Source organism: Brassica rapa, chromosome A04 (assembly GCF_000309985.2).
Source record: "Brassica rapa cultivar Chiifu-401-42 chromosome A04, CAAS_Brap_v3.01, whole genome shotgun sequence".
NCBI classification, from domain to species: Eukaryota; Viridiplantae; Streptophyta; class Magnoliopsida; order Brassicales; family Brassicaceae; genus Brassica; species Brassica rapa.
This window is the reverse complement of record NC_024798.2, coordinates 18,704,148-18,771,371: the sequence shown is the minus strand read 5'-3', so window position 1 is coordinate 18,771,371 and position 67,224 is coordinate 18,704,148. Positions and strand designations below refer to the sequence as shown.

The 67,224-nt window shown below is 35.1% G+C and overlaps 13 protein-coding genes and 2 pseudogenes across 19 annotated transcripts in view; 10 read left to right on the top strand and 5 right to left on the bottom strand.

Moving 5' to 3' along the window:
• LOC103865582 (cytokinin riboside 5'-monophosphate phosphoribohydrolase LOG3) overlaps positions 1-6,050 on the top strand; it is a 9,949-nt gene extending 3,899 nt beyond the window's left edge. The window contains exons 1-7 of one of the 2 annotated variants that reach the window (XM_009143390.2): positions 1-3,379; positions 3,597-3,694; positions 3,863-3,893; positions 4,331-4,430; positions 5,287-5,357; positions 5,438-5,581; positions 5,652-6,050. The exon at positions 1-3,379 is cut by the window's left edge and continues 3,899 nt beyond it. In XM_009143390.2, coding sequence (XP_009141638.1) covers positions 3,257-3,379; positions 3,597-3,694; positions 3,863-3,893; positions 4,331-4,430; positions 5,287-5,357; positions 5,438-5,581; positions 5,652-5,717 — 633 coding nt within the window. In that variant the 5' untranslated portion in view covers positions 1-3,256 and the 3' untranslated portion in view covers positions 5,718-6,050. Of the gene's footprint in view, positions 3,494-3,596; positions 3,695-3,862; positions 3,894-4,330; positions 4,431-5,286; positions 5,358-5,437; positions 5,582-5,651 lie in introns of both variants that reach the window. The other variant, XM_033289985.1, reaches the window with a different exon arrangement.
• A 616-nt stretch (positions 6,051-6,666) lies between these two features.
• Positions 6,667-7,632, top strand: LOC103865581 (CASP-like protein 5A1). Of its 2 annotated transcripts, none has more exons than XM_033289986.1 (3): positions 6,667-6,949; positions 7,047-7,158; positions 7,229-7,632. In XM_033289986.1, the coding sequence occupies exons 1-3, from the start codon at positions 6,729-6,731 to the stop codon at positions 7,415-7,417; spliced, it is 522 nt and encodes a 173-aa protein (XP_033145877.1). In that variant the 5' UTR covers positions 6,667-6,728; the 3' UTR covers positions 7,418-7,632. The 2 variants fall into 2 exon arrangements, with proteins under 2 accessions (XP_033145877.1, XP_009141637.1); XM_009143389.3 differs by having other exon boundaries at positions 7,026-7,158.
• A 288-nt stretch (positions 7,633-7,920) lies between these two features.
• LOC103865580 (60S ribosomal protein L12-2) lies at positions 7,921-8,741 on the top strand. Its single transcript, XM_009143388.3, has one exon. It carries the CDS (start codon positions 8,021-8,023, stop codon positions 8,519-8,521), a length of 501 nt encoding a protein of 166 aa, XP_009141636.1. The 5' UTR covers positions 7,921-8,020; the 3' UTR covers positions 8,522-8,741.
• A 1,945-nt stretch (positions 8,742-10,686) lies between these two features.
• LOC103865579 (E3 ubiquitin-protein ligase MBR2) lies at positions 10,687-14,932 on the top strand. 3 transcript variants are annotated; one of them, XM_033289983.1, is made up of 8 exons: positions 10,687-10,895; positions 12,395-12,531; positions 12,667-12,743; positions 12,861-13,592; positions 13,677-14,089; positions 14,236-14,334; positions 14,423-14,560; positions 14,633-14,932. In XM_033289983.1, the coding sequence occupies exons 4-8, from the start codon at positions 12,926-12,928 to the stop codon at positions 14,762-14,764; spliced, it is 1,449 nt and encodes a 482-aa protein (XP_033145874.1). In that variant the 5' UTR covers positions 10,687-10,895; positions 12,395-12,531; positions 12,667-12,743; positions 12,861-12,925; the 3' UTR covers positions 14,765-14,932. The 3 variants fall into 3 exon arrangements, with proteins under 3 accessions (XP_033145874.1, XP_009141635.1, XP_018514192.1); XM_009143387.3 differs by having other exon boundaries at positions 10,828-11,477; XM_018658676.2 differs by lacking the exon at positions 12,667-12,743 and having other exon boundaries at positions 10,828-12,251.
• Positions 14,933-17,927: 2,995 nt separating this feature from the next.
• LOC103865578 (peroxidase 21) lies at positions 17,928-19,969 on the top strand. The gene is made up of 5 exons (XM_009143381.3): positions 17,928-18,079; positions 18,299-18,447; positions 18,564-18,752; positions 18,840-19,008; positions 19,373-19,969. The coding sequence occupies exons 1-5, from the start codon at positions 18,001-18,003 to the stop codon at positions 19,771-19,773; spliced, it is 987 nt and encodes a 328-aa protein (XP_009141629.1). The 5' UTR covers positions 17,928-18,000; the 3' UTR covers positions 19,774-19,969.
• Positions 19,970-20,984: 1,015 nt separating this feature from the next.
• LOC103865577 (cell number regulator 8) lies at positions 20,985-23,012 on the bottom strand. Its single transcript, XM_009143380.3, has 3 exons — positions 22,637-23,012; positions 21,896-22,098; positions 20,985-21,460 (listed from the first exon to the last, which is right to left on the bottom strand). Exons 1-3 carry the CDS (start codon positions 22,902-22,904, stop codon positions 21,224-21,226), a joined length of 708 nt encoding a protein of 235 aa, XP_009141628.1. The 5' UTR covers positions 22,905-23,012; the 3' UTR covers positions 20,985-21,223.
• Positions 23,013-25,813: 2,801 nt separating this feature from the next.
• LOC103865576 lies at positions 25,814-29,303 on the bottom strand. Of its 2 annotated transcripts, none has more exons than XM_009143379.3 (7): positions 28,939-29,303; positions 28,702-28,812; positions 28,457-28,642; positions 28,207-28,244; positions 28,053-28,121; positions 27,329-27,934; positions 25,814-27,243 (listed from the first exon to the last, which is right to left on the bottom strand). In XM_009143379.3, exons 1-7 carry the CDS (start codon positions 29,048-29,050, stop codon positions 26,959-26,961), a joined length of 1,407 nt encoding a protein of 468 aa, XP_009141627.1. In that variant the 5' UTR covers positions 29,051-29,303; the 3' UTR covers positions 25,814-26,958. The 2 variants fall into 2 exon arrangements, with proteins under 2 accessions (XP_009141627.1, XP_018513741.1); XM_018658225.2 differs by having other exon boundaries at positions 27,329-27,925.
• An 803-nt stretch (positions 29,304-30,106) lies between these two features.
• LOC103865575 (nuclear transcription factor Y subunit B-8) lies at positions 30,107-37,673 on the bottom strand. Of its 2 annotated transcripts, XM_033289988.1 has the most exons (8): positions 32,047-37,673; positions 31,733-31,960; positions 31,026-31,155; positions 30,912-30,917; positions 30,716-30,793; positions 30,574-30,630; positions 30,316-30,357; positions 30,108-30,267 (listed from the first exon to the last, which is right to left on the bottom strand). In XM_033289988.1, the coding sequence occupies exons 2-7, from the start codon at positions 31,951-31,953 to the stop codon at positions 30,319-30,321; spliced, it is 531 nt and encodes a 176-aa protein (XP_033145879.1). In that variant the 5' UTR covers positions 31,954-31,960; positions 32,047-37,673; the 3' UTR covers positions 30,108-30,267; positions 30,316-30,318. The 2 variants fall into 2 exon arrangements, with proteins under 2 accessions (XP_009141626.1, XP_033145879.1); XM_009143378.3 differs by having other exon boundaries at positions 30,107-30,357.
• Positions 37,674-38,256: 583 nt separating this feature from the next.
• LOC103865574 (phenylalanine ammonia-lyase 1) lies at positions 38,257-41,253 on the top strand. Its single transcript, XM_009143377.3, has 2 exons — positions 38,257-38,904; positions 39,303-41,253. Exons 1-2 carry the CDS (start codon positions 38,486-38,488, stop codon positions 41,050-41,052), a joined length of 2,169 nt encoding a protein of 722 aa, XP_009141625.1. The 5' UTR covers positions 38,257-38,485; the 3' UTR covers positions 41,053-41,253.
• LOC103865573 (auxin-responsive protein SAUR50) lies at positions 41,071-48,328 on the bottom strand. The gene has a single exon (XM_033289989.1). The coding sequence runs from the start codon at positions 44,966-44,968 to the stop codon at positions 44,612-44,614; it is 357 nt and encodes a 118-aa protein (XP_033145880.1). The 5' UTR covers positions 44,969-48,328; the 3' UTR covers positions 41,071-44,611.
• On the top strand, positions 48,277-50,639 carry LOC103865572 (dehydrodolichyl diphosphate synthase 5; the record flags this gene model as incomplete). Its single annotated transcript, XM_033289413.1, is given in 4 exon segments — positions 48,277-48,319; positions 48,322-48,454; positions 49,020-49,242; positions 49,343-50,639. Coding segments are annotated over 4 exon segments (573 nt in total), but the record flags the coding sequence as incomplete, so codon positions are not given.
• On the top strand, positions 49,541-50,639 carry LOC117133545 (annotated as a pseudogene).
• Positions 50,509-54,064, top strand: LOC103865571 (RNA polymerase sigma factor sigF, chloroplastic). Its single transcript, XM_009143374.3, has 9 exons — positions 50,509-50,756; positions 50,972-51,135; positions 51,211-51,308; positions 51,387-51,518; positions 51,595-51,850; positions 51,922-52,152; positions 52,894-53,034; positions 53,113-53,313; positions 53,581-54,064. Exons 1-9 carry the CDS (start codon positions 50,666-50,668, stop codon positions 53,866-53,868), a joined length of 1,602 nt encoding a protein of 533 aa, XP_009141622.2. The 5' UTR covers positions 50,509-50,665; the 3' UTR covers positions 53,869-54,064.
• Positions 54,065-54,357: 293 nt separating this feature from the next.
• LOC103865570 lies at positions 54,358-59,610 on the top strand. The gene has a single exon (XM_033289990.1). The coding sequence runs from the start codon at positions 55,298-55,300 to the stop codon at positions 55,457-55,459; it is 162 nt and encodes a 53-aa protein (XP_033145881.1). The 5' UTR covers positions 54,358-55,297; the 3' UTR covers positions 55,460-59,610.
• Positions 59,611-60,241: 631 nt separating this feature from the next.
• Positions 60,242-64,057, bottom strand: LOC103865987 (annotated as a pseudogene).
• Positions 64,058-67,224: the final 3,167 nt, after the last annotated feature.

Below are 67,224 nucleotides of genomic sequence, written 5' to 3'. Positions count from 1 at the left end.
ATAGTGGTGATAGCTTGGAACAAAACCTAAAACAGTGAATAAATATATTGTCTTCTTTTTAATATACTTCGGAAAAAAATAATATGGTAAAAAGTTGTCCAGCTTTTTTACAGCCAGAGCTTAAATGAAAAAGTAATATGGGTTAATAATTTTTTCATCTTCATCTCCTTAATCTTAAATTAAATCAAATTAAGCATTTCTTTTTGTCAGGCATGGATATATAATAACCCATATATATTCAGTAGAAAGCGCGGAGCCTTTCCTATGTCTGCATAGAAATTGATAATTATAAATACTTAGACCATCTCCAATGGCTTACTCTATTTTTTACTCTAAAATAGAGTAACTCTATAATAGAGTTTGAATTTGCTCCAATGATACTTTAAAATAGAGTAAAAAATAGAGTGATGAACAAAAAAAAAACAAATTACTCTATATTTAGAGTAAACCTATTTTTTACTCTATTATAGAGTGAAAAATAGAGTACCATTGGCGCATTTTTTACTCTAAACTCTATTTTAGAGTAAAAAATAGAGTGGGGTTGGAGATGCTCTTTAACAAAATTGTATTGGGCAATTCTAATATGAATGAATTTCTTTAACTGATAAGTAAATTTATAAAGGATTCAAGTTTCATCTTTCGAAAGAACTTTTCTTAATTTAACAAAAACCTTTTATAAAAGGAAGTAAAAAATGTTGACCTGTTTGAAAAGGTTGAGAACCACTCCAAGAAAATTGATATTTATAAATACTTAGGAACCACTTTATGAACAGAATGAACTAGTTGTATGACTAACTTAATACTTTTTCTTTCTTTATGAACTTCTTTTAGTTAAAGTGATTTAGGATTCCGTTAGATGTTTGTTAATGCTATGTCACTATATGTCTTTGAAATCATGTCAAAATCGATTGGAGACAAATATTAACCTTATGTAAAAAAGGATAATTTGTTCTTCAAACGTCCACCTTTCAAATTGTCTTTTTGTTTTGTTTTTTTTTCTGTACAGACTATAAAAAAGATTCGAGTATAAAACCTCTTGTGCTCATTTTCAAATATTTAACGCTTTCAAATTGGACCGCATGAAAGTATTATCTGATTAAATTGTGGTATCAATACCATCGTCATGGTTATTATAATAAAATAAAAATTGGGTCGGAAGTGAAAAACCCAAGAAGAATGTGAAGTGAAACTAGAGATGAAAAAGAAAAACAAGAGAAAAATGCGCATGCAAGCATGCAGATATACTAATACAAACTATTTTACAAACTTACTTATTTGTTTATAGAAGGAATGGGTTGCATCTACTCAGATCTTGGGATTGTAATTATTTTATTTTCTTATTTAAATACTCATACGCTATATACACATGTTATAAACAAATATATATGATCTGAAGTATATTGTAAGTGTTTGCTTACAGTTAAGTATAAGAGTGTTGGGGTTACTGGTATTCCAAGCCAACATGTCAATAGGGTTTTTACCAAAAAAAACATGTCAATAGGGTTACGATAGAGTCTTAACGAAACTAGTGTTTTTTTTTTCTTATTAGTTTTAGCTCTCAGCTTTCGATTTTAAATTTTTTATTTTTCAATAAATCAAGATTATATAAAAGGTTCTCCTGAAATGGGAAGTGTAACAATAAATTTTATTTTTTATTCTTTCAAAAGGCGATAATTTGCATATGTTTTTGAATTCATAACTTTAAAATTCAACGATGATTTAATGATTACTTTATTCTGAAAGAGAAAGACAAAAATAATAGTCTAAAAAAACTAAAGAATTTTATATCACAATTCCATACTATAGCTTAGGATGGTGAAAATGAATATAGGGGAATAAAAATAGAAGAAACGTTTTCTATGCAAAGAACAAGAAGAAGGTTGTCCACATAGGGAGGATGAATTAGGCTACACTGGTAACATAAGCCATCACTTTGTTTTTTTTATTTCAATCATCAATGGCACATTGCTCCATATCCCAGACATCATCATCTCTTTAGATAAGTGAGTGTGTATATATCTCATTGCCTCATTGGTGTATCCATGACATCTACATGGTTCCATTAGAATATTAGTGTGGCCTTTGTCTTGGTTTTTTTGGTTATTTATTTTCCCTTTCTCTATTTGTTTTTCAAGAGTATCAGTTAATTAATAACGTTTGTACCCATCTTACACTGTTCACATATGCAGATATGATGTCCATTTTTCTTATTTTTATATAGAAAATTAATTATTTTTCCTATTCTTGATTAAGAACGAAAAGTGACGAAGCTTTACTGAATCAGTTTTTTTTTAATCACTGAGAGCTTTCTTTAAGAAATCATAAGAGGGGGTTAAGAAGTCTAAACACGATATATATGATCTTTAACAACAAAGAACACAACTGATAATAATTCCTTGTGAGATATAGCCTGCATTAACATGGCATTTCTATGTAGTTGGGTGCTTGTGAGTCTAACCATAAAGTCCATTACGAAGAACTGTCATTTATATGGAAAGAAATGTTCTACGCCATGTCATAAACTATTATCAATGCATGGTTTCAGGTTTAAGCGGAGATTACGGTTTGATCCAAATTCCTCTCAAGTAACAAAAAAAATTGTTATCTACGACCATAAATAAGGTTTATGGTACTAGTCTATCATTGTTGTACGTGATTTTATAGTAAGGGGAAAATTAACACAAAGAAGAATTCGGTCACGCGTGCCGTGCGGGTAGTGAAAGACGCGTGCTTTAATTTCTCCCGTGTAAAGACCTCAACATAAATCTAAAAAATATCGATTTTTATTAAATATTCAAATCAACGATTTATAAGATTTTGGTCAAAAATATTTTTTTTATGGGGAATAAAACAGAAATGAAGTATTCAAACAAAGAAAAAAAAAACTTTTTAACGAAAGCCTTCTATTTTTTTTTCTAAATTTAATTAGATATTTTTACTTAAATTTGTATTATTAAGTGTTGTGCTAGGCTGCTAGCTTTAGTAAACATCAAAAAGAATGTAATTTAAAATAAGTAAGCTTAAATCGATGACGCACTATATATATAACAACAACCCTTGAGCCAGGAAACATTAGTGGTGAGGATAAAAACAACTCCCAAAATAAATTATTTTTTTCAGATTTAGTTAGGTTTCTTTGTCACTCATAACTGTCTTGCGAAATTAGATTCTTGTGCTGAAAGAAACCTTAAAATTGTTTACCTTTTCTCTTTCCGGAGAGGGTTTATATTTTATCATAAGTTTAGGATCATATTCAATGGAGATCAAAGCTGAAACGATGCAAAAGTCAAAGTTCAAAAGAATATGTGTCTTTTGTGGAAGCAGCCAAGGCAAGAAGAGTAGTTACCAAGATGCTGCTGTAGATCTCGGCAACGAACTGGTAACACATACATGACTTTCAACGTATTTATGTCTTTGATTCTGCTGGTTGGTTTTGAGATAAGATGATGTGCATCTTTGCTTCATGTATTTCCTCTTTGAAACGTGCCAAATGGTATAACTTCAGAATATTCTGGTTCTGGTTTGTTACACGATTTTTGTTCTACTTATCATCAAGTTTAGGCTAATGTGTAACTCTGTTTTTTTTTGTTCTGCAGGTCTCAAGGAAAATTGATCTAGTCTATGGAGGTGGGAGCATAGGCTTGATGGGTTTGGTTTCACAAGCTGTTCATGATGGTGGTCGTCATGTTATTGGGTAACTTTTTCTTAGTCAAATCACTTTAAACTATTTGACAACTTTTTGAGCTTCAGATCATACAAAAGAAAACTGTCTTTTGAGATTCTGATGGAACACAAGCGTTGGATTATATTGTTGAATATTTCTAATAAACCCCAACTTTGTCCTTTTGTTGTCACTCTGCAGAATAATTCCAAAGACCCTCATGCCTAGAGAGGTATGAACTTTTCAAAGAAGAAAATTTCAAAATAAAACATTGTTCGTTGTTAATTAATTTCTCTTTTAAGTTTTCCAAATTCCCATTCAAAACCATTTTAATCTTCAGTCTTTGCTTAGGTTTTACTCTTCTCCCTGTTTATTACCTTTTCTTAAATCTCATGATTGCGAGTAGTTTAGGTATCCTAATATATAAATATCCTCATTTGGTTACCGTAATCTGAATAAAAGATATATGAAGAAAATGATTAGAAAGAGGTTAACTAGATGTTAGGGTTCTGTAGGAGATTTCAAAAACATCCAAACATTACGACTACTTGCGGTGACATCATTGCGTTTGCCTGTAGAAGAGCCCAAAGTTGCTTTTGCCCGTTAACTACTTTTAATTAACATCCTTTTATTTATTTTAAAATGGTGGATGATCATTGTTTTTTGCAGTTGACTGGTGAAACAGTAGGAGAAGTAAGAGCAGTTGCAGATATGCACCAAAGGAAAGCTGAAATGGCCAAGCACTCTGATGCTTTTATTGCCTTACCAGGTTTTGCTTTAAACCCAATCCATCCAAATTATCAATCAAATGTTTTCTTTCTCAAAAAACATTTCTAAACCTCAAAATTTTGTTGTTCTTTCAATGTAAGTAATGATAACATACGAAAACTGGTCAAACCCTAGTGACGCAAAGAATTTTAAGAAGCCCAGTTTAGCCTCTTAAAACAATTTGAATGGGTAACCAAAGTTTCAAAGTAGAAGTGTTTGTTCATGTAAAGGAAAAAGTTTGTTTTTCTGGACTGATTTTGTAAAAAAAGAGAAGAAAAGAGTTTGGTAAAAACATGATTTCTTAGTTACACAAAAAAAAGACATTATGTTTTGGTCAAGCTGCAGTGTGAAAGCTGCTGTGAAAAGTTTTTTATTTTTAATTGTTCTTTGAAATGAAAAAAAATCTAAATATTTAAAGTCACCAGAGTGTAAGATAAAAGGCCTTCACCATCAACATCTGGCACTTAGAATTATACCTTTTTCCTTCTCTTTTACTCTATTTATTGCTCTGTTTTTTTTTTTTAACTTAGGGGGTACTCTCTCTATAGCTTGTGTAGTCTTACTATGACCAAACTTTTTTTCTTTGCCCTTTTCAAGTTAAGAGACAAAACTTGAAACAGTCCCACAAATGGCATTTTTTGGCCCACACTTAATCTGAAATCATTAATGGAAAGTCAAGATCCTGCTTTTGTAATCATAGTCAGTACCAATGTACAAAACAGTAACAGAGAGGAGAGGACTCTATTATTTGGTTTTGTATTGTACATGCATACCTACTGATTTGACCATATCATAGTAACAGATTAACCTGCTCTCTTTTGACAAATCAAATCTAAAATTTTGTGCGATAATTGTAGGAGGCTATGGAACACTTGAAGAATTGCTTGAGGTCATAACTTGGGCTCAGCTTGGAATTCATGACAAGCCTGTAAAAAAACCCTCCCTAATATTCTTACTTCAAATGGAAAAATTCAAGAATCCAAAATCATTAAAACAAACTTTCTGCAGGTGGGTTTACTCAATGTTGATGGATACTACAACTCTCTGCTTTCATTCATCGATAAAGCCGTTGAAGAAGGATTCATCAGCCCGACTGCTCGTGAGATCATAGTCTCTGAACCTACTGCTAAAGAGCTTGTGAAGAAGCTTGAGGTAAATTGAAGAAAATGAATTGTTTCTGGGTCTCTACATAATCTCAAACGTTGTTGTTGTCATTTTGCAGGAATATGCACCTTGCCATGAAAGTGTTGCGTCTAAGCTCTGCTGGGAGATGGAAAGGACTGGATAATGATTATTATCAAGATCTAATATATCTAGATAACTTTTTCAAAAAAAAAAAAAATCTAGATAACTTTAAATATATCTAGATAACTATTTAAAGATTTTTTTTCTAAGATTTTATATATAGATATGAAAAATGTCAGATTTTCACGATTTTATTAATCTTACTAAAAATGGAAGGAATAGATTCCGATTAGTTGGGGTAAAGTAAAAACAATTTCCAGTTCGATGGAAGTTCTTTGTTGTAAATTATTAGAACTGTCATTTTAACTCCAAACTAAATGTCTTTAATTCTCTGTAAGATCATCAACTCTGTTCTGTAACCAACAAAAGTTTCACATTTTCTTGTTCGTATTTATTTTATATAGTCATTTATCAATACTACAACACAAATAAACACAGGAAAAAAACAAGAAACCAAAAATATAGTTTTATTTCAAGTGTTCAAATAAATTTCAAGTGTTTTTTCCTAGCTTAATACTACTAATTTAAATATAATCTGTTTCAAAAGTAATAACATAAACTGTCGAAAATAGTACTAATAAATTATAATAATATGTCTAACATATTTGAAATAAATAATATAAAAACATAAATACTTTAGAATAGCACCAAAAATCCAGTAAGCCACATTAATATTCTGTTTTTGGATATAAAAAGTTTCTTCAGTTGCTTTATACTAACTTTCAAAGTCCGTTACTCTAAGTCAATAGATATCAAAAGTTAGGAACATTGAATACTATGTTTTGGGTCGATTCTATCAAAACACATCACATTAACTAATCAACTCGTTAACCAAAAAAAATCAACACTAATTCCATTTTTCAGACAGCCAAAGTAGCACTTTCGTGTCTTACAAGGTGGGTCTGTTTGAACTTTTGCGGTAAACGTTCGAAAGTCTTACATGTGTTAGAGATTCAGTTAGTTGAATAAGTCTTTGTCTTTAGGAAATTAGTTTAGCAAACTCAGTCGAGTTAGTTCCTCATTTGTGTGTGTTATCAAAGTGACTCACTTTCACATGATGAACGTGAGCCGACCGGCGGTTCGTCCGGTAATTGCTGTCCCCATGGGTCCTACTGGCGGAGCCAACGATAGACCGCCAGTGAGGATGAAAGATATTCAGGGAATGCCAGGAACCACCGGCGGCCTCATCCTCCGCCTCTCTCAGTTCGTCTCCTCTCTCATCTCCCTCTCCGTCATGTTCTCCACCCCCGACTTCCACTCCTTCACCGCATTCTGGTAAAATCCAACTCTTAGACCTAAGGGTTATGGAAAAATATGAATCTGACAAAAACATATCTATAAACTGTGACAGTGGTTTGGTTTTTGCGGTTAGCTTGCAAAGCCTGTGGAGCTTGTCTCTTCTTATCATCGATGCTTATGCTCTTCTGGTGGGAAGAAGCCTTCGGAATCACTTGGTTGTTCGATGTTTCACAGTTGGAGATGGAGTAAGAACGAAACCAACATCTCTCTTTATTGTTTAAAGTTAGTTTCTAAGAAGGCTTTCATCTCTTGCAGATCACATGCCTACTTACGTTTGCAGCTGCATCTGCGTCTGCTGGCATAACCGTACTCATCAACGATCTTGATAAATGTGATGGCAGCCACTGCACAAGGTTCCAGACCGCCACAGCAATGGCATTCATCAGCTGGCTTGCTGTGTTTCCTTCCTTCTTTCTCAACTTCTGGTCCTTAGCCACCCACTAATTAAATAACACACACAAGATAACAGAAAGTTCCAAAAAGTAAATGTTTCCTAGTATATTGTCAAAACTATATGCTTCTGTAGTTGATCTTACCGGTTAAACGTAGTCATGTCGCTTTCACTATTTTAGTATAATAAGCCATGCGTTTCAAAAAAATCTATATTTTAGAGAAAAAAACACATTTTTACGGTTTCAATGCATAAATTAATCGTAAACAGTAAAAATATAATTTTATTTATTAAAATTATATTGGTAACTAAAATATGATATGTTTCAAAATCCTAAAACATACTTCTTTCCGAAACTGAAGAAATATTTTATGCAATTCTTCTCACCAAGCAAAGAGACTACGGAAGTAAAACGGTTCTATCAAACCGGGGATTTATTATTTACTAAACCGTAATAGAACCGATAGTCTAAAATAAAGGCCATAAGATCATTCTCCCAAGGCCCATATACGTTTACGAGGGTAAATTCATCATTTCGTAAACCCTAGTGTCGACCTCAATAAAAGCCTTTGGAGCTCTTCTTCAACCGCCTCCTCGTCTCCGGACTCCACTTAAAAAAAAAACTAATCAAACTCCGTTTAACCTCCGAGACAGCAATGCCGCCGAAGCTTGACCCGAGCCAGATCGTGGACGTCTACGTCCGCGTGACCGGCGGAGAAGTCGGAGCAGCGAGTTCCCTCGCTCCCAAGATCGGTCCCCTCGGTCTCGCTCCCAAAAAGATCGGAGAAGACATCGCCAAGGAGACGGCCAAGGAGTGGAAGGGGCTCCGCGTCACGGTGAAGCTGACGGTGCAGAATCGCCAGGCGAAAGTGACGGTGGTGCCTTCGGCGGCGGCGCTGGTGATCAAGGCGTTGAAGGAGCCGGAGAGAGACAGGAAGAAGGTGAAGAACATTAAGCACAACGGGAACATTTCGTTCGATGACGTGATTGAGATCGCGAGGATCATGAGGCCGAGGTCTATTGCCAAGGAGCTGAGTGGGACCGTGAGGGAGATTCTTGGGACTTGTGTGTCCGTTGGGTGTACTGTGGATGGGAAAGATCCCAAGGATATTCAGCAGGAGATTCAAGAGGGTGAGGTTGAGATTCCTGAGAATTAATTAATTTAAAAAAAAAAGGGAATTTGAGATTAAGTGTTTTGTTTGGTTATTTTCACTTTTGAGGTTTTAGCTTTTTATGTTTCGGTTAAGAACAAGAACAAGTCTGGTTTGGTTTGTTATAATGCCGCTTTTATTCTATCTTATGCTATGCTTTGCTACTTTCGTAATGCCACAATGTTATTGGGGTATTGTTTCGTCTGCCATGTCTAATGGACCTTTCTATAGTTGTTTTGAATAGAGAAATTACACTAGAAATGAAATGGTTGAACTTGACGTAGGAACCTCAAACCTGCGTTGGTTCAATTTGGTATTTGCAGCTTCTTTTGTATTAAATGGTATAATCACAACTAGATAATCTCGGCAATGCACACGGTTTATTGTTATTGATTCACCTCCACTTCCTTGTACTTCCATTGGTTTTAGAAAGAGAAAAAAGCAATGCAATGCTTGTGTGTTTCACTGCAACTTCATCTTCCAAATTGTCTTCAAATTAAGAGTGTCAAAATCTGAGAAATAACCATTTTAGGGGGATTGTGGACTATGTATCCATATTGTTCACTTTGGACTAAATCTAACGAATCAAACTTTATGCGTAATTAAGAGAAAATTTCACAGGACGTGCCAAGACAATGGAAAAATTAAATTTCTTAGAGCTTTCTACAAAGCAGATTTAAGGATTATATGCTCATAATCTGTTAGAGCACCTGCAATGGTGTTACTCAAGGGAGTCCTTAGAAAAAGTGTATTTTGATTTTTTAAATATTTTTTTTTTTTTTTAGATAAAAAAATAAAATAAATATCAACCAATCGCGGATCGGCACATATTATCGGGACCTGCAAATAGTGCAAGGATTCACTAAAGAAAAATCTTTATTTAGGAATTTGAAGGATTGAATCCTTAGTTTTTGGTGGAGTCTACCGATTATTTAATTATTTTTTTTCTAAAGACTTTCCCTTAAAGATTTTCATTGCGGGTGCTCTAGTTGCTGGTGACAAAAAAAGAGAAGGGATAGTTGCTGAACCAGTGTAGGCCCATATAAAGTCAAAATATAGGCCCATTAATTAGCGGGTGGTCTAAATTTTCCAGTAATGTACCCACCCAACCGCTTTTAAATTAAATTGTTTTGTTTTATCATTTTTCATTTGCTTTCTCTCTTAAATATCAACCGATCACAATCCTCAAGCTGAGTCATCTCTACGAATCCGTTCGTCGTCTCTTTGAATCCTCCGATCGTTCTCCTTTCTCCGTCGCCGCACGCTGCTAGCGGTACGTTTCTCTCTTCTCCGAGCATCGTTTGAGCTCTGAGGTTTTCGTGTAAATATATATGTGCTCAAATCGATTGCAGTTTCACCAATGATTTGTTTAAACGCTGTTACGACGGATCATCTGTTTTCGTTTCGCGTGATGATTGTTTGCTTCCGTCTGCTACATGAGTGACTTTTCGTGATTGGATTGTTTGAATCGTAGTTAGAGATTCGGATGCTGAGAAGAAGAGGAGACCAGATCGGTGATTAGTTCAGGCTACTTCAGCGACGGGGCTAAGCTATATAGAGCTAGTTTGAGCAGTTTCCTATTTAGCATCAAACTAGCTAGGCTTTGTATCCAGCAGGTTTAGTGGCAACGATGGTTTCTCTCAGTCTTGAACTAGTAACGTCCATATAGTTTAAGGTCAGCAAATACGTCTTCCTCTTTAGTAATATCGAAAAAATAAACCGGGGCGTCTAGCTCATAGAGGCTCACAGCTGTGAGTACCGCCACCTGGGTTCGATTCCCGGCCACTGCGGATTTCACATTCGGGCTGCAGCGACACAGATTAGTCCCTTAGGAAGCCTTTAGGGAAACTTTGTATAATCAAAAAAAAAAAATCGAAAAAATATAAGGCAAATCTCCAAAATAGTACTTTTCTAAGTTTATATCACAAAAATAGCACTCAAAAACTAAATGACCAAAATAGCATTTTATCTTTTGAAAAATTTAAACTTTTTTATTTTTCAAAATTTGAAATCTTATCTCCAAAATCTCACTTCTCAACTCTAAACCCTAAAACTTAAACTTTAAACCCTAAACCCTAAACCCCATCTCTTGAGTGCTATTTTTGTGACTTTTGGCCTTGAGTGCTAGTTTGGGAACAAAAACTTGATTTAGTGCTATTTTGGTTTTTTTCTCAAAAATATAATAGAAAATTTGAAATTGTAGCAGAGAAAATGTATTATTCTAACACTTTTGTCAGCAGATGTTAGTGCCTTATGCTAAGCCTTTGTAATACATAGAATCGGTGGCTGCCGTTTTCCTTCTATTTTGGCAGATTGTTGGTTGATTGAGAAACCAACGTGAACTTGAAGTAAGATAAGTCAACCAAACTCTATTAGCGTGGTTAGTTTTTTACTCATTTACGTTTTATGGCTGATAACTATGTTTATGGTAGTCAAGGCTTTGTGAAGTTTGTCTGGTCCAGTTCTTCCACCACCCTTCTTTTGATTCCACGTTCATAACTGAATGTGTTAATTAGTCAGTGATGCTTGAAGTGTGAATTAAGGTAAAAACTTCAATATTTCTTGCGAAATGACAACCATCCTATGAAGCATAAAGCAAATTGCTTAGAAGCATCCTTTCACACAACCCATTTCTGCTTACTAGCTCTTGGAGTAGATCTAGGTGTGCTGGGCCGGATGGCAGGTTTTGACTAAGTAAAAGCTTCAGAATAGTAGAATGTGGTGGTAAGCCTTTGCTGGCCAGCACTCTGTGGACTAAGCCCGTTATGATTCTGAACTTGAAGAGAAGAAATTACATTTGGTGTGTGGAAATGGTGAATCAGTTGATCAGGAAAGGATGATGGCTTTTTCACTTGTGTAGTTTAGTGTATTCTTGGTTGGGAGTTTAATTTGCCTGCAGTAGTATTGTTGGAGGGTTTTGGCTCAGAAAATTAAACTTATTTCCTGCTGTTGAATCATCCATGTAATTTTCTTGATCATGCCAGCAGTATGCATCTGTTCTGTATGTGTTGATAGAAGCTGAAATGGTCATATCAAATGTTATCTGTTCTGTATCTGTTCTTTCTTGCCTTATTCTCGGTGGACTGTTTCTGTAAAATTTATGAAGTTCTTAAACCTGAGTAAATGTCTTGTTTAAATGAACTTCTTATGCCAATGTACTAGAGAACACTCTTGCTTGTTTTGTGTCTCTTATTTTCTTTTGGCTTACACAAAGAGAAAATGTAGGTTTCTGTTTTATTTATTAACTCTTGATTGCAAGATACCCTTATGAGCTGATAGATATGTACTAGTTAAGGTTATTCCCATCTTAAGGCATCAGGAACTTTCCAGTCCAACTCTTCGAAAACTTGTTTTTATGATATCATGAGCTGAGCTCTGAGGGTATAGTATGTTAGATACGGGTGACAAAGGTAACTGAGACTAGATATTTCAACTATATTGATACTAGGTATTGAAACTATGGACTCTCTTCTGATAAAGAATCTCTATCAATATACCATTGTCAGTTTCCTTTATACCTGAAGTTGATGTCCGTCCTAATACTGTGTAGTGTTCTCTATGCATATTCTAAATCGTTTCTTACAGCTTGAGTATGCTCATGTGTGGGGTTGAAGAAACTTTGTTTCTTAACTTGGCGATGGTTAAGGTTCTTCAGTTGCAAAAATTGGAGTTTTGGTCTTGAAATGTGACTATAAAACTGAAAATAGATGGGTGACTCGTTTTCAGCAACCATTTGGTACTTCTGAGCTAAAGCAGATGTTACTTTATATACCATTCTTGAATTGAAACTGAGATTGCTTAGTAATTAAGAACTATTTTTATGGACTTGCAAATTTTTTTCTGGATGAGTTCTGAATGTTGAGAGAACTTTCTGTGCAGGGTTAGCTGGACTCCAAGGTTGAAGATTTGTGTAATCATGGGGCACAGACATTTTCCTGGCTCTTTCCAATTTTTCGATGATGAACAGGATCAAGGCTGGAACCATATACACCCAGAGCACCCATATACGAGTTTAGGTAATTAGTTCTCCATTCCTATAGAGATCCTTATTCTGTGGTTGAAATCAATATTTTTAACACGTTCTTCATGGATAGATGTTATACTCAACCTGTGTAAGAGCTATTGCGTTGATGTTGCATGCGTATTTTTAGGTTGAGAAGTTTCTCCCTCATGGGTAGATTGGGTTTCAGTAGGGGCAAAAATGAATCTTGATAGGTGATACCCTCAGGTAGTGAAAATTAGGAAGCCACATTTTATAATCATCACATACATAATTCTACTTTTTCCTGTGCAATCGTGTCCGGAATTTCTGATTCGTATTATTGTTCGCTCTATGTTATCTCAGCAAGAACTGGGACCAGTGAGAGCAGATCGCATGTTAATCCAGCAGGAAACGTGTTGAATGAAGGAATGCCATTTTCTTCGCACTGGAACTCTTCTACAGGACCAAATGCGTATACTGCTTCAGGTCATGGTGTAGAGAGGCTACACTACAATCCAGGGACTAGCGGCCCCACCCATGTTCCTGTCATGAGTTCAGCAGCTGCAACTTTCTCTGCTCCACTTGAACATTATGTGACATCTGCATCTTCTTCGTACTGCAACAGTCAGACATGGTCATTGGATGGCTATGTTGATCTACATATGGAAAATGTGAGAGGAGCACAGAAGCGGAAAACCCCATGCGATTCTTCCGTCTATGAAATGGGTAGTTCAAGCCATTACCACGGTGGCAGAACTTCCTCAGATATCCCTTTCTCCTCGGAGTTGGACATGGGAAAATCAACAACTCGTGATCATGATCCTCATTACATGCCGTGGCTCATGAACCCAAGTTACAGAAGTAATAATCTCTCGATCAGGGGAGAGAGTTCTTCAAGGAATGTCCGGAGTCGTCCTACACTTGATTTAGAGACTAGTGTAGATAGAAATATTTTTTCAAGAAGCTTGGACCTTGATTCTCATCCTACACATCACAATGTTGAGCACTCTAGCTCAGATCAGTTTCCTGGTCAAACATCTCACAGGAATAAGGACTGGAACTGGAACTTTCCTAGACACTCCCCAGTACCTAGAGGTATGCAAATTTCACTTTGGTCTCTCTTGAGATTCAAATTTTTACTGACTACGTTCTTTAACCACATGAATTCTCACCCTGCAGATTTAAATGGCTTTAGTCCAAAGACAAATAATTTTCTTCCCACGAGAAGTGTCGTCAACAGCACATCTGTTGATACCTCTTGGTATCACCAAGGGCTAATCGGAAACAGAAACTCTACAGTTTCCCACGGTTTTCCTGGAACTTCAACACAATCTGCAACTAGCTCCCGCTTCTCTCATAGGTCAACACCCACCTATAGATCTTCTTCAAACGCTTTGCGATTGGAACATTCAGCATATTCTTCTGGAGATAGGTCTCCTTTTGTCACTGAGACATATCCTTCTAGGCATCTGAGGCCACCACCACACATCTCATGGCGTAGCAGTGATCGCCCAGGGAGACGCAGGAGTTCCTATGAGAGGTTTCAGCCTCCTTTCGATGAAGTGGCTCTCCATGAACCATTTTCATCTCAGGTGTAGTAATTTTTTTCCCTACCAAACTTGCCAATAAACTGATGGGACCAACACTTCAGAAACTTGCCTACATAGACGCTCATGTTTCTTATTCTGCTGCAGACTTAACTTTCTTCTATTATTTTGTTGTGGATGTACAAAAACAGGGATTTATGGCTGTAGATCACCAACAGCACTATGGATCCAGGAATATGCATGATCACCACAGAGACTTGAGGCTCGACATCGATGACATGACCTACGAGGTTAATTACAGAACTCTTGGTTTTTCTAAGCCCCAGACACCCAAATGTCTCGCAACTGATGTATCTTGAAATGGTTGACACTATCCAGGACCTTATTGATCTTGTTGAAAGGATTGGGAGTGTGAACACTGGTCTATCCAACGGCGCAATCTCCAGTTGCTTGTTGGAGACGATATTCTACCCATTGTATCAAACGGATGAGGAAAGAAAATGTGCAATCTGCCTGGTAAGATTCGCATGTCTCAAAGATTTAAATGTGCCAAGAGTCTAATGGTGGTGTGGTAACGGTAACATTTAGGCGGAATACAAGGAAGGAGAAGAGTTGGGGGAACTTAAAGGGTGTGGTCATGACTACCATGGAGGGTGCATAAAGAAATGGCTGTCTTTGAAGAACTCTTGCCCTATCTGCAAATCACCTGCTTTTACCTGATGCTTCTAAGAACCCATATGATAAACTATACATATATAATTCATTTCTCTTTTGTTTAAAGGGAAAATATGTGATAGACTATAACATTTTAAGTTGTAAATAGAAGGAAGTTAATATCTGTTATTTGGTGAGTAGAAAAAAAGAAAAGAAAAGAGAATGCTTCTTCTTGCTGAGAAGCTCACAAGTTCAAATATACCAAATGACTATGAAGAGATGGACGGTTTTCACTTTGCTATCAAAGAACATAAGCCTCCTGTGGAAACTAACCAGGCAGCAGAAAGCAGAGCGAGAAGAACAACAAGGCCTTACAGAGAACTTATGGTAGTGATAGAACCATTTGATGAACATATGATCTCTTACAACTAAGAGATCCTAATACAAATTCAACTAAGCATACAAGATGGCTGTTGGTCTTTTAGAGAAAACATACAAGATCAAGTTACATCTACGCAAGTGTTCAGCTTCAACGGCAGTAATCATCATAGCTCACAATGTTCATATAGCTTAGGATAAGGCCTTTCTGGAGCTATTCATAACTTCGGATACTAGCTAATAGCTCATAATGTAGCCTTGGAGATAATCAAACTAAATACAGATAAGAAGGGTATAATGAACTTTTAATCTAATGGATAAGGCCTTAGACAATATTCATAAGGTCAACTCATATACGAGTCACGTTCATTTTCCGAATGAATATAATCTGAGTTAGGAATAAATAAATAACTACAAAGCAACAAGTCAATAATACACGAACATATTAACACATATTGTTATGGAATGAAACGACAGGAATTCAGAATTCTTACAAAAATATAATCCAAGTCGTCTTTCTAAACAAAACTTCTTGTTTAAACAGAAAATTAAGCTGATTAGTTTTATTACATATTTACAAACTGCAGCACTAATCAAACACTTGGACATTTAAAACATATATTAATATTATTGTTTTTTTGTGTGGAAGATGATCGTTTTGCGTAACTCATAAGCATCTAGAAAAAACACAGACTTTTAGATGTAAAGGAAAAAGGAGGGGAAATCATTTACATGATGAGTTTTAATGAAAATAAGTGAATCGGCAACAAAGCATTATGTGCGTGTTCAAGTGAATGGACTGGACGGTCAAGACCAGAATGTTACAGCCGTCATCAGTCACAATAATATTAAGAAAGTGGGGTTGATTTTATTTGGTGGTTTTCAAATGCGCGTGCGATTAAGCAAGTGCCTAAAAGTTCAAACTTAATGGCTTTCAATTGTTGTCAAAAACAAAAAATGGTTTTCAATTATTCATACACCAAGCAATCTTATAACCTTTTTTTTTAATTTGCTTCCAAGTATGAGTATAATTTATTTTAAAATCTATAACCAAATTGATTTAAAAGTGCTATTATTACAAAATGAATTAAGATATCAATCCGAAACATAAGTATTATTGACGTAAATATATTATTAACTTAAATTCTTGTAGTTTTTACATTTATTAAATTATGTGATAGTCTTTCTGTTTCACATATTAATTAATGTTTAGTGATCAATTATAAATATTTTTACAATTTTACATAAATTTAAACTAATAAAAATAAAAATGTATTTATTATTAATAAATATTTTGATATATGCAATTTGTAACAAGTACTAATAAATACTCTTTCTGTTTCATATTAAGTGTAACTAATAAGAATTTTAATCCATTTTAATCATTTTCTTAATCTGTGTGAAAATGTCAAAGTGGCATTCTTTACGAAACTGAAGGAATATGTATTAAAACCTTAAAATTCTTTAAAAACAAAAATGGGAATTTATCATTGTGAAAAGAGAGAGAGAGTATACATGATCATTTTTTGTATTGTATAATGAAATAAATTTGCAGTGTTTTAGTAATTGCATTATAATTTAAAACTAAAGTTAATGTTCTGAGTTCTGACGGTATTAAGCAGTATTCAAGAGCATTAAAGATTTATTACACCAAATAAAATGAAACATCTTTCGTTTTCTACTAAAATAGATACATCAAATTTTGATGAATGATACGTTGAAATAGGGCAACCTATTATAAACTGCTTGGCTATGAATGGGTCTGAATTAACCCTCAGTGCCACATTAAATGCGTATAATACGAATTCACCCAATGTGTTGTGTTAAAAATATCACAAGTGACTAAGTGGCCGAAGGATAAGTGGCTGATGGTGATATTAACATTTAGTGAAGTCAATATATCCATTTTAACATCCACAGTCGTATTGATTTTGCATCAAGCGCATGTCCGAAATGACGCAAACCCGCTATACACGGTAATCATGTTACAGATAATTTTAAACAAAAAAATTGTGGCTACCATCAGATGATTTTATATAATATATATTCAATAATTTTCCCAAAATGTATAACATGGGCCATGCATATATACATATTTATGACTAGTCTACAATATCCTTCTACATTTGTTACACAATTGAAGCAAAATATTTTTTTTTAAGTCAGCCAAAGAATCCAGACTGGTAACGATATTTCAAATGAAATAATATAACATGTCAGTAAGTCTGTTAGAATCTATAAACTAAATCGGTGGTATAAAATTTATGCAGCAGTAGGGTAATAATAATTTACTCATATATTAGTGAATGAACTCATATAAGTGAAACCGTATTTAATATTGTATGCTATATATTGAATACCTATAGATTAGCATGATTGGGAGTTATTTGAGTTGGTCATCTTGAAGTTGATGTGTAATATACATATTCATCGCAAGCATTTACATTTTGATTTTATTTATTCGAATCCAATCCAATCAATTAGTTACAAGTTAGAACGTAATTTATATTACAGATCTCCTCCTTTTGTATCTTGTGGACATGAAACATGTATGAAGAAGGCTAATTAAAAGTGAAAAGAAGTGAAAAGCCGAACTAATTTAATTTTGTATTATCATCGGATAGAATAGGAAAACTCGTCTCACTGAATTCACATGTTCAACAACTATTGAGTTCAGATATATAGCTAGTGGTTATAAACTTCAATATTAATATTCGTCTAGAATAAGAAATCCCCTGATAATTTCAAAAAAGAATAATTAACATGGGCAACCACTATGACTATAAGAAATAAAAAACACTTAATTATATATTACACGATTAAAGAGAGTTTCTCAAGTCTCTTGAATCTCTATATAACCCTACACTGGAACACATAAAGAGACACACCAATCAACAAAGTACAAAAAGATAAGAGAGAAAAAGATGGCCATTGTGAAGATGCCCTTCTGCTTTTTGGCTTTCTTTTGCCTGTTATTACAGTTATTTTCCATCTTTCATATCGGTAATTTATATTCCCTTTTCTCTAATTACATTATGCCACGTGTATCCATGTCTCGAGAATATATTTCTAATTTTTGCTAGCTGAACCAAAAATAACTACGGTTTTCTTTTAGTGAACTAATTTCCACCGTAAAAATTCAGCAAATATATATTATAAAATCGCTAGTAAATCACTCATACGTAAATAAAGCAAATAATCTAAAGATTAACTAAACTGTAGGAAATGCGGAACTGGAGATGAATTATTACAGAGAGAGTTGTCCGAGAGCGGAAGAGATAATCAGACAACAAGTGGAGACGCTGTACTACAAACACGGCAACACAGCCGTATCTTGGCTCCGTAATCTCTTCCATGACTGCGTCGTCAAGGTAATTACATTTACTCTATATTCACATGGCATCATCATCATCGTGAATATTTTTTAACAACATGATTACCAAAAAGTCATCGTGAATATTTATGTTCATGTGTATTTTGTTTGTAGTCGTGTGATGCGTCACTGCTACTAGAGACAGCAAGAGGTGTGGAGTCAGAGCAAAAGTCAACAAGGAGTTTTGGTATGAGAAACTTTAAGTACATCAAGACTATCAAAGACGCACTCGAGAAAGAATGTCCTGGAACAGTCTCTTGCGCTGATATTGTTGCTCTCTCTGCTAGAGATGGTATTGTCATGGTAAGTATATGCATCGTAAGGTTAATTTAATTAGTTTGGAATTTATATTTTTATTAACATGTTTTTTTGTTTTGGTGAAATGAATAGTTGAAAGGGCCAAAGATAGATATGATAAAGACAGGAAGGAGAGACAGTAGAGGGAGCTACTTGAGAGATGTTGAGGCTCTAGTTCCTAACCACAATGACTCTCTCTCGTCTGTTCTCTCAAACTTTAACTCCATCGGCATCGATGTTGAAGCCACCGTTGCTCTCTTAGGTACCTGAGTTATAAATCTGAGTAGAAACTATCTTTTAAATGCATAGGTCAATAGATTTGAGCCAGGCACGGTAACACTAACCAGGATGGACATTTTGGTTTTTGAATTTGTTCAAGATTTTAGGATAGATGTGCGTTTTACACCGTTAATTAAACCAAATTTTATACGGTCCGGTGGTTCAATAGAAGATAATTTGGGTATTTTGGTTCATTTTCTGATAAAATCAAAATAAAATAGTTTTATCAACCATATACTTAAATAATACATATAATAAATTTTTTTTTGGAAAGTTTATTTACTAGTTAAGTTAATAAAGATATATAACTGTCATTGTTATTGATCGGTCAATTTTTATTACCGTAGGTGCACACTCAGTGGGTAGAGTCCATTGCGTTAACCTAGTGCACCGGCTATACCCAACGATTGACCCGACTCTCGACCCTACGTACGCCCTTTACTTGAAAAAACGTTGCCCTACTCCAAACCCGAACCCAAAAGAGGTCTTATACTCCCGCAACGACCCTGAGACACCGATGATTGTGGACAATATGTATTACAAAAACATCATGGCTCATAAAGGACTCCTTGTCATCGATGATGAGATAGCCACGGATCCGAGGACCGCACCCTTTGTGGCGAAGATGGCTGCGGACAATGGTTACTTCCACGAGCAATTTTCACGCGCTATCAGGCTCTTGTCCGAGACCAATCCTCTCACCGGTGACCAAGGAGAGATTAGGAAGGATTGTCGTTATGTGAACTAACTGATTATGTTTGCTATGAAAGATAATAACCATATATATCATATATCATATGTATGTATGTGCGTGTGTGTGTTAATGGTTTGGAGTCAATAAGAAGAGATACAAAAACTGGGATGGATTAAGATATGTTCTTGGTACATTAGGGAGTGACTTCGAAACAACTACCAATCCAAATTTATTTGATGGGACTTTTATATATCTTGTCACATTTTTTGGTATATTCGTCAATGATTTTAGAACTAACAGTACCAAAAACTATTAGATTCAAGACCATAAACTTATATGATACACAAATATAAACTTCTTACAAATTCAAAATAAAAAATGTGATGGAATAACAGGTAATGTATAAGGGACATAAGTTAAGTTATACATTAAAGTTTTTAGAACTTATTAACATGATATCATAATTCGATTATTGATGGTAAAATGATCCAAGTAAAAAATGTTGCCGACCATGCAATGAGATTCAGATTAGAGAGTAAGAGAAAACAAAGAACAGTCGACTACAATAAACTACTAGAAATCGCATATCAAAAATATATGATGAGATCTAGAATTGTATAAAAAGACATAAATAAATTGTGTTTAAAAAGTAGATGTCAACTTGGGGGAAATTAACTAGCTAATGTCATAAGCTCGTTGACTCCACAAGCCAAATCGTGATTGCTTAGTAGTGAGGTGCCATGCCAGACGAGTTGGGCACTTATCCATGTGTCTCCTTTTGACTCTTTGTACAAATCATTTCATTATTAGAAGATCTTTTGATAATTCGTCTGGTTTCTTTTGAATTATCAGCGATTAATTTGGCCAGTCTTGTTTGGCGTCTAATCAATAGACCTATTTAATCATTTCTATAAGAAAATGTCAAATGTACTAATTAACATTAATTATAGTATTAAGCTATATATCTTAACCCTTTTATCACAAAATGTATATTAAAACCAAATCTAAAGAAATCATATCACATGCACACTAATAAACTCAAGGAGTCAAATTAACCACAATGATTACAATGGATCTCTAGTGCAACAATTAAAGACTCGCAAAGTTGCGATATAAAAAGTCTTATAAATTAAATGCAATCAATCACTCTTGTCTTGATCTCTCCGGTCCAAAAACAGATCTCTTCATTTCATTAGAATCTCCGAACCGTTCTTTACCACATCTGATCTCACAGACTTTGGTTTGGAGCTATAAAGGTTCCGCCGGAAAGGTATGCCTCCACGTTTATAGAGTTACAAATTGCGAAACTTTATTGAATATTACAAGACCATATCCAAAACCAAGCACGTAACAATAAAGATATACATATGTTTGCATGCATTGAAGAAAGACCCAAAAAAAATGAAAAGAACACGCGATAAAAGCAAGCAAGAGACAACATCATAGTCCACCTTGCGTATTACAAATGTTATTTAGGACACATGACTCAACGCAAGCTTTTCACTTACTTACGTCCCATGGTTTGTTCACTTGGTGGAAGCACAACCACAGTGGACTGAGCATTGAAACCCGGGTGAAGAACCTTCCTGCGAATCTCACGGCCTTCTTGGCAAAGTGCACATGTATGGCAAAGGACATGCGTCACAAAGTCACAAGTCGTCTCCATATGTTCCCTTTGCATCTCATCCTCTATGCAGCTACCGCAGCAACCACACGACCTGTTCATCGCCTCAAAGCTTCCCTGTTTTGTACACCAAAGATGGGGTCACGAGATTCAGTGCAAAAGAGACTCTCGTAATACACATGCCTAAAACTAGAGACACTAGAGTGCCTATGAGACAAGACTTGTCTCTCCATGGCTCCTATAAAACTCAGAGAGTGGTACACAACCAAGAAGATATATAAAGAGAGGAGTTGATTGACTCTTTTCTTAGAGTACAACTAGGCTTGGCGTTCACTTCCAGTTCATTTTTTTTTATCGATTTTCGGTTCTAAAGATATAGGAACCGTTTGATTATTTGAAATTTGGTTCGGTTTTGGTTATTTCGGTTTTTGGTTCGGGCAACAATGTTAAGAACTGACTAATATTCGGTTCCTGTTTCTCAGATAATTTCGGATAATTCAGATATAAAAACAGTTTTTTTCCGGATTAAATATCAGATAATTCGATCATTACCTCAAGGTTAAACCTTCTGCGAATGGCAGAGCGGCTAGAATAAGAGAACCATGGAGCAAGGCAGTTCCATCCAAACAGAGAGTTGCCAACAAAGTACAACCCTAAATACGTCAAGCAGTGATTCGAAAACGTTGCAGGAGCAGACCCAAGCCTCTCTGCATTGCTTCCATACAACACACATGGAGCCACACTTCCAAGGAGACCTAACAAAGAAGAAGCCATTAAGATGTAAAAGATTTGAGTCTTTCACCAACCTCACCAACCATGAACCACATCAAAATCAAAACTTTCCAATTCAATCTCTACCAAATCAAGAAACCCATTAAGGAAAATCTCAAATTTCCGACAATAATCATTTGAGACAGAACACAAGACTCACCAACCGTGAACCACATCAAAATCAAAACTTTCCAATTCAATCTCCACCAAATCAAGAAACCCATTAAGGAAAATCTCAAATTTCCGACAATAATCATTTGAGACAGAACACAAGACTCACAAACCATGAAACACATCAAAATCAGAACTTTCCAATTCAATCTCTACCAAATAAAAAAAAAAACCAAAATTTCCGACAATAACCATTGAGACAGTCAGACAGAACACAAGCAAGACTCACCAACAGTGAAACACATCAAAATCAAAACTTTACAATTCATCCTCCACCAAATCAAGAAACCCATTAACAAAAAAATCCCAAATTTCAGACACTAATCATTGAGACAGAACATAAAGACTCACAAACTTCGAGATCGCTGCTGCAGAACTCATCGTTTCGGCCGAGACAGGAAAAAAGACCGGAACTCCATTGGTTTCTCCCGATCGGCTCGCCGATCACGCTCCCTTGGCTCACCGGCAATCCATCCGCCGTCCAGCCGTATTCCTCCGCCGTCTTGGTGGTGTCCCCTTTTGAGCAGATGTTGCTTTCGTTCACTTGCAAGAGAGGACTCGATTCCTCATGATCCTCGCACTCGCATCGTTGAGCTTCGTGGTTGTCTTCTTTCGCCATGTTCTGATTGATATTCACCTTCTAAGATCTTCTCAACAAACGCTCTCTCTCTCTCTCTCTCTTTGATCTTACAAAGAGGAAAGAAGGTAGAGAAGCAGAGACTTAAAATATAATTAAAGTAATTATTTTATTGGGCCGCGTTCCGTACGCGTTAAGGAACGAATTAAAAATAGACAAAGACGCTTTCGTTAGTATTTTCTTGGAAATTAAATGAACTGAGTATTAAATGCACAACGTGCATTAGTTGATGTATATGTTGTTAAGTGTTCTTGGAGGAAAAATCAAAACGTTTATGAAAAAAGGAATCCACGTCAATGATATTATAGTAATCCATATATTGATATAAAGGAACTTTAGTTTACTTAATAACAAAAAAGGAATATACGTCAATGATATTAAAATATCAAATGAATATCTATATTGATACGTGAACACTTACTTTTAACCTAATTTTTAAATCACATTCTTCCTTCCATACATGATTTGTTAAATATCACTCTATCTTTGTTATATATCAGATTAGTTAATAATGTACTAAGGCACATACATGATTTAAAAATAATATGATGCGTCATGAATATTGTTTGGAGAGAGAGATTGAGCAAATAAACATGAAGAATGATAGATTGAGTACATATGTGTATGATATCATATATTAACATTATAATAACTTAATCAGGAGAAATCATAGCAATATAAACGTCAAAATGAGAATAATGTTTAAGCTTGTAAAAGCCTGCGGACTGTCCACCTACTTCTACCGTAACAGAGAAATGTTTACATATATTTTAGCAGTGGAGACGTAATTAAGACTTACAAAAATAAGTACACTCGCAGTGATGATATTTTTTAGAAGTGCGAAGGAATTCGGAAACTGTTTTGCCGGTTACCATGCTATAATCCAGACTATTTCCGCAGAAACATCTAAAAGGTTTGGGTACTCGTTTTGATTTCATAATGCAATAATCAGAGACACCGGTTTTGCCACAAAGTGTTCCACTGTAAGCCGTAAGTTCTGAAAATGTACACCTCTTTTTCTGAGCCTCCGCGTCTAATACAAGTTTGTATCAACAATAACAAAGAGATACATTATTCAACAGTATAGACAAACAACCAATTGGCAACATTGGAAAAGAATCTTCATGCTCAAATGAATAGCCAAACTAAACTGATTTATACTAAAACAAAACCAAATAGCACAATGTGAAACATTTTAATCAAGTAGAAATTAAATCGAAATCAAACAAAAATTGAACCATGAACAAGAGGAGGATACGTTTGATTTTTGAAGATGATGTTTTAAATTGATACTTGCATTTTAAAAGAGGAGTATACGTCATTTAACCGTTATCACCATCAACCACATCAATATTTTTCACCTTTGACAGTATCCAAATATTTTTTTCTTATTCTGGAGAATAACCAATAGCGCAATTCTCCAAAATACATCATTTTCAAAAACAAATTCCTAAAAAAGTCTTTGAAAAGGAAAATGACCGAAATGTTTGATTTAATAGCTAAAAGACACTTATACCCTAAATATATAAATACATAAAATAAAAAAATAAAGAAACTTTTTTATATAGTTTCGAATTACATGTTTTCAAATTTGATTTTTTATAGCTTCGATTTTTTTTCAAATTTTCTTTTTGAAACTATTTTTAAAAAATAATTTTCAATTTCAGTATATATATTTTTTTATTTTATAGAATTTTAAATCTCAATTCAAAACTTCACCCCTTAATTTTAAACTCTAGGGTCAAGATTAATTAACCATATGAGTATAACTGTATATTTACCTATTTATTAATGAAAATTTTTGATCTTTATAGGCTATATTTTTGTGACAAAGAAAATTAGGGCTATCATAGAGTATTTATGTAACCAATATGCGACTAAAATAATGTTGATATATTACCTTTAACGCAAGTCCAAACAAGTAATATCAAGATCAAAGAAAACATGAACAAAGTAACAGGTCTCATGATTCAATATAAAAATTTGATAGAATTTTCTTTTTCCTTTTCACTTGTAGAAATCTATTGTTCTGATTTTGTCAAATATATATGTTTCTCTAACAATCGTAATAAATATTAAAAATATAATCTAAATATACCCTTTCGCGCTCTTAAATTAGGAGAAAAAATAATAGCAAATTCAACCAAACCAATGAATACTCGAGATCAATCATATTAATATAAATATAGTTTTAACTTGATTTTATCTATTGTACTATTTTGGGATTTTCAAATGCATAGTTCGTCACGTCAAAGACAAAAATTTTGATTTGAAAATAATATGGCTGGTAAAAGAGTTACTGAATCAATGGTAAAGAAAAATTGTAGTAACAATCTTTTATATATGAAACTTATTTTTATGGTAATCATACTTTGTTAATCTTATTTAATCGTATTTTCAGAAAAATGATATAGATTCAACCAAACCAATGAATACTCAGAGATATAAATATATAGTTTCTAACTTGATTTTATGTATTTATACTATTTTGGGATTTTCAAATTCATATTTCACTATCACGTCAAAGACCAAAATTTTGATTTGAAAATAATATGGCTTGTAAAAGAGTTACTGAATCAATGGTAAAGAAAAATTGTAGTAACAATATTTTATATATGAAACTTATTTTTATGGTAATCATACTATGTTAATCTTATTTAATCGTATTTTCAGGAAAAAATTGATGCAATAGGTTGAGTTGAAACAAGTCTCTATCTCTCCGCTTTAGGTAAGACGATGATTGTTTAAATGGTTTTTAGTTTTTGGTTTGGGATTTTGGTTTTTGGATTTTAGATATTGGCTTTTTAGTTTATGGTTTTTTATTTGCAGTAGATTTTAATTTTTTGAAAAACATGAATGGTTGTTTTAGATTTTGGTTTTTGTTTTTTTTATTGCTTTTAAAATTAATAGAATGAAAAATATTATTAACAGAACAAAACATTATTGTAGGTACTTATTATTAAAAAAAACTAAACAAATGCTTGGGAGAGTTGTAAATATATTTTAAATGTAAATATATTTTAACACTATGGTAAGTGTTTGAATTTACGTAATGTATATATTAATAGCTAAAATTTAAAATAAAAAGTAATATATAGTAAAATAAATATATATTACTTACAGATCTATAAAAAATTAAATTTTCTACAATTAAAGTCTATGGTAAACATTAGTTAAAAGCATTATTAACAAATGTGTTAATATTTTTTTATATTCAACAAGCTATTTTATTGTGTGTGGACAATTTTTTGTAGTGCATCTTTGTGATTAGGTTGACTGTGAACAAATGTTTGTTTTTATGTTTGTCTTGTTGCCTTTGGTTTGGTGGTAGATGGTAGTTAGTTTCAAATGGAGTCTCTTTGAGCTAATGTATTGGTTTAGTTTGTTAGGGCTGTGTGTTTTCTTTCCTGTATACTTTGCTTAAGCTTTGTACTTCAAAGATTATACCAAAAAGGGAAGTGAAGAAAACCAAAGGTGAAATGAGAGGCTTTGCAATGAACGAGCTAAGCTGAGGATACTGGCGGTTGAAAATGAGTTACTAAACTTGAAAATCAAAGAAGCAGAAAAGAAGTAAACTTGGAAACAGCTTGAACCAAAGAGAGCCTGAGGTTACTGACGAACTCAAGAAGCTAGAATATGATCTGATGGAGCTGATACAGATGAAACTGATGATGATTTGTCTTCTTCACCAAAGAAGAAGAAGAAGAATGTGAGTATGCTAAAGAAGTTTGGTGTGTTACTCAAGAAAAGTCAAGAGTGATAACTGAAGCAAGACCAAACTGCTTTTGCTTCATTTCAGTAGACTAATCTGAAACTCTGATCAACATTTATGAAAGCTGAACTTTGTTGTTTCCGGTTCAAAAACATACTTAGAGAACAACAACATAATAATTATAATAAAGCTATGTTTATGAACCAGAGACAGAAAGTGCAAATCAAAGCTATACACATGACACTGCACTTGTCGATCTGGTCTTTAACCTAATAGCCAGCCTTAGATGATAATATAATAAGGTTGCAGGTGACTTGGCTTTCATCACTGTGCTAGATTATCTTCCACCGCATCGCCGTTGAGTCGTTCCTCTGCACTGACCTTTGAATAGGTTTTGCTGGTAACCTTTGGTGAAGACGCAGAAGCTGACACAATCAGCCTGGAACTCCTTGAAACAGGCCTGGCCTTTGCTTTAGAATTTGTGGATTCTTGTACAAGACGAGACTTGGTCCTACTAGAAGCTGTTGATTCATTCAGACTACGAGCTCCATGTTTTGCTGAGCCACCAGTACAGGATCCTGTGGGTGTTCTTGCAACGCTGCTCCTCCCCTGTTAGCAGCATCAATAAACAAAACAAGTTAAGGAGCCGAGTTCTTATGCAAAAGATATGCTTTGCAAATTTTGGGAACCTTACTCCATCAAAGTAGCCTAGTTTTGGTGATGGCACACGGAGTCCAGTTGGTTTCGTCATGGAACCATGTTGATCCGGCATAGGGTCATGTTGGACAGCAGATACAGTTTTCTTCTTACCTTTAGCCATTTTATTAGGTGTAGGAGCTCTCGGCGAGTTAAAAGACCAGTCGACAGAAGCACTAAGAAAAGATGCATTATTAGAGGAAAGCCTGGACTTGAATGTGCTAGTAGCTGAGAGGGGTGAAACTCTGGATGTGGATCCGTTCGCCATAGAATGGAAAGCTGTTCTTGAACTCTGAGATTTCTTCTGGTTTGCCGACTCTAGCGGAGATTTTTTACAAGCGCTTGAGGAAGCACTGATACAGCTCTCAAGTGAAGAGCAGGAAGATGTCAATTCATTCTTGGAGGACCTTAAAGCAGATTTGGAAGGCGGTCCAGGTTTCGATACAGTGGGTCGAATCCTCCTTGAAATTGCAACTCTGGGGGGAGCCACAGGCGATTCACCTTGTTTGGTTTTGTTGACATCTACCGAAGCTCTTACACTTCTGCTGAGTCCAGTGGATGGCCTAGAAATGGATGATGTGTTGTGCTCTTTTGCAGCAAGAGCCTGTAGAAAATGTATCATAAACCAACAAAATAGGCCAAAAAGGAATCTTTATAGAAGACAAGACATTCAGTTTGTGCTTTAACATAACAAGCACATATAGAGAGAGTCGTCAGTATACCTGCTTTGTCACCTTCCCTAGTCCTTGTGCCCTAATACTTGGCCTTTTACGAATACCATTGGGTTTCACCTGAGAAACAACATATGATGTTTCATGAGGGAGGGAGTGAAAGATCAAATCACAGCCTAAAGTTGTTATTGGGACACATATATACCTTTTCGTTAGAGTCACGGTCATCTAGTGTACTTGGAGCTGCAAATTTCAAATGAGAAATATATAAGTTGGTTAGAGTTTCACAGATGATAAAAAAAAGTATTAGTAGCCACAAAGACTAGAAATAAACATCTTTGTACACCAAAACAAGAGAAAATAACGATACCAATGTTGCAACCTTATATGTCTACTTCAAAATGCAAAGCTAGTTCATGTTAACTCAACCAATAGTAAATTTAAAAAAACGTTACTTGGGCTATGTACTGCATCATCTCTTTCTCCCAGTTCCTCACTCGTCTCCAAAGTGCAGTCACTCTTCAACGTGGATATAGACTCCGTTGATCTCTTCACATCCTCTTGAATAGTCGCCAAAACTTTCTTCTCACCCACATGATTGCTTTCAATCATATGACACAGTTCATCAGGCTCCAGAACACCTAAATTTCAACAACATCTCTCATCAAATCCACACAAGTAAAAAAAAAAAAAAACTTGCCTGCATTGGTGAAAAAGGCTTTGTCCCAAGCAAGACTCTTCCTCAGGTTATACTTCATCACCTCACTCAATTCATCTTCCCCAAACCAATCAAGACCTTCCTTATCAGTACCTAAACACATCATCATCATCATCAATTCTACAAACCCACATCGAGAAATCACGACCCAGATCAAAAAGTTCCAAACTTTTGCAGATAATGGGTAAAAAAAAAAGAGAAGATGGAATCTGAAATCACCTGAGGTGGGATCGGGGAAGAGGAGGAGGAGACTATCGTCCTCGTCCATCAGACTAAGCCCGGAGATGTCGAGGCCGTTTCTCCAGTCATCATCGTTGTTGATCTCTCCCATAATCGCTCTTGAGAGAGATTCTCACAACGATGAAATGAGACGAAATTTGAAACGAAGCAAACCGGCGGTTTCTTATTTAATTAATTAATTAATTAACTTTTCTGTAATTAGTTTTAAAAAACGGAAAGTAATAATAGTGGCGCGTTTGGTTTGTCTCGAGTTTTTAGAGAGCACGTTTGGTTTAAGGGTTAACCGAAGTGGGTCTCTGAGATAACCGTAGTCCGTTGATTATTGGCCGTTAGATCATACATCGTGTAGTGGTGGAAATGTGTGAAGACAACGCAACAACTGTAACTGAAATAACAATATTCATCCTTTTTTGGGATGTTTCCAATTAACAAAGCAATTTTAGAAAATTACGGTTTTTACTACTTTAAGCTTCAAACAGATTATTGAATTTTTCTACTTCCTTCTTTGATTTTCTTCGTAATTATTTATGGAAATTATGTCTCTTGTAAACTTTTACAGTATTAATATTTACTTTGTATCGCACCTTGCTTGCTTTTACAATTTAGCAGTGTTTTTAAAACCGGACCGAGAGTCCAACCGGAAATTTTTTGGGTCACGGTCGAATCAAATCTGATTCAGTAATCTGGTTTAATATATTTTTAATATATAAATTTAAAAGTAATGTTAATAAATATGATACATAACTAAAATATAAATAACTTTTAAACATAAAACATTATAAATATAAACTAGTTTTATGTCTATATGGATAATTTATATATTTTTGATAGTTTTAGTAGTTTAATAACTTTAAGATCCAATCCGGCTACATGATTGGTTCATGGTTGAACCAATTATTAGTTCCAACCTGGTTATATATTCGGTTCATGGTTGAACCGGATCCAACTATCGGGTCGGTCCGGTTTAAAAAATACTGCAATTTAGTATTCACCACATTTGAGTAACAAGAAGAAAAAAAATTATCATATGAATATTTTTGAGTAGAAGGTTTTTTTTTACCAACTTAAAGAACAAAATCTATAATTAATTCATATAGAAAAATTATGATGTTAATAGATTTTTTAATATAATTTATGGCGTCAAACAGAAACTATAAGTTGCATCAATATTAAGGCTTGCATGATATAATCCACAAAACCAATAAACCAAATACAAATACGAATCTCTTGACTTCTTAAGAACAAATCAAAAGGAAAAAGAAAACATAATAATTTAGATGATTATTGTCACAGTTACCCTCATCCTTACAGCACAAAATAGTATACAGACACGGCCGGCCCTTTTGGAACACCATCGTACTATTCTGTGCCCGGCATTGGAACCATCATATGCTGAGCCTACATATATAAACAAAAGGCATACAGAAAATTAGCAAAACTGATGCTTTACGATTCTGTATTAGCCCTAATCACAACACATCACATAAGGGTCAAAGATGATATAATCAATCTTTAACTTTGAAGTCACTTGGCTGATGATATGATTTGTGTTGTTAAGTGTGTAGCTGAGACATATTCGCTATGCGTATGAAAGAGAAGGAGAGGAAAGGTTACTTGAGAGTTTCCATAAGGACCTTGTGGGTAAGAGCCTTGGTGAGCAAGCTGCGAGAACTGCCAGATGGTAAAAGAAAAACTCTGAGATGTCAGACTAAACCAAATCTAGCTAAAAGCGAAAGAGATTTGGAGACATGTGTACCTGGCCGTTTTGGCTTGATTGGCCATCTCTCTTTGCATTCGCGATATCGCCGCCTCTTGCTGATCCCTTTGAATCACCCTATCGGTTATCAAAAAACACGATGAGCACACAGAAACAATAATTGTCTAAAACCATAAACATCTTTACAAGTATATTATTAATAAATAAGAAAAAACAGAAGAGAGGAAGCACTAACCTCCATCTGTGTAATTATCCAAGTCCATGTAGTAGTAGACAAGGAGAAAACACAGAGTTAAAGTAAGTGAATACAAGCTGTCTGAATATGGAGAAAGAAAAGCAGAACATTTACCTCTCTATATCTAGTAAGGTACAACTTGAGAGGTTCGATGTATTCTTCAAATCCTAAAGTGGCCATAGCCCAAAGCAAATCATCTCCATTAATCGTCTTCCGTTTCTCTCTTTGGCACTTATCACTCGCTCTGCTCACCAACAAAATCAACGCATCAAACCAGACATTTCTCAATAAAAACTACTCACTCCTTTCCCAAAAAAAAAAAAGATTTTCTAGACAACTAAATATATTATTTATTTTACTATACATTTTTCACTAAATATCAAGTAATAGTATTTAACCAATTCAAATATTTTCAATTAATGTTTTTTTTTAAGTATACAATTTTTCAACATTAACTACTAAAGTACTTTAAATTTTTTTAAAAAATTTATCATTTTGGAAAAAAAAAAATCTAGAAAATCGTACTTTCGGGAAGGAAGTTGATCATAAACACAAAACAGAATCCAAAACAAAGAAGAGGAAACAAGCAGAGTAAGGACCAAAAGGAGCTTTACTTTCAATCAAATCAACCAACCAAAATCTCAAAACAACTACACAAGTTGACTTAAACGACCATAAAGTTTAAGGCTTTAAAACATAAACTGAATCCTAACATGAAAGAAACAAGCAAGTGTAAGAACTAAAAAGGAGCTTAATTTTCAATCAAGTAAACAACACAAGTGAGCTTTAATTAAATGAGCATAAAGTTTTAAAGGCTTTACTCGCTGGTGACGAAGCTGATGAACTCGGAGACACACTCCTGGAGAATCTCCTTGGCGTCTTTAGCGATCTTGCCATTAGCAGGGAGACCTCTTTTCATTATACGGCTTATGTTCGCAATCGGGAGAAACCTGTCTTGCTCGCGCACGTGCGACGACGACCTCGGGCTCTGGTCTCCGCCGCTCACGTGGTCTCCGGGACTCTTGGTCTGCGACTCGGCCATGTGAACCCTAACAATAACACATGACAATTAGATTAAAAGAGAATAACGAAGAGAGATGAAATCAAAATTCGAAAAAGAGAGATGATTGGTTACAGAGGAAATTGAAAAAGGGCGGGACGGGAGTGAAGGTTGATGATTGGAGGATGAAGAGAGAGAGATCGGGAGAAGATCGGACGCTGGAGAAAGAAGATTAGATGAGAGCCTCTGCGATTTGATAGAGCTCTGACTTTTTATCACCACCGTTCGTTTTTTTTCTTCTCTTTAAAAAATAATAATAAAAATCAATTCTCTCTTTTATTATTCTCTCTTTCCTCTCATGTTTGATATTCTACCAAATCCGGTCACGCCACGTGTGTTTCTTATCTTTACCATTAGGGAAAATCATTATTTAATTTCTGTATTACTTACTTTGACTGATTTTGTTACTTTTTTAAAGATATTGTGTTAGTACCATGTAAGAATGTGATAACAAGAAAAATAACTAAGAAATTATTTTCATAATTTGTTTAGTTGTCTTAAAAATAGCATTGGATATTGTTCCGAACTAACCCATAGGACTAACCAAAAATTAATAGTAATACAATTGGGCTAGTGGTTACAAACCCCCGAAAAAAGAAATAGCCCATGAATTTAAAAGCGAGTTCTAACTGAACTAAGCCCAATAGACCAATAAACCACAACTTTTTGCAAGCATGGCCATATAAATATTCACAAGGTTGCAACTCGCAAATAGAAGCTATCATAGATTTCGTAGATGCTCAAAAGTAGCTATCATAGATTTCGTAGATGCTCAAAAGTCAAAAGCGTGACAGTTTGTGAAGCGGAGTAACACACCAAAACGAAGAAGACCTATGAACTATATGTTTTTAGTTCATTCCATTTGCAGTATTTGGAGTAGTAGTGTTTTATTTGTTTGAATCCTATAGTTATGAAATCATTTTTCTGGTCATATATATACAAGCCGTGTTGTGGATATAAGCTCTGGAGATAAATAGGAAAAGCTATCTCACCTTCTTTTTTTTTTGCTTGAAAAAACCTATCTCACTTGTCAAATTGCTTTATCAATGAGATAATTTTTTCTTGTGTATGGCCCTGGTTGTGGTAGTTTTTTGTGCTGTTTTTGATAATCAGATTCCTCTGTAATTTGAGGCTTATGTCAGACCCAATATGTTGGTTTTGGTGTATCTTTAAAATCAGCTGAAAGAAAAATATAATGTCTTCTAAATTTATATTAAGTTAATTTGTTTGTTCTCATAAGTTATACGTACATATCATATCCCGTATATAAAAGATTAAAAGTTATGCATACGTTCTAACGTTGCATTTTATCCACAACAATAATTAACAAATAAATATATCTAGGTGCCAGTGCTAATTTGATTAGAGACATGTCCTAATCTTAAATACTTATGACTAAAACACAAGGTCAGGCTTCTAATCAGTAATCTCACATTCTTAGGTCTCAAAGTTTCTGGACGATCTCATTTTGTGTCATCTGAAAAGCTGATTCAGAAAAATCTTAAATCATTTTGCTTCTTTTAGAAGATTCTCGACAAAACAAACACCGCTACTAAATTACCACACGTTGATGTAAATTTATCATGTCCAATGATTGAATCCATCTTCTTTATAAACTTCCTTAGGGTTTGATTGGTAATTGTAGAGTAAACTAGAGTAGATGAAAAAGATGAAAATGAATGGAATTAAATGGGTGGAAAACAAGAAAAATAAAAAGAGACACTTTTACTCTAACAAAATATGGAGTAAACATGGGTCTATGTTTAATATGTATCCCACTTGATTGGTAAATTTTGAGTGGGATTGGGAATAAAACCATTTTTAGAGTAAAAGTTTACTCTCAAAATAATTTTCAAAAAAAAAAAAAAGTTTACTCTCAAAATACAATCCAATCACACCTTAATGAGTAATATACATTTATATATTATTTATGTATAATATAATGACCTAATTCGATTACGTGCATTGATTAGGTTTGTGTGTTTGATGTTGTGCGTCTGATTTGGACAGCAAGAGCAAAGGGTTTGGTGAACATGTAAAGTAGGACCCATTAGAGAGAAGAGAGGGTTTGGTGAGACGAGTGGTGTACGATGGATCCTCGCTACTGTGGTTGTTGCCCCCTTTTCTCCATTTCTCATTGTTTGTTTGGTGGCCTAATCTTATTCATTCCCTTTTATATCATTTCTCAAAGTTAAATGATGACACATCCATTACATCTAAAAGAAATCAGTAAAATAATATTATAACTCACCAAATAATTAGCTTAGCAACTTTTTAATTATATATATGGTTCACTAAAGATTTCGTTCCTCGATGATAATCTTTCAAATATTCTTTTTTTTTTGTTGTTTTCCATAGTTCCATCCTTAGATACCAATCAAACTTTCATTCGTTGAATGTTATAATATTCTTGTTAACAATGATAATAACCCGTTTTCATGGCAAAAACCATTAAAATAGCAATACCATTCGAAGGACAATCAAATAAATCAGGAATGAGATAAATAATTAATGTAATGCACTGACTTTTGCGTGGTTGGTGTCTCGATGAAATCCTTTCTGATTTGAGACTGCTTATAAACAGAAAAGTATTTAATTATAGAGGCCCGTCATGTTCTATAATAAATGTTTTTCTTATACACTTGCCACATTATTAAATGTTTAAACGTTAGTACTATAATGAAACCTATATAGCAAGCAATCTGATCAGTTAAAGACTCCAGCTTAATTCATTCAAGGTTTCAAACTTAGCATAAGATTAAAAAAAAAACAAATCAATGTGAAAAGCTTGTGATAAAAGAACTAACGATTGGATTTATGTATAGGTGGTGAAGATTGTAAGTTTGTGATATTTCACTATTAGGTTAATTTAATTAGGATTTTTTTTCTTTTAACTAACTCTCAAGAAAATTGAAATAGTATGCGAGAGTTTTAGGAAGTGTGAGTCAGTGACTTTTTTTTTTTTAGGAAGTGTGAGTCAGTGACTTAAGTTTGTGAATCAATGTTAAACAAACAAACAAAATGGTTTCGGAATCCAAATTAATCGAATGATATAGGAAATCGATCCAACGTCCATGTGAACAAACTCAGTAGGTAAGTCAAAGAGTGCAAGCAGTCGATCATAAAGTAAATTGCCTTCCTGTGGCATTTTCTCAAAAATGTCTAAAAACACTAGATGAGTTGTGATGGCAACAGCTCTCATCAAGTATTCAAGTGCATCCACGCTTTGTTATCCCTCCTACCCATCACTTTTGTTTTTACGCAAGGACGAGAGAACAAATTAACACGACTTTCATGCATCCAATTGCAAAGCAAACAGTAGTAATTAGATTGTCTTGGGATCTCCATATTTAGCTAAAAAATGACACCCTGCTTTAGGAAGTGATTTTTGAACTATATATATATATGCTAGATTCTCCAATCAAATTTTGGCAATATGCGAGGAAATGTATATATATTGAGTGGTAAAGCAACTACCAAAGGAAGAGATGTAACTCCTGTAATATGCATATTTTTGATGTAGTACTAGAAGTGAGGAAAAAAACAAACCAAATTAATTGTAAGGTAGTATTTACACTATCCGTAGACATATTAATACACAACAATACCATTTTATCAATGTTAAACAACTACACCATTTTATCTACGGCTTTTTGAAATAGCCTTTTTGTCATTATAACGTACGTCTTACGTGGCAAATAATATCTTATTTTACAAATCTGAACAGTGTTGACCAAACTAAACCTATCGACCTAAACAAGATGCAATGCAGCTAAATCTTTAAAACGGTAGTACTTTTACAATGTATGTTTATTTAACAATAAAATAAAGTGTTTTTAGGTCTCATTTGAATATTCGGAATGAAGATTCATTTTTGGACCACACAATTCTTTTATGGATAGTTTGGATTTTTTCATGGGCTTGAGATCTGAATTTCGAGATTATGGAAATAATAAAGAGTAAAAACGATAAATTGACTAAACCAAAATCGAATATTGACCTAAGCTTGCTTTCACATTGACCGAAATCCACCTGAATTTCTCATGCTTAAATTTACATAATACAATATTTTTTCTGTCAGCATAATACAATAATTTATTCTGTCTATTTTCCCTGTCATCGTTTGGACCTTATCCTAATAAGTCAAAGGTGAGAAAAATATATACTACCAACATAATTAGTTTTTTTTTTTGAAAAATAAAAGATAAATATTCAAATTGTCGCAGAAACCTATATTTTAAACAATGTCAAATTCAAATTGCACTCCCCAGTTATTTCTGGATGGTGAAACTAACAAAGTAAAATCTATAAACAAAACTAATCGTTGACAAAAAATAAGAAACTTAGTCAATTAATTTTGTAAAAAAACCAAGTCAATTAACCGAAAAAGTAAAGATAACTGAGGATTAATTAAATGAAGACTTTCGCATGCCACGCTCGAAGCAAAAATGCATGCACATGCATATGTTCCAATGAAGGCGCCTTGCCTGCCTTACCAATCCATTCTTCTTCCACGGTTTACCATTGGTACGTCTGCATGTACCATTTATTTAATTTGATTTATCGTTTTTAATTTGTTTTCTGTCTTCTATATACAATGTTCATTACTATTGCATTTTTAGCTTTCGCTTAATAGCGCGTAATTCAGATACAAATAAAAATGAGCTAGATGTTGAATTTATATTTTACTAGCAAATGGTAGTATTCAAGATGAGCTCTATCGACAGGTATTATTTACTCACAATGTATTTTTTGATTTGGCGAAAGTGCAATATAACCACGTGTATTAACGTGGATTGATAAGGTCATAAATATAATAATGATATTTAAAATTATGATCATCAGAAAAATTCTCATGATGATGTTACCACAAATTTTAATCGTTTCTAAACTAACATTTTTAATGTTTTGTAAGGATATACAATAAGTGAGGTTGTATTTACATAATGCCATTGCCTTTGTCATGCAAACGACGTGTTGCGGTGTCACTCGGCTCCTATAGGAAATCATATTCTCGCGTGAAGATTGTTGCAATATATATGTCCACATAGGAATTATCTTCTACACAAATTTAATACCTAATTGTAAAATCAATGAAATGTGTACATTTGTATCTCTTATTATTTGTGATTTTCATCTGTCAAATAGTAATGCATATATTTTATGTTCAAAATAGTTATTTTTTACAGTTCATATTTCAGTTTTTACCTAATGTTTGGTGTTGTATATGCATTTTAAACAAATATTTGTAAGTTTCAGTTTTTGGTATGGAAAAATTAAAGTTGTAAGTTTCATTTTCTCGAGTTTTCTCGTTATTTTATTGTAAGTGCCTATGAACTGTTACTCAAAATAAACTAAACTAGGTTGAAAAGTCGCAGAACATTTTGGTGATTGGAAGCCCTTTATCAAAAAAACAAACATTTTGGTGATTGGTTTGTTGAAATTTTAGTTATGATCGATGAAACAAAATACACATCTTTATAGTGAAACAAAACATTAAAAAAAACCATAAAAGACAACTGGATAACTGAAATGAAAAAAAAAACCTTTCAAATGTCAGAGAAAACTGAATTGATATCAAAAATGACAAAGGGGGTGATTGGTTGGGTTGTAACTATAAAAAATTTACTTTAGCATTTTGTCTGTAGGATTTTTGATTTAACTTTAAGTGATGTAGCTTTAAAATTTCCTACAGCTAAAAAAAGGGGCTTTAGAAAATAAAATGTTTACAATCATTTTTTGTGTGTTTTTGCTGTATCTTTAATTTTTTGGTTGTAGCTTTAAAAACCAAGATAAAACATGATTGGTAATATTTAAGGTTGTAGATGAAAACTAAAGCTAAAGTCACTTCCTACATTCCAACCAATCACCCCCAAAATAACATAGAAAATACTAAATGAAATGAAAGAGTGTTGTGGTGGGGACGTAAATTGACTCAATTACGTTCATACATTACACACCTACTCCCATCACAATGAAACGCTTTACTCCAAAAACAAAAACAAAAACAAAAACAAAAACCACTCTTCAAACCAAAAATCTCAAAGTCTCACCAACCGCGAAATGCCAACTATCGTCAGCCACCAGCCACGACCACTTTTACCACTGTGATGCTGACGAGAACATAGATAAAAAATCACCAACGCGTTTAAAAACAACTCCTTTTGCGACTAAAACCAATCCACGAATTATAATCTCCACCACTAGAATCCCTCACACTCCATCCAACGGTCATAATTAATTCTCAACCAACTCCTTCTTTCTCACTAATGTCAATTTTGTCTTTTAAAATTATATCATTATAGAAAATGAAAAAAAATAAAAATAAAATTAAAAACTAGCTCTCTTGTGCTTACCTACCATCAAACTCTACCACCTTATTTAAACCACCCTTCATTCATCTCTTCTCCCTCAGGAACAACTCAAATTCCTTAAAACAACAAAAATAATATAAAAGATCTCTCTAGCTATAATCATCTCCTTTTAATTTTTAATTCATAATCCCGATATTGTAATGGAGGTTAACGGATTATCACACGGAGGAGAAGTCGACGCTATGTTATGCGGCGGAGAGATCAAGAAGAATGCCACGGTGGTTGGGGCTGATCCTCTCAACTGGGGAGCTGCAGCGGAGCAAATGAAAGGGAGCCATTTGGATGAGGTGAAGAGAATGGTGAAGGAGTTTAGGAGGCCAGTGGTGAATCTCGGAGGCGAGACTCTCACGATCGGACAAGTGGCAGCAATCTCGACCCTTGGAAACGGTGTGAAGGTGGAGTTGTCGGAGACGGCGAGAGCCGGTGTGAAAGCGAGTAGTGATTGGGTGATGGAGAGTATGGGCAAAGGAACCGATAGTTATGGTGTTACTACTGGTTTTGGTGCTACTTCTCACCGGAGAACCAAGAACGGTGTCGCTCTTCAGAAAGAGCTTATAAGGTAATTATATAATTATATTTATATTTACTCATATTTCTAAAATTACAAAGATATTAATACGTGGCAGCTTATATTTGGGCGTGGTATTACATCTATATTAAAAATATATATTAAATATATTAAAATAAACGGGAGACAAATTTCTATAAAGTTTAATAATGAATTTTAAAACAACGGGAGACAATTTCTATAAAGCCTTAAGGTTATGACATTGCATGGGAAATAAGCTGGGTTGGGTCGGGTTAGGTTCTGTCTATATATGCATTTTATTTTCAATATTTAAATACATTGTTTGGGTAATTATTTGTTTTTTTTGGAACTTTTGTTTGGGTAATTTTTTTTTATTAAAATTTTAAAGAACTTAATTAATAACTAACTAACACAAAATTCGTTTGCAGATTTCTGAACGCCGGAATATTCGGCAGCACGAAGGAAACATCCCACACATTACCACACTCCGCCACAAGAGCCGCCATGCTCGTACGTATCAACACTCTCCTCCAAGGATACTCCGGCATACGTTTCGAGATCCTCGAGGCCATAACAAGTTTCCTCAACAACAACATCACTCCTTCCCTCCCTCTCCGCGGCACCATCACCGCCTCCGGAGACCTCGTCCCCCTCTCCTACATCGCCGGACTCTTAACCGGACGTCCCAACTCCAAAGCCACCGGTCCCAACGGCGAAGCCCTAAACGCAGAGGAAGCCTTCAAAATGGCTGGAGTCACCTCAGGCTTCTTTGACCTCCAGCCTAAGGAAGGCCTCGCCCTAGTCAACGGCACGGCCGTTGGCTCCGGCATGGCGTCGATGGTTCTCTTCGAAGCCAACGTCCTCTCGGTCCTGGCCGAGGTTTTATCAGCCGTCTTCGCCGAGGTGATGAGCGGGAAGCCGGAGTTCACCGATCATTTGACTCACCGGCTGAAGCACCACCCCGGGCAGATAGAAGCCGCGGCTATAATGGAACACATTCTCGACGGGAGCTCGTACATGAAGCTAGCTCAGAAGCTTCACGAGATGGATCCGTTACAAAAACCCAAACAAGACCGTTACGCTCTACGTACCTCTCCCCAATGGCTAGGTCCTCAGATAGAAGTGATCCGTTACGCGACCAAGTCCATCGAGCGTGAGATAAACTCCGTCAACGACAACCCTTTGATCGATGTCTCGAGAAACAAAGCCATTCACGGTGGTAACTTCCAGGGAACACCCATCGGTGTGTCTATGGACAACACACGTTTAGCTATCGCGGCCATAGGGAAGCTCATGTTCGCTCAGTTCTCCGAGCTGGTCAACGATTATTACAACAACGGTCTTCCTTCGAACCTAACCGCTTCGAGGAACCCTAGTTTGGACTACGGTTTCAAAGGAGCGGAGATCGCGATGGCTTCGTACTGTTCAGAGCTTCAGTACTTGGCCAACCCCGTGACTAGCCATGTTCAATCAGCTGAGCAACACAACCAAGACGTGAACTCTTTAGGACTAATCTCATCTCGCAAGACATCAGAAGCTGTAGACATACTCAAACTCATGTCGACAACGTTCCTTGTCGGAATCTGCCAAGCCATCGATCTAAGACACTTGGAGGAGAATCTAAAACAAACGGTCAAGAACACAGTCTCTCAAGTCGCCAAGAAAGTTCTCACCACTGGAGTCAACGGTGAGCTTCACCCATCACGCTTCTGCGAGAAAGACTTACTCAAAGTCGTCGACCGTGAGCAAGTCTACACGTACGCGGACGACCCATGCAGCGCCACGTACCCGTTGATCCAGAAGCTGAGGCAAGTCATCGTTGACCATGCTTTGGTCAACGGTGAGAGCGAGAAGAATGCAATGACTTCGATCTTCCATAAGATTGGAGCCTTCGAGGAGGAGCTCAAGGCGGTGCTACCTAAAGAAGTGGAGGCAGCTAGAGCGGCGTATGATAACGGAACAGCTGCGATACCGAACAGGATCAAGGAGTGTAGGTCGTATCCTTTGTATAGGTTTGTGAGGGAGGAGCTTGGAACAGAGCTTTTGACCGGAGAGAAAGCGACGTCGCCCGGAGAAGAGTTTGATAAGGTTTTCACGGCGATCTGTGAAGGGAAGATTATTGATCCGTTGATGGAGTGTCTCGATGAGTGGAACGGAGCTCCCATTCCTATATGTTAAGAGTGATTAAAGGTTCTGTTTTTTTTTTACTATTAAGTTTTTTTTTTAAATGTCTGAATAATTTTACCAAATGATTGCCTGTGAAGTGGTTTCTGTCTTTGTCTAGTTTATAAATTGTCTGTAAAACTCATTGTAAGTTCTCAAATGAACATTTTTTTCTTGTTACAAGTGTGAAATGATACATTTTGTCAAATTTGGGTATATGGAAGTCTCCATAACAAAGTGGACAACTATTAAGAAGATACAGATCATTAATTAGATACTGTTTATCAACTTCACTTCTAATGGAATCATCTTAACCAGTCTCAATCTAATGGAATCATTTAAAGATAATAAAACTCTTATAAAGTCACACATTATTTGTTATAAACTTCCCAATGAAACATCGATACTAGAACTATTTTTATAATTGAAAATAAGTATCAACCGAAACTAAAAAAACTTTAATTTGTTAAAGTGTAATGATCAATATTCCGTTTTAAAGGTTACACACAGAATTTGCATTTCATTTTTATAAGACTGGAAAATATTCCACTAATAAGACTCCACTCTCAGAAGACTGTGGCTAACATGGAAGAATCAGTCCAGTAAGTGAGCTATTCCATCTGACTACTACAAACTAACTGATACGAAACGGAAGCAAACTCATAAAATTAAAAGAAATCCATACCATATTAGGTCTGATCATTTGACATTGCATCAGAATAAGGTAAAACATAGCTGAAACTTTTGTGTTTGAATGTTAGGTCTAACGGTATAGCAGTCTATCGCAACTCTTTACAACCAAATTAAAGATAGTGCTGATCCATCAGAGTTGACTTTCTAGTTAGTTGAATAGAGCCTGTCTCCACTTCACTTTTAATTTCTGGTACAAGTTTATGTCTTATTATTTGGAAGGCAATCAATTACATTTTTTTTTTTTTGACAATTTCAAGAAGTCAAGAAAACGAAAATCGAAAGACGTCGACGATTTCTCTCTAGGGTCTCTCCCCCAAAACCTTAACCTAGCCGCCGCGTCTTCTGCTCAACCGTCTCGGTGGCCGGATGCTTCTGCTCCGGTCGCCACCCCTGCCAGTGCTCCCATGTCCAAGCCTTCTCCCTGTTACTCTCCTCATCATGTCTCTCCTCTTTGCTTGGTGGCTCTGGATTTCTCTTTAGATCTATCGGGAACCATGGGCGTTCATGGTTTCTCCGGAGTTCCGGCGAGGCGAGGTCGATCGAGGGTACCTCAGGGGCTTTGAATCAGCCTTGGATGAGTCAATTGTGCTCAGATCTGGGTCAGATCTGAGGTCCGTGAACCACCAGTTTCATGTGACGCACCGTCGCTGCTCCTGGCTCTAGGTTTGCTCCAATCGATTTATTCCACCGCTGGCCCAAGGTATGTGTAGAGCTTCTCCTCTTAGTCTCTGAGTGAAAAGTGGTGTGTAGGCTCGCCACAGAGGACCTATGTTCTTAGTTCGAGATTCAGCTGCCATGGCGTTCTTCTGTGAGCTCTTGTGCTCTCCCTTCTCGTTTGTTGATGCTGATAATGAGGGTTTTGAGGACAACCCTGTGAAGGTGTCTTTGTTTGAAGGTGAAGCTCTGCTCACAATTGATGCTGCCTGTTGTTGAGGAGTCTTTCGTCAGTCTCCTTCTGCGTTCTCACGTCCCTTCTTTTGCCCCCGGCGAAAGCTTTGTGTTTCCTCTCGATGTTTCCACCACATCTTCTAGGTCCGTGGCCGGTTGAGAGGGTGATATTACCGCCTGCGTTGACCTGATTTCTGCTCTTACTCTTCACTGGTTGGAATGTCGAGATTACACTTTGTCTTTTCGCTGCGTTAGCTTCGGGTCTGTTTGTTCGGCGTCCTCCTCCTCTGGTGTTCCGGGGCCGTTTCCAGGCGCCTCCGTTGAAGCCGTTTGGAGCCACCTTCGGGTGTGTGTTCGTCCGAACAGCTGGTAGCTATTCTCTTGGTCGTATTAGGTGATCAGGAAGCATTTTGTAAGGGATCAATTCTGCTGTCTCTTGTTTTAGTTTTAAATTAGCTTCATTGCTCACCATTAGTGGTTTGCTATGGACCTAAATCATAGTTTCTTAGGGGTTTTTACTTTTTTTGCAGCTCCTAAGAACTGAATGGCTTTAATTAGCAGATTCTGGTTCAAAATTTGTAACCAAACCATCATTCTAGTAATGACATTTACATTTTTAGCAAAAAAAAAAAAAAAAAAATCAATTACATTTTGATGATTAGTCCTCCAAGCTTTACCAACAAAAAAAATATGCATGGAGATGAAATATTAGGAGTGATTCGACATCAAACTTGTCAGTTGCTAAGGCCCAATTAAAAGCCCATATGGCCCATCAGAGTTGATTAGAACATCGATACATTCAGACAAAAGTAGAATTAATCTGTCCGAAGACAAGGACTTTGAGAGTTTCAGGCCCTTTGTGAGGTTAAAGCTGATGCCTTTCGCTGTTATGCCACCGTGGAGTATTCGAGGGAGATTGTGAAGGAAGGTTTGGTATGTGGTGTCTCTTCTGTTGCATCAGGCTGTGCAGCTTAATAAGTGTCTAGAGGCGATTCTTTGTTCAGATGGGTTCTGATTCGAGTTGTGGGGGGAGAAGGTTTGCTACTGTGATCCAGTCTGCTTTGGAAGTTTACTTCATGGCGGCTTGGTTAGTGTTTTACTTAGCAGCTAGGTGTAAAGATGCGCAGGTAAAAGGTAGAAGGTAGAAGGTTTGGGAGAAGAGAAATGTAGAATTTGATCAATGGGTTGAGATGACAATGACTAGGTTCCTTTGGTTTTAGAGTCACAGTACAGTTGATTGATATGAATGCCATCCATTTGATGTATGTAAGCACATAGGATTACGTGTGAAGGAAGTACGATACAACTACTCATTTGAACAAGAATGTCCGTTGTGTATATCTTGCTTCTGTCAAAACCATGAAGGTGGTCATTTTGGGAATGGTTAATAGATCCTAACCCTTGGCTTTAAGTGTACCTATCATCTAGTAGCCATTTTGATCTTCTTTTTGTCAATACTAACATGTTAATGCATTCTTTGGATTGATGCAATGTGGAACATTGGTTGCTATGATTTGGATTTCATGGCCAACCCTTACGAATTCGTAGACTAAACTCTTGGTCATAATATCTTATTTTCGACTGATTCTTTCAAGAACTACACAGGTTTTGTAGGTCGTTTTGCCTTTTGGTCTTGAGATGCGTGAAAAGCAAACTATTATGTTCTCTCTTTTTCTGCCCTCACCACAGATAACATACATTTGTTAAAGAGCTGTATGGTTTCAGTTACTTGGTTTGTATGTTTCTCTAGTAATTTTCATGGATTAATGCCTTCTATTCTTGCGTTAATGGCTTCATGTATATTTATGGAGCTGGAGAAGTAATGATACATAATTTTAATCGTGTTTACAGCTTGCCTAGCTGATAACATATCAATTCAAAAAGTTTTACATTATTAGTGTACTGCAATAGCTTAGCATTAACCACCACTCTTTGGAAACATGGCCCCCTCTGGATAAATAAAAGAATGCCTTGAGTTCCTTGAAGAACCTTCCTAGATACACATACAACTGTTCTGATACTGTGGAGAACCAGCACAACGGACAACGTCGAGGAAGGTGCTCACATCGCATGGAATCCATAGTCTGGCGTCTGCACTGAAACCATAAGCATCCTGTGCTTGATCCAGCAGTGCCTTGAAGAGTGGGTGTGCAAGTAAGCTGATCTTAATCACAAACCTCATGGACTCCTCACCTACGTAGACAACCAAGTGTCCCTTAGGGACATCTTTTGGTATCACCTCAGCTTCCCTCTTGAACGCCAAGCAAATTCTTTCGCAAAACTTACAAGGTGTTGTGACTGTCATCTTCTTTAGTTTCTTTTCGCAGGACTTGATGAACTTAGTCTTCATTTTAGTAGGAGGAGATGATTGATCAACAAGATATAGATTTGATGAATGTAATGTTGTGATGAGAAAATGTGTATTGGGATGAGAGTACAAGGTGGAGAACGGGTTTATATATACATATATACATGCCGAAGTAGAAGTATATCAAAGCTCCTCATTAAATGTTTGAACATGACAGTCGACTTTTAAATGGTACAGTACTTTATTCAATCATGCGGTTCTGTTATTTTTGATCATAAATGGTTCATCTTCAAATTTTAAAAGTATTACAAAAATGGTGTCAGAGTTCTTGAAGTTCATGGGAGACCCCACAAGACAATAAGTGCAGAAATATAGAGGAGATATGAATTGGATAGGGTTCAGGAATGGGTCTAAATCTTCTTGGAGAAAGGGTGATCCTGGTCAATGATTCATGCATTGGATATTCTATAATATAGTTTCAGTATGATGTGCAGAAATGCTTGTATCCAGAATCAGATCGCTTGACTTTTCCTAGAGCTGTGTTGGATCTAAGCAGCTCAAGGCTCTACTAGCTTAAGTGACTTCTTGACTTGTCAACACATGGACGGCTAATATAGAACCATGCAATGGTGCTGCATAATTCTGATAATACTTAGAGCATTTGATGTACGTGGGACGTTTATGGTTCACAAGATAGAGAGTAGGGATGGTGAAAGGGCTATTGTCTCTTGAGAGGTTACATGGATAGAGAAATGTCAATGTTTGAGGGTCCGTAATAAGAGAGAAATAGAGTAACGGTGGTTAGAGTCCAACCCCATAATAACTCACAAACATGTTTCCTTTCTATTGCGTAAGAGTTTCTAATTGTTACACTATTTCTCTTCCAAAGCGTCTCTCTCGGATCTATCTATCTATGTGTAATGTTCGTGTTGTGTGCGTGTTTTGTGAAGTTAGTTTTGAGTCTGTCAAATTGAGTAACAGTGACTGCCGAACGAAGCAGGATTCTTCTGCCTTTAATTTTTGCGAGCTTGTGCGTACGAAACATATCTATCTGTAATGTATGTGTTGTGTGCGTGTTTAGAATTTAGATTTATAATTTTAGGAAAAGCATACCTATCTGTAATTTTATATCAACAAAACATATTCTTTTTCGACCAAACAGAAGAAGAAAAAACATATCCTTTTAAAAACATTTAAGTTAGACAATTTTCGTAATCCTCCCGTCATTTTATTAGAATGAGATTATATATAAAACATCATAAGAGATCTATAATTTTAATCTTTAAATTTATTAGTTTATATTTAAGGATAACAAATTTGATTAAATGATGGGTTAGTAATACTGAACTCAAAACCATGAAAGCGTCACGTGTAAGATACGTTAACTTTTTTTCTTTTCTAATTTTGAAGAAAAAATTATGCTTTTGTATTTATTTGAATGTCAGAAAATGTTGTTATTATCTATATTTCATTTTATAATTTTCTTACAATAGTTAAAATGTTTTGGTTTGCGAAAATTTGAAAATGACGAAGACAAGAATGTAAATAAACATATGATAATTTACATTTACTAGTTTTATTTTGGCCATTTAAATAAAAATGGACAAGAAGTTACATTCATATGAACTGGATGCATAACCGGGGCCAAGAAAAACATTTTTTTAAAATTATACAAGGGTATTCTAACCACAAAAAAGTGGTCCAGACTAGTTACGTATTACCATGATGCCTAAATGTTAAGATTTTAGTGGCCGAGACTCGAACCCTGGTAGTTCCACCGCGTTGGACTTTTGTCATCAAGTTAATCACCGTATTAACATTTTAACAACTATAATTCTTAAAAACACTATAAAATGAAACTCAGATAATTATAACATTACACTTTCTTTTTGAGAAATAATAACATTACACTTGTTAAAATGTTTGAGGTTCTATTATAACCGGACCACACGGAATGTAAATTATGATATTGAATGGCTTCTTTGTCAATGTATCTACATGTTTATGGTTGAATCCGAAACTATTCTTTTATTGAAAATGATCACAAGTCTCAGAATCTCTTCATGCATGGTAGTTTTGAGCACACGTGCAATGCCGGTGGTCTTTGGTTTGAACATGCAAACAGCAGACACTGTTATTGTATTCGATAGCGACGGGACTACACACAAATGGACCAGCATGCCCCATCGAATTGGGATGAACAAGGAAGTGAGAGTGTTTTAAATTAAAACTTTTAATATTATGACCAGTGTAACAGTGTTAAAAGCGCGTTTGATTTGTGAATGGTATGTACATAGGTTCATGTAAAGCCGTGTTTACTAATTTAGTTGTATTTATCTACCATCTCCATCACCTAAGGTTGTGCTTTTGCGCTTTTCATCGTCAATTTAAGAACAATTAGTTAATAAAATTATTTAATTTGATAAAATTTAACTTTTCATTATCAAAGGGATCCTTCAAAATAAATTTCACTTTAAATTTTTATGAAGAGAATTCACAACTTCAAGACATCTTCACTTTTTTTGGATAAAACTAAAAAAAAGAAGAAGTAAAAGTTGAACAAGAATTGAAGGTTCCAGTAGTTCATTATGTAAATGTTTTGTATTTAGGTTTCTAAAAACTACTGTACATAAATAGTACTTTACGTTAAGGATGCTTATTCAATTAATGATGTACAGTATTCTTCTGCCAAATAATGAAATTCTTTTTGTAGCTTAACATTCTAGCTTAACATTTTACCAAAAAATAATGATAATTCTTTTTGTAGGGCGGGGACAACAAATACAAAAACAAAAATAAAAATTCCCAACTAAATCGAACATAATTAAATTCTACCACATATCCAGATTTAAAATATAATTTTAAAATTGGAGCACAAATATTTTTCATTCTGGTGGGCCTATATTATACCCAATAAGAGGCCCAACATGATTTTGAGAAGAGAAGAAAAATCTGGCCTAGGTGGGTCTGGAACCACACTTCCATGGCAGCGCGAGAGCTGATTGCCTTATCTGCTCGTCATTGAGTAGCCTCATGTTATGATTCGTCGTTCCTTAGCTATTCACAAAAGCACAGGACCTTGTGATTTTCTTGAACTCATTAAGATTAAGAAATCACGTGACAAAACCATCTAGCGACTTTCTAGCGACGTAAGATCTCATTAATCTTGATACTTATTATGACCTGTCGTTGCGTAGCATCAAGGAAAGACAGAGAGGGTGAGAGAGGGAAGGTTCCATTGATCATGTGCGTCTTTGAACCCGGACCCCTTCAAGTATATTTATATAGATGGGTGAAATTAATCAACTCCAATGCATATCGAAAACAAACGATAATGGTGTCTACACTCTATAGTCTTTACTTTTCTTGCTCTTATTCTCATCCTTTGTCTCTTCAGTCTAGGCGTTTAAGTGTTCCTCTTTCCATGAAAAGTCCATGTGTTCCTCTTTACTTCAAAAATACCCACAGATTTATCAAAAGCGCAATATCTGATCAGTACCATGAAAAAGATGAGAGGAACGAGATAAGGTAGTGTGCTTCTCTGTTACTTATAGTTTTTACGTGAAATTTCTTAATCCTTTTGGTAAGTGAATTGTTTCTCTCAGGCAAACATCAATTACCTAATTTAAGAACCTACAAACTAACAGTAGTTTGATCTGTTCTTCAAAAGAAAAAAAACAGTAATGCCACCAATTTAACAACACTATTAGCCTATATATGGTCATTTTATTTATTCGACGTATTTAGATTTTTCAACATATTTGCGTTTTCATATTGCCTGCTAACTCTATAATCAATATGGACACATTTTACACAACTGTATAATCTATATGGATATCTAGGTCTCATTGACCGACACGTGATAACTATATTAGACCATCCTTAAGAAAAATCTACGAATTGTGATGGGTCTAATTTAACGTGCAATCATGACCCCACAACGGCATAGGTATACACACTCATGTATATATATAATATTTTGTTTGGTTAATTGTATGCCAAGAGAAAAAGGCATTGCTCAAGTGATTAATTCTAACTTTCTACTAGATGATACATGAAAGTTTCAAGCTTATTTGTTCTTACTGATTTGTAGTGGTACACTTGGAGAGAAAGAGAACCAAGGGACAATGCCAAAACATGTGGCAATCATATTGGATGGAAATAGACGTTGGGCGAAGCAAAACGGACTCACGATAGCGGAAGGTCAAGAAGCTGGATGCAGAAGAGCCTTGGATATGACTGAGGAATTTTTCATTGCGGGGATAAACACTGTTTCACTCTTTGCTTTCTCTACTGAAAATTGGAGAAGACCCCAGGTGTGATTCCAAAAAATATGAAAGACTGATCATTTCTAGAAAATTTCAAGATACATTTTATATCCGTTTCGATTCAGTGATTTTTTTTTTCTTTCATCAGGATGAAGTTGACTACTGGATGGTCATTTTTTGCCAAGATGATGATACCTCAAGCCCACAGGTATCCCAACATGTTATCGTTGATCGTTTTTTTATTTTTATTTTTGAATTTATCCATATCGAAAGATCACTTTTGTACAATGGATGTAAACGTTTATTTTTGATCCTTTTATGAAGCGTTATACAATGTTAATATTTCCTTTCTTCTTAATTTAGACAAAAAATCAAGGTTACGGTTATCGGAAAGCGGGAAAACATCCCCGCGTCGCTTCGAGATGCGATACTAGAGGTAGAAGAAGCTACAAAGAGCTACAAAGGGAAGCAACTCATCATGGCGCTAGACTATAGCGGAAGGTTAGATATCTTACAAGCGTGTAAAAGTCTTGCTGAAAAGGCGAAAAACGGCTTGATCCAATTGGAGGACATCAACGAAAAGTTGATGGAAAACGAACTGATGACAAAGTGTAGTGAGTTCCCTATCCCTGATCTGTTGATCAGAACGGGTGGAGAACAAAGGATCAGTAACTTTTTCCTATGGCAATCAGCTTACACTGAGCTCTACTTTCCTACTGTACTGTGGCCTGAGTTCGGCAAGGCTGAGTATCTCGAGGCCTTGACTTGGTATCAGCAGAGGGAGAGGCGATTTGGTCTAAGAGTTTAAACTTTGAGTTTCATATCTCACGAATAAAATTGTTCAATTAATGAACATGTGCGTTTTTACGTTTACTAGCTTAAAATGTTACTTTTAATTTTTGTTGGTTTTCTACAAAACATCATCTAAAAAATTCTGAATTTCGAGTTTGCAATTGTTAATTATTGTTTTAAACAATCACAATTATTTTAGTAACGTATTAAACCTCGAAACTAACTTAGACCTTGATCCACAAAACCTTTGTAAAAGCATCATATAGAAAAACACCATCTCAGAACTCATCGAGTTTGGCTCTACTGTCACAGTAATGGAAACCAAACAAAGCTTTTGTATAATCCAACAGAGAGATTCAGACAGAGAATCTAGGGTTAAAGTGATCACCACTCTTACTTTATGACGTTGACCACTTCCCTCTGGAATTGGAAATAATTAACATTTAAATATTTGGGCTTTTTCATTATAGTGGGCCTATCCTAAACCCAGTAAGGGGCCCAATATGATTTTTAAGAAGAGAAGAAAAAAATCTGGCCTAGGTGGGTCTGAGACCACACTTCCATGGCAGCGCTGAGGATATCGAGAGCTGATTGCCTTATCTGCTCGTCATGAGTAGCCTCCGTCTTCCTTAGCCATTCACAACAAAAAAAAAGCAGTACCTTGTGAGTTTTTCTTGCAATGGAAGCTACGACGAAGAACTTGGTTTCTTCATCTCCTTCGTTTCCGACAAAGACACATCTCAAGAACGGCTTCTCTTCTCCTTCCTCTGGTTCTTTCTCTTACCTGTGCTTTTGCTTCTTCGCATTCTTCTTCTTCTTCTTCTTTGGAACTCTGATATTATTCAGACAAGACATAACTACTGTTCACAATGTTTCTGTGTTTTCCTTCCGACAAGAGTTTCTTTTGTGTTAGTCTGTTCTGATTTGTTTTTTTTTTTTTTTTTTAAATTGTTATATTCTCTTCTTTTTTTTTTTGTTGTTGCAGTGGTGATGCTTCATGAGCAAACAGCAACACCTGTTATAAACTCACGCCATCTCGCCTCTCTGTCTCGACACTTCCCTGCGTCTGTTCTCTCACAGGAGCCACGGGAAGAGTCTAGACCTCCTCCTCTCTCACACTCCTTAAGAGAAGACAGGACATCTCAGCAGGTTCGATATCATAAAGTTATTGTCATCTCTAGTGATAAAAAAAAACTCATCTTTGGTTCCTTTTACTCTTTTAAGTTGACTCTGGAGAGAAGGCAGTTTGATGGGTTAGTCTCATCTCGAGAAGATGAGAAATTCGAACAGCAACTGCTTCAATCTGCTGGTTTATGGAACTTGTAATCTCTCTAGTCCCTTTCCTAAACTAGCATTAGTTTTGAGCCTTTTGAGTTTCCTTACCTTTTTTTATTTTACAGGTTGCTATCTCCTTCTCCAACAGTTGTATCTCCCTTAGAAGATGCGGTTGCACTAGCTCACAAGGCTTTATCAGCTTCTAAACAAGCTGCATTGTTAGCTGAAGACTCTGAAACAGCAGCTCCACCCACTAGGTTTGCTTCTTTACCCTTGTTTTTGTCTATCTCACCAAATCATGTCAAAAACATTTAATGTTTTCTTTTGTTGTAGCTCCTCCATGTCCTTAGAAGAGGGAACAGTCGTTAGATCGAAGAAGCTGCTCGAGAGACGAGCGAGGAACAGAAGAGCTCCGAAACCAAACGGTTTAGACAATGAGAGTAGTTACCTTCCTCAGAAAAGCAATGCCAAGAAGAAGATGAGACAAGGGTTTGATAACGATGACGCGCTCCAGCTCTTCTTGTGGGGACCTGAGACGAAACAGCTTCTCACTGCTAAAGAGGAAGCTGAGCTCATAACACATATACAGGTGTGCTTCTTTGAGCTTCCCCTTGGAGACTTACTTTCCCTGATGCTAACTAACTTCTTGATGATAATCAGAATTTGATTAAGTTGGAGAAGGTGAAGACTAAGCTTGAATCTCAAAATGGATGTGAACCAACAATAGCTGAATGGGCTGAAGCTTTGGGGATAAGTGGACCTGTCTTGAAATCTGAAATCCACCGCGGTAGAAGCAGCAGGGAGAAGCTGATTACTGCAAACTTGCGTCTGGTGGTCCATATTGCTAAGCAGTATCAGAACCGTGGACTCAACTTTCAGGACTTATTGCAGGTTAGCTTTCAAACTAACACATTGGGGTAATTGGTTGGGCTGTAACTATAGAAAATTTACTTTAGAATTTAGTCTGTATAATTTTTTGATTTAGTTTTAAGGGATGTAGCTTTAAAATTTCCTACAGCTAAAAAGATGGGGTTTTAGAAAATAAGATTTTTACAACCATTTTTTTGTATATTTTTGATGTAGCTTTAGTTTTTTGGTTGTAGCTTTAAAAACTAAGATAAAGCATGATTGGTAGTATTTAAGTTTGTAGACGGAAATTAAAGCTAAAGTCACTTCTTACAACCCAACTAATCACCCCCATTGTGTTGAACTCTAACTATGTCTTATCTAGTAGGCATGTGGGTTCGGATAGTTCGGTTCAACATAAATCTTACTGAATTTATCTGAAATAAAGTTTGGTTCGGTATTCGATTAGTTCGGTTTTTGAAAATCCTACGTAAGTTTTTGATTTCGGTTATATTTTGGTCGAATTTGTTAAAATTTTGGATAAGTTCGGTTTGAAATTTGGTTAGTTCATTTTGCAATTTGGTTCGGGTTTTGGGTATGGTTTAGTTATAATTTTTCTTTTTTAAAGAAAACCGAAGTAACCGGTTGCGAAACTGAACCAAAAAACCTACCGAACCGAACTTACCAAAATTTTGTTTCGGTTTAGTTCAAAATCATAGCCCTAGTCTGATCAGTATGCAACAGAGGGATCTAACTTGAAGTCTATTTTCTTATGGTGGTTCTTAGGAAGGAAGCATGGGGCTAATGAAGAGTGTAGAGAAGTTCAAACCCCAGTCCGGTTTCAGATTCGCTACCTACGCATACTGGTGGATTCGTCAATCCATAAGAAAGTCTATATTTCAAAACTCTAGGACAATACGTTTGCCGGTAACGTTTATCTAAACTCGCTAATGATATCTCAACATTATCTACTAGAAAGAAACTTACTCATGTTAATACATACAGGAGAACGTGTACATGCTACTGGGCAAAGTATCCGAAGCAAGAAAGACGTGCGTGCAAGAAGGTAACTACCTTCCAAGCAAAGAGGAGCTCGCAGGCCACGTTGGTGTTTCAACAGAGAAGCTTGATAAGCTTCTGTACAACACAAGAACACCTCTTTCAATGCAACAGCCCATTTGGTCTGATCAAGACATCACCTTTCAGGTAACACCTTTACATGAAGTAACACTAGACAGTGGGATTGTACCGGTTTAAATTCTAGTTCGGTTCATGTTCGGTTTGGTTTGTTGGGTCTAAGAAAATTTTAACTAAAGTCAACCGAACCAAACCGAACTCTTTAGATTGATAAAATCTTTAACCGAATGGTTGTGACATATATTTTGGTTTGGTTTGGGTTTGGCTGGTTCGGTTTGTTTTTTTTTCCCACCCCTATCAAAACATGGTAATAACCTTTAATATTTCCATTTACAGGAAGTGACACCAGACAGTGGGATTGAGACACCGGACATGAGCGTAGGGAAGCAGATGATGAGGAACCATGTAAGGAATCTACTCAATGTACTGAGCCCCAAGGAGAGGAAGATCATCAAGCTGAGGTTTGGGATTGATGGTGGGAAACAGAGATCGTTGTCTGAGATAGGAGAGATTTATGGACTGTCCAAGGAGAGGGTAAGGCAGCTAGAGAGCAGGGCGTTGTATAGGCTTAAGCAGAACATGAACAGTCATGGACTCAATGCTTATGCTGATTTGCTTGTCTAGCTCATATGGTGATACTGGCTTTCTTCTATTGTGTATACAAAAATATACTTTTGTTATAAAAGGGTTTTGTTGATATTATGAGGAATAGTGTTTTCAATTTTGTTTCTGGTGTCTTCTTATAAGAATTTCAACTGTCCCATAAGATCAGATCGATGGTTACATTCTGATAATGTTTATTAATGTTATGTAAACCAAACAGAACGAGAGTATATTTTCTTGTAGACCGTTATAAAACATCGTTAAAGGTGTATCGTATTTTAGGATATTTCTCAATACATTATACATGTTCCTGTATTATATGACTAACACTATCTATTTATTGATTGGCAGTTTGATTCATAGTTTATTTTTATATATATATTCAACCATTTGAGATAAGTATGCCAATATATGTTTATATTCTGTAGCAAGTTCTTTGAGTGATTTTATATTTACAAAAAAAACTTTGGAGTGAAGAACATTTGAGTTGTTTTGTAGCACGTTTACACATGTTCATCCTATAGTAGTATATATACACACTTGGCGCAGGTTCCATACTAGCAACTGTTCAACATAACATCCCCCGCTTTCATTCTAATACAAACAAATAGAGATGAGTGGATTTAAATTTGATACGTAGCTTTTTTCAGATAAGCGTGTAAATTAAAGGTAAATATATAGTACGAAACCAATAAATTGCAAAGAATACGACAGTTCTTACGTACAGGGATGGTAGGGCGCGGCTTACACGGACGACCACTCAGGTTCAGGTGCATGCCAATGCGGTACTGCCTCAATTACTACGTAGCTCATATATTGATCTTACATTAGAGTTCGACCAAAATAGAAAATAAATTTTTAATTTTGATTTCACTGTGCAGCACTCTGTTTTGTTTCTTTCCTAGCGACATAACATAACAGTGTAACTCTTTTTCTTCAACAGTGTCAGTGTTTTGTTTTTCTTCATAGTCCTACATGGTTTACTTTGCATAGTAAATCTATTTCATGAGTATTATTTTTGTGCAACATTCATGAGTATTTAAAGAGATATTTTAATGGTTTATTATGGTCAAAATGTAAAAAAAAAAAAAATTAAAATGTTGCTTTTACAGTTAACGCTCACATCACAATTTACGTTTAAAACTTAAAATTCTCCAATATTTTGGAGTCAGAGAGGCCTTGTTTTAAATATACAAATTCAAATAGTTTTTAATATTATGCAAACACAAACAAAGTAAATATTCACGGCGTATGGTCGGCTTGGACAATTACTAGGATATTTTTTGCGTCTTTTATAATGCTTGTCCCCTCCATTTGAGGACTATATTAACTAAACCCCATCTTTGCCTCTCTTCTACAAATTCAAAGCCTATAAGCAAACTCTTCCATTTCTTGCACTTTTTCTTGGTTTGTACACTGTATCGGACTCACTAAGAGAGGAAACCAATCAATGGAACCAGAGGAGAATAGCACGTGCCAGACTTGCAAAACTTTTGGGCAAAAGTGCAGCCATGTCGTGAAGAAACAAAGAACCAAGTTTTATATCATTCGCCGTTGTATCGCTATGTTAATCTGCTGGCGCGACAACAACAGCGACCGCAACGCCTCTTGATTGCTCTAAACGTATAGTTATTTGTTACCATCTTAATTCCAAGTCGCATAATGCATGGTAAACTGTTTTTTTTTTGTTATCCTGTATTCTCATCTTGATATTTTTACAATAATATATATGCATATCAATGTGCTACATAAAATGCAAAGGTTAAAATTGTGTGTTTGTTTTGTTGATTTCAGTGTGTAGCTTTTGAATATTGGTTGTAAATTTTTGTTTGGTTACTTTGAATTCGTGATTACAAGTGTAACTTCAGTTTACGTCTATTAATCTGAGATGAATTAAATAAATATGGCTAACACATCTAGTTTTAAGCAGTTGTATATGATGATCAGATCTGAGTTACGTTTAAGACACTCTATCTTATAGAGAAAACAATACTTTTTTTTGAAAGCTGAGAAAACAATACTTGCAAGGTATAAACTGGAACTGTTGTACTTGTATGTATTGGTAACGGTTGATCTTGAATCGGGAATTTCCAAAACAAATCTTTAGTCACGTATTGCAAGGATAACCTTTGAATCATGAAAACATACAGTCCTACTCTCCATGTCTTAACATTTGTTACAAAGTAACTCTGCATATGTAGAAATATATGATACCGTAATAGAAAGCGAAGTTTGTTTTGAGTATAATTTTTTCAAAAATATAATGTTATGAGAAGGCAAAATAGAATCCATGAATACACATTAGATCATGAAATAAATCACCAAATGCCCCAATTCATAAATTTAAATTCCAAACAAAAAATCACATTAAAATGATTAGTAAAAATTATCTTCTAGTATTTTACATCCTTACCACCATCACTGCAGTTGTCACCAACAACCATTGTCATAGGCCTTTGTATAGTCGTCGCGGTGATTGTGGCCATCATAACATAATATGGTTGCAGATTACCACAACCACCATGATCGTACAATGCCTAATATTTGATGTGGTTGCAGTGCTTTTTCTATATAATATTTCGGTTAACAATTATAATGTGTTGCAATATTTTAATAAAGTGAGGGTTGTTTTGCATTACTCTCGTAAATCAAGATTCTTTTTAATCACTTGATGGTTGTATACTTGCAGACGAAATTTAGATTGCTAAGAAATGTAGGATTTGAAAGCTCCTTAATATACTTTTTTGTGTGACTATGCAGATATAGCTTAGATTGTTTACAGTCATTTGAAAATCCGAAAAAATGGTCAGTGGAATGTATTTTTATTTGAAATTAGTGCAAACTCTTTCATACAACCAGGATACTCCAGATTAATTAAAAATGTAGTCTTGGAAAATTGAATAATTGGTCAACAAAACCCAAGGAAACCAATGCTATTTTTCTTCTAAAATAACATACCTGCCTGAAGCCCTAAAATACTTGAAATAGATGAAACGTGAAAAATTTCTGGCCTTTTGTATTTTAAAAAACTAATTTCGTTGTTTTAAAGTTGAGGATTTATATTATATAAATGTTTCTATGTTAATTATATCACTGAATGAAAACAAAAATAGACACTGTCTTGTATCCTAAAGATAGATATTTCTCTGCTTCATAATGTAACACATCATCAAATTTGGAGTCGCAGACTGCGTCTCTTCTGCTAGGTGATGTAACACATCTTTTTTTTAACTAGGTGATATTCTTTTACTATATTCTTGTCCTTTTCTTTATGAAAACTTGTACAGAACTTCCTTTACCCAGTAGCTAGATTTTTTTTTTCCAACTGAATTATATTAGAAAACAGGTCCGCAGCCCAAAGCCCAAATAGAATTACAAAGACCAAAAGGCCCAACCACAAAGCCCAACTAAAACAAAACAACCCGGTTAGGCCCAAGCAAACCCTCGAACCCAAACACCCGACGCGCGGTTCGCCCTACCTCGAGAAGCAAACCCGCAAACGTCGCCACCACCGTAAGCACTTACGCCGGAGAACGGACGCTTCTTACCGGCCACTATAGGAACATGCCTCACCGTGACAAACCGGATCCCATGACCTACCAACACTCTTCATCACCGCCGTCTTGTACTCTAGATAAGTCTTTACCGGCGAGATCAATCGCCGGAGCGAGATCATCACCACCACCGTTCGAGCACACACCAGAGTAACAACCACGGCTCACCGAACATCACCAACTTGATACGGTCGCTTCTCTCTACCTCCAACGAGAGAAACACCCACGGAACTCAAACATCACCAAAGCCCAAAAGACCAACACTAAGGCCCTATAAACTAATATTAAAAATTAAGCAGAAGAAGAAAAACCAGAGCCGACGAGGCAAGGAACAGGACGCCTTCACCCCTCGGAGCAAGATCCGACGACGCAGAGCTGTGAGAGCCTCTACCTCCCGGAAGCTTTGCCGGCGACGCAGAGCTGAAAAGAGCCTCCACCCCCCGGAAACTTGAACGGCGACGGCGGAACTAAACGAAGCCTCCGCCTCCCGGAATGAAACCTAATTTCAACCCAAAAAACTAACAAGCTGTCGCGACGAGCCTCGTCCTACCTCACCACGAATCCAGAGAAAGGGAGCTTACCGCCGTTTGAAACCCTCCGTAGACGGTTCTCTCCCGGCGATAAAACCCTAATCCAGATCCGAAAATATATCGGTTAGGACAGCAGATCGACGCACACAGAGGGTAACCTAGCGAGGATCGACAACTAAGGGAACCACCGGCGCCGGCACGCGCGCAAACGCGCCGCCGGACGTCGGTGCTTTCCTCCCACGCGTTTCTCTCTTTTCTCTCTCTCTCTCTAAGTCTCTTTCCTTATGTTTACCCAGTAGCTAGATATGAATTTTCCTTCTATAAATAGTTTTAAATGAAAACAATGTATAGACTCGTAGATGTTCTTTTGCTTAAATTTCTTCTTACTGATTTAGTAAACCGTTATTGTCACTTGTCGATAAAATACTTGTCAGTAATACACTAAATCGGGTTGATACTGACTACCCATTTGGATTATGACATGTGAGAAGTATCAAATTTTACCTTGGATTTTTAATAATCAGAATATCACATGAAGGTTTGAATTTGGATTATGCACAACAATATTACTATAACCCACTAGAGTAATCATCTTGAACTTAAAGCATATATAGATATAATAAAATACATGAAAAAAATCCAAAAGTCATATGAACATGCACTCATAAGAGCAGACCCATAGCTGAGAAACTCAATTACAGTTTCTCAAATGTAATGTATTATTATTAGACTTATATGAAATAATTAAAGTTTAATTGAAAAAAAAATACTCAAAATGAGAAATGTGGCTAAAGGAAGTTCTGGATACGTTTTCATAGTTTCTCACTGAGATACTTGTTTTTTTTTTTTTTTCTTTCTTCTACTTTATATTTTGATTATTGTTTTTTTTTGGTTAGATACTGGGTAAAACCACACTAATGAGCATATTTTAAGGGTTGAAAATATGCAATTTTGTTCATATATCTGCATCTACAACATCCATGCATATACATATTAATGACTTCAATAACAATACGATATACCTTGAATCTGATCTGATAGCATCAACTATGTTTATTTGGCCTAAGACCTCAAGTCCATTAATGATATGGTTTTATAACGTACAATACTCTTATATATATTGTGATTTTTTAATTATCTGATATCACTTGCAATAATATTTTTTGGTCTGTGGATATAGCCTTCAGTGAACCATATTAATTTTCTGTATCGTTTTTATCAAGCGGATCACCACATTTCGAGATTAATTGAGGTTAAGAAGTTATTCTCAATCACTGTTTTTTTACACGCATTCACCTTATATAAAAGTCAGTCTTAAGTGATGTCGACCCAAAAGCAAAGTAAGTGATAACATCACTCTATTAATCGAGGTTAAGATTAAGGAAATCAAATCACACTCAATGACTGTTTTTTATAAGACAACCGAAGTGATGCTGACATGGATAAAAGCAGCTAAGCGATAATATTACTCTCTGCTAATGGACGTTAAGAAAGTACTCTGCAGAACTGTTTTTATCACACGCTTACACATCATTTAGTGCGGCTGCAAGTTCAGAGTATACTGAAATTTTCCAGCCATAGAAAAGGAAAAGATAGTGGAGTAACATAGACTGACGCAGCGTAGGAAGTTCAGTACGACCTATAAAAGCCCGACCCACGTGATCTTAGTCAAGATCAGTCTAAGATTTTTGACTAGTATGTGAAAGAGAGATGTAGACATTCGTTGTTTTGATTGCATTACGATGCCTGTTTGAAAAAAAAAATATTTTCAAATGTACTTATGATTTAGGGGTAATCATGCATGGTCATCTCATATCTCTATGAGATTATTTACTTTTGTAGATATGTTTCTTTTCGTTGCCAGATCTTGTAGACCTTTAGCACTAAAAGGAAGATTTTTGATTTTTCACTTAATATCTAGAATCACTAATGGTCTTATCTTATGAAGCAAGTTCTCCAGGATTCAGAAAGTCAACATAACTCGATTTCTGATTACAAGAATAGATGAAAACTTGACCTAAGAAAATGAACTAGTGTCCTAGTAGCAACTAGCAACTAAAAGATTTTGAACATGAAGTAACACGAGAACTCATTTGCTTATTACTAATACAAAAGTGTGTAAACGGTTTTTGTTTCCTGTTCATTTTTCTCATCGTCTGTAATAACACTAAACCATCAATGTCCAAACGTTTTTGGGTTTCCATTTTCATGTTAGTTTGCTCTTCCATTACTTCTATTTTTTTTTTTTTTTTTTTTTTTTTGAAACACTCCATTACTTCTATTTACAAAGGAAACATAACAAATGAAAACGGCATAACCAACTAATCATGTAAATAACACATAGAAACATGTATCAACACAGAATTGAATGTGTGTTAAAAGAAAAGAGTTGAAAGTTTACATCAGATTTTGTACAGTGAAGCTATTAGTTATGATTAAGTTTCTTGTATTTAAAGGAAAGAGACACTTTCTTTCTCAATTATCAACATTTTGACCCCATGTTTTTTTTACTTTGGCTCCATTTTAGACCATGTTAGACGTATCCTTCTTGCTGTCAAACCCAAAAAGCGAACAGTTTTGAAACGCATCAAGGCTGGTCGCTATCAGACGCCTCAAACCATCGAGGCTCTCTCACTGAGGTTCAAATCTTCAGTATACTTTGAAGATCTAATGTCTAGATCCATTGGTCCTAATGAGTCCGGCTGCAAAGAGTAGAACAACCGTCTTTGAATATATATATATATATATTCTTTTTCATTTTGAAACAATAAGAAGCTGAGTCATATAGATATTTACCCAATAATATACATCTGCAAACCCACAAAGGGTCTTCTTCCCTGGAGAATTGATCGTAGTTGGACCCTCTTCCATTGGATCTCTCTGCTGATCAGGAAGGTTACAAGGCCCCTCATCGCCAGATGTAGCCTAATAAGAGAGAGTTACAAAAGTATTGACTCATAAACAAACTGTAAAATCATCATGTAAGTACTTTGTGATTAACATAGTTTACCTCCTCTAAATGAGAAGGCTCTCCACCTCCTGGAGAAGCAACATAAGCCAACTTGGAGGAGCCTGCAAGACGATTCTTTTGGAAGGAGAAGGCATCATGTGTATCTTCATCATCCCCAAATAGATGAAGAGCCAGAGGGAACTTGTAGCAGAGCACTTGGCGGCTTGTTCTGGTGTCTTAGTATATGAGCAGCAATTGCAGCATCAAAAGAGTCAGAGGCAAACGAGGCATCTCGAAGAAGGCAATGTGAACCCTCAGTGGCGGGTGGATCCACACATTCACTATCTATAACACCTAAGCTATCACCATGTTTGGTAGATGATCTTCCCGGCCCTAGCTTTTTAACATTTTAGCTGTCGCAAAGAACCATTTTCAACAGACGGTTATCCAATCCTCTTTCCCTGCTATGACTTGAGATGTTTTCAAGGGAGGCGGAAGAAAAAGTTTCTCCATGGCAAGCTCGTTTACTTGTGCTGTTTCTACTGTCTTTCAGCAATTGGTGTTCCTTAACGCAAAAGGGTCTGCCAGAAAAAAAAGTTTGAACACATAGGATTTGACTAAAACAAAGTTTTCATTTGCCAACTAACCAAGGCCTCTAAGAATAGCTTGAATCTCCGGGGTTTGAGGTGAAGTTTTGAAGCTTTGCAGCTATGCTTTTCCAGTAACGACCACCTGCAAGAGACATGATAAAGCATGTCTACTTTAGACAGAAGAGCCTAATGATAAATTTAAGATCAAGACACATGATAATGCATTCTCATACTACAAAATATTTTTTAAGGCAAAGAGAACCCTTAAACGACTGTGATCTTGCCTACTTAAGTACTCATAGCTTGATACAGCTTGTTATATGTAGACAACTTCACAGAGAGTAATGTTCATCATTTATTAATGATAATCCATAGAAGAAAAGAAATGTACCATCGTAGCATTGCAGCATTAGTGTCCTTTGGGTTCAAGACTCAGTTCCGGACCCAAAAGCTTGTTCATACGCCTGACTAGACGACAATAGTAATGCCCAACCTGAAAATCACAAAAAGTAATCTTCTGAAAGCAAACACTAGTGCGAAGGAAACAAACCCCCAAAGTTGTATTAACCAACCTGATCCTTGTTTTTGCTTTGGACATGAGAAGTAATCTTAAGAAAATTCTGCAAAATTCAACACAACAAGAATGTCACTCACATATAACCAAAAAAAAAAAGAGAGGCTAAAACCCATTCAACTTCAAATGGTGATACCTTTCCAACTTGACGAAGCGCAGTGAAGAAACATTCCTCTTCTTGATGCGTCCAAGCAGCCCATTGCCTTGTCGGCTTCTTGGCTGCATAAACACAACCACAAAACAGGGCAGTTTCCAAATAAGAAAATCCACTCAGACAAAACAAAGCTTCTAAATAAACATACCAGGGAACCATTTTACAAAATAGCATTGATGGATTGACGTGTAGTCTTTTTTGGTTAAACCTGACTTATCGTTTTGAAACAAAAGCTGAGTTCAACGAATTGAAAAAGTCGGAAGGCATGAGTTACCATGCGATACAGCACATGATTTTGGGCTTTTCATGCTCAAATTGTTTGACAAGTTCAATCACGGGCGGACGGACGCCTACGGTAACGGGTCACGTGCCCTCTACTATTTTTTATTTTCCTTTGAATGTTTTATGTTAATTTGATTAAAATGCTTTTAGTTTAGTGAATAAACAACAAAAGTGCTCCGAATTCAGTTTTGTTTATGTTTTTTTAGTATTGTGCCATCAACTGAGTTCAATATGTTACACCTAGCGTAGAGATTTGACCCAAAAAATATTGCTTGTTAGTTGTTACTAATACACATGTAGAGATATGTTTTTCTTTTTAGTTTTGTATAATGGTTTACTCACAGATATGGAAATCTAAGTATGAAATTTTGTATTTTACATAAAATCTGTAATTGTATGAAATTTGAACTTTTATATAACGGTTTACTCACGGGCAGCGGCTATAAAAAAACTAAACATAAAATTGTGTATTTAGATGACCATGTAATTTCCTGTAAGAATAACAGAATATGCAAGTAAATAAATATGAAAAAAAAAAAAGTAAATAAATATGCGGATCCGAGTCAAATCGGTTCAAACTAAAGTGCATGGGTCTCTCCTTATTGGCCAGTAGGCATGATGACCAAATATTATGAATAAAACTATTTTGTTTAGTAATGCTTTAGACTTTCCAAACGTCAGGATCGGCCTGTCCCCAACAACGATGATTGACGAAAGATGAATCATCTCTCACGCAGATGTATAAGTCAAAACCACGAGATTCCAAATCCAAACCCTTTTCAAATTCGGGACATAAACCCAACTTTTCTGCGGACGCCATTTAACATTAGTTATCAAATGCCTATCAACATATATCATACGTGTTACCATACGTTCATATTGTCTAGTATGTAGTTTTTTTTTCTAAAAACTTAAATAGTTTTATAACCAAGAAAAAGGATACAACATACTTATAAGAGTTTATCCTCTGCTGATATTTATATAACTGACAAGCGTTATACATTTTATCAACAACCATTTGGCGAAACATGATATTTACAGCCTATGGATTGTAGCTATTTCAAATAATTTTACTAAATAACAAAAACAAAAGTGTATTCCCTCATACCATTGTCATAATTTAAAATCATATGAATTAAGAAGTCTAACCATACTTATTTTTATGTACGATTGTTTCATTTGATACATACCTTCCCTTTTTAACAAGTGAGAGTTATAGACTCGTGGTACATCGTCTGCGTGGCAATATCGTAATGCGACCACGATAAAACAGAGAGAAAGATAGATATCCACTAGTTTGCAACCACAAAATAGATATCCACTAAAAATTTGCATTTATTTAATTGCCGAGTTTCTTGTATTTTTCTGCTGCCAGATCCACTTCCATGAAGGAGACATGGATGGGTGGCCTTTGATTGGATTTTGCAATGCAACCGATCACCTAATCCCTTATATATTAATTAAGGAACATTTGAAAAGATGTAACCTCAATTTTGTATTAATTAAAAGAGGCCCCAATGCATAGGTGGCACTCAATTAGATAGTCAATTACATTCAATTGAAAAATAAGTAGGTTCACATTCGATTTTTATATGTTGTTAGATACATAAGTTGGTCAAACTATATGATATAATGATATGATATGATATTTTCTTTCCTTAAATAAAACCTACGGAATTACCATAAATGACTAATATATATATGACAATTAATGAGTTTAATAATAAAGATTTGATAACAATGTATATCTCCTCCATCATTTTTTGTTTAATTTTATATTATTAAAATAAATTAAACAATCAAATTAGCTATAAAATAAAATTTAGATTTTTTCGTATATGTTATATTTTGAATTTTTAAAAACGACAATAAATGACTAAAACTATTAAAATTATTATGTTAAAATTAATGATCAATGGTTTAACATTTTTATTATAAGAAGATACACATGATTTTAAAACCATATGAGTAAAAAATATCATTTAATAATAAAATATATATATATATATATATTAAACACTATATACCATAAGATTACATAAATATTTTAATATTAAAACTTTCAATGAATTTTCAAGAACATTTATAAATTATAAACTTATTAAAGATTTCAGATTGAAAATTTTGTTATCGATGATTTAAATATTTTGTTATAAAACGATATGAACGATCATAGAACCGTATGATTATAAATTCTTATTTAATAAATAATTATATAAAATATACTATTCTTAGAAAAATAGGTTGGTCCATCTTGACTTACATTATATTTTTTATTAAACTAACTATCGAATTGATAAATAATCTACCAAAATTTTTTTTGCACTTTCCTTAATTAGAAGCTACGAAATTACCTAATATGATTAACGTATATATGAAAATTAATTATTATGAATAATAAATATTTGATAACAATTTTGGTATCTTAGTTCTTTTTTTTAATTTTATATTATTGAAAGATATTAAAAAATCACATTAAATATATAATAAAAACATTTATATTTTTTCTTATATGTTATATTTGAATTTTTCAAAAAGTCTATATATTATTAGAAATTTGAATATTCCCACTCTGAAAATTTTGTGATCAATAGATTATTTTTTTGTTATAATAAGTTACAAATGATCATAAAATATAACGCATATGAATTTTTATTTAATAAATATTCAAACTAAATAATATATATATATATAAACACTAATGATTTAAAGCAATAAGATTGGCTGATCAATTTAGTCGTCCAGTTGAAATCTTTCAAAAGTATGTGAAAGACTAAAGTCAAAGTAAATATGGATTTAGAATAGTAGTTATATTTTACTAACTAAATACCGAAAAAACCAAACCGAACCGAAACCAACCCGATATCCGGATTGAACACCCGTAATCCATATGAAGCCAAACTATTGTTTCATTCTCCAAAATATAATAAAAATAATAATTTAATTCCGCGCAAGGCGCGGGTCTTATCCTAGTTCATATTATCACCATTATTATTAGTTATTAATCTAATATTTGTCGATTTATATTCGTAGTGAGCAATGACATACCATCTTAGTTGGATTTCCATTTTGATTAAGTAGACTAATTGATCGTTCAAATGTCGTATGGACACTACTTTAAATTGATATATATATATATATATATATATAATACCTTTTCTCTAATATTAATTAGACTCAGAAAATTCCAAATACATTTCTAGGTAAAGAAAAACCTTTTTTGAAAATTGAGGCTAAAACAAAGTTTTATAATCCAAATAACCAAGGAAAAACGTTTTATAATCCAAGAGGACGAAGATATTTGAATGATTGGTCACCAATGGCCAGCCTTTGGTAGACTTAACTAGTAAATTTTTGGATTGGTTTTCAAATGACGTTTTCCTTTGTATTGCTACTCAGGATTTTACGGGAAAACAATTTTTGCGTGGTCTAATAGAGCTTTTATTATTTATTTGACTATAGTATTTATGAGCTTATGGCATAGTCATGAAAAATGATGGGTGATCTATGTTCTAGTACAGGTCAGTTAAGCAAAATTTATGATCTTATATGAGTAAGTAAATACTGGTTATCAAACCATGCATGATAGATCATAGAATATAATTTACGTAAATGAAGTATATATTTTCCTTGGTAGCTATAGAAATCAATAAATATACAATTTTATGACCTTATATGCATGGTAAATACTGGTTATCAAACCATGCATGATAGATCTTTCAACTTTTTTCAACTAGAGAACTGACACGATATACGTATTGTATCCATGGTTATAGGATTTTAATTCTTAAATCCTCCTCGTAAGCTAAAGCAAACGATAAGAGATGGAAGACGTTTGGCTGATTCCATATTCTGAAGCCCCAAATGATAAAACTTCTTTACTTTATTTGTATTGTCACTTTCTCATTATATCTCCACTAGCTTACATCGTTACGTCAGACCACATATTTGGGTCTTATGAAAAAAAAAGTTGACGGGAGCATTTTATAATTCTCTCTATTGCGACAAGAAGTGATCAATTTGGCAACACGTCGGTACATGTACACATGCAATTATTTGCCTTGGAGGAGAGTTCCACGCTATCCGCAACGTATGATCTTATTATATCTTTGTGAATAAAGTATTTATGTACATGATAAAATCCGATATGTTTCCAAAGACAAAAGTTTGTAATAAGTGGATTCTAGGGTCTAGAGGAGATATATTATATATTTCCATAAATAAACCTCAAAATAGGGTGTGCCTGTTTGATTTATTCACAGCACCCAATGATTGGTTTATTTATTTTATGGTATTGAGAGAGAATAAACATAAGATACTCTTACAGAATTTGGTATAAGTGTGTATACAATTACATAGGTACAATACAGAGAAGAGAATATTGGAGAAACAAAATAGAAAGTGACGGAATCATTATCAACATGACTTTGTTTAATCAGTTTGTCTTTGTGCAGCACTCTAAAAGAAATATACGTAAAGATTAAGTCACTATTTGTTTTCCTTGTCGAGATTAAGTCACCATTAATCATGCTAGATCATGTACTTATTATATAAATAATGTCTATACATAACAATAATGCATATATACACGTAGAGAATGGAAACAAATGCTATATGTTAAAAACACTTGCGTAACTGAGCAACTAAACAAATTCATTATCGCATCCGCATATATGTGTCTTTATATACGTTTACAATGACAATGCACGAAGAATCAAAGATGGCCGTATACTCTATGTTTTT

Excerpts from the sequence above, each read along its gene's own strand:
- LOC103865581 (XM_009143389.3), top strand. The coding sequence starts at position 6,729 with ATGATGAACGTGAGCCGACCGGCGGTTCGTCCGGTAATTGCTGTCCCC. Across the intron at positions 6,950-7,025 it reads CACTCCTTCACCGCATTCTG|TGGTTTGGTTTTTGCGGTTA; the intron begins GTAAAATCCAAC and ends AAACTGTGACAG. Across the intron at positions 7,159-7,228 it reads GTTTCACAGTTGGAGATGGA|ATCACATGCCTACTTACGTT; the intron begins GTAAGAACGAAA and ends CATCTCTTGCAG.
- LOC103865580 (XM_009143388.3), top strand. The coding sequence starts at position 8,021 with ATGCCGCCGAAGCTTGACCCGAGCCAGATCGTGGACGTCTACGTCCGC.
- LOC103865579 (XM_018658676.2), top strand. The coding sequence starts at position 12,223 with ATGGGTGACTCGTTTTCAGCAACCATTTG. Across the intron at positions 14,335-14,422 it reads TCGATGACATGACCTACGAG|GACCTTATTGATCTTGTTGA; the intron begins GTTAATTACAGA and ends GACACTATCCAG. Across the intron at positions 14,561-14,632 it reads GAAAATGTGCAATCTGCCTG|GCGGAATACAAGGAAGGAGA; the intron begins GTAAGATTCGCA and ends GGTAACATTTAG.
- LOC103865578 (XM_009143381.3), top strand. The coding sequence starts at position 18,001 with ATGGCCATTGTGAAGATGCCCTTCTGCTTTTTGGCTTTCTTTTGCCTG. Across the intron at positions 18,080-18,298 it reads ATTTTCCATCTTTCATATCG|GAAATGCGGAACTGGAGATG; the intron begins GTAATTTATATT and ends ACTAAACTGTAG. Across the intron at positions 18,448-18,563 it reads TCCATGACTGCGTCGTCAAG|TCGTGTGATGCGTCACTGCT; the intron begins GTAATTACATTT and ends TTTTGTTTGTAG.
- LOC103865577 (XM_009143380.3), bottom strand. The coding sequence starts at position 22,904 with ATGGCGAAAGAAGACAACCACGAAGCTCAACGATGCGAGTGCGAGGAT. Across the intron at positions 22,099-22,636 it reads CAGCAGCGATCTCGAAGTTT|GTCTCCTTGGAAGTGTGGCT; the intron begins GTGAGTCTTTAT and ends CTTCTTTGTTAG. Across the intron at positions 21,461-21,895 it reads GCAGAAGGTTTAACCTTGAG|GGAAGCTTTGAGGCGATGAA; the intron begins GTAATGATCGAA and ends TGTACAAAACAG.
- LOC103865576 (XM_009143379.3), bottom strand. The coding sequence starts at position 29,050 with ATGGGAGAGATCAACAACGATGATGACTGGAGAAACGGCCTCGACATC. Across the intron at positions 28,643-28,701 it reads AGCCTTTTTCACCAATGCAG|GTGTTCTGGAGCCTGATGAA; the intron begins GCAAGTTTTTTT and ends GTTGAAATTTAG. Across the intron at positions 27,935-28,052 it reads TAGGGAAGGTGACAAAGCAG|GCTCTTGCTGCAAAAGAGCA; the intron begins GTATACTGACGA and ends CATTTTCTACAG.
- LOC103865575 (XM_009143378.3), bottom strand. The coding sequence starts at position 31,953 with ATGGCCGAGTCGCAGACCAAGAGTCCCGGAGACCACGTGAGCGGCGGA. Across the intron at positions 31,156-31,732 it reads ATCAGCTTCGTCACCAGCGA|AGCGAGTGATAAGTGCCAAA; the intron begins GTAAAGCCTTTA and ends GTTGGTGAGCAG. Across the intron at positions 30,358-30,573 it reads GTCCTTATGGAAACTCTCAA|GCTCAGCATATGATGGTTCC; the intron begins GTAACCTTTCCT and ends TTATATATGTAG.
- LOC103865574 (XM_009143377.3), top strand. The coding sequence starts at position 38,486 with ATGGAGGTTAACGGATTATCACACGGAGGAGAAGTCGACGCTATGTTA. Across the intron at positions 38,905-39,302 it reads CTTCAGAAAGAGCTTATAAG|ATTTCTGAACGCCGGAATAT; the intron begins GTAATTATATAA and ends ATTCGTTTGCAG.
- LOC103865573 (XM_033289989.1), bottom strand. The coding sequence starts at position 44,968 with ATGAAGACTAAGTTCATCAAGTCCTGCGAAAAGAAACTAAAGAAGATG.
- LOC103865571 (XM_009143374.3), top strand. The coding sequence starts at position 50,666 with ATGGAAGCTACGACGAAGAACTTGGTTTCTTCATCTCCTTCGTTTCCG. Across the intron at positions 50,757-50,971 it reads CTTCTCTTCTCCTTCCTCTG|TGGTGATGCTTCATGAGCAA; the intron begins GTTCTTTCTCTT and ends TTGTTGTTGCAG. Across the intron at positions 51,851-51,921 it reads AGCTCATAACACATATACAG|AATTTGATTAAGTTGGAGAA; the intron begins GTGTGCTTCTTT and ends GATGATAATCAG.
- LOC103865570 (XM_033289990.1), top strand. The coding sequence starts at position 55,298 with ATGGAACCAGAGGAGAATAGCACGTGCCAGACTTGCAAAACTTTTGGG.